Raw genomic sequence first — 60,855 nt, forward strand, 5'->3', positions numbered from 1 at the left:
TCAACCTAGTCAGGGTTTTGACAGAAAACTAAGTTACTCTTCACTCAAGCCTACCACCCGCTTGAATATATTGATAAAACTTTCGCCGACGCAAACCTGGACTAACAACAAATAAATGCCAAACACGCGCATTAAAATACAATATACTTTTCTGTTCAATATAACATTTTGTGGGAAAAGCATTGCCGGCATAAGCAGCTTCACTTACGGAAGCCATGACATATTTTTTAGTTCAATATAACATTTTGTGTGAAAAGCATTGCCCTACCTGCCAAGCTGATACAATCTGCAGACTTTACTAGGAATAGCACCTACGATAAATAAACAGGCGCCACAGTGCTCCGCACCTAAATATCCAGATGCCACAGTGTGCGCGTCTCTTTGACCGGCGCCTAACTGTCTGCGCCTAAAAGACTTGCTCCTCCATTGTTAGCCTACTTATCTCATTGGTCATTCGCTGCTTCCAGCTGATTAGTACTAAACTCAAGTATGTTTTTATTATGAATAAACTTGGACCGTCAGTTTATAATGAAATTAACTATTTCAAGATCAAGCGGCGCTGGTTCGACTCTCGGGGTGTGCGCTTGAGCAACGCACGTTAAGGATTGCTCTCCATTCAGCGGCATCTAATGGATGGAATAGTTCCCCGGCAACAAGACTTCAACAATCGGAAACTTCACTCTGTCAATCTCGGTGACCGGGCCTGCGTCAGTGATTCAAAGCCTCTACAAGTATGCGAAACTGCCAGGATTAAGCTCTGCAAGAAGCTTTCCCAGTCGGAGGATAAAGATTCAATCAATCAACCCTCCAACATACAAACATACTGTACTGGTACCCTAAGGCCTAGAAAATGACCACTCCAGGCAATAGCAGATTGACACTTCACCCAATCAACAGAATTTTGAAAATTAAAAATCTGCTCGGTCTAGCCTATCTGACAGACTGACACTAGTCACAACTTTGTCTTCCATACTGTAGCGCACCCAGCATGGGGCTAAGGGGGCTCAAGCCCCCCCCAAACTCGCCACTAAAAATGAAGTTTTTGCATGTTCTCAATTTATATATTTTGCTTACAGGTTAGGTATGAATAAGACACAACAGGGCTGAGCATTATAACAATATATTTTACATATTTACAAATAGTTTTAACAGTTGAACGCTTTCGGTTTAACTTAAGCCCTCCTTAGGAATCCGAAAATATTTATAAAAATGTAATAAATTTCAACTTCTAGAAGGTAAAATTACATTAGGAAAAGACAACTATATAAATAACTACAAAAAAATTTGCACCACAGGAAACGTGATACATCAAGTAAATGTTGAAGAGAATGGACACGCCTCCAGCAAATAATTGTTTGTTTAAATTTGGGTTGTAGCGTTTGATTAAAAGTGCTTTCTAGATTTTGGTGTCAAATTGAGATTTGCCTTTGCGCAAAATTTTAAATGAGTCGGCAGAGAATTTTTGATCAAAGCAAAAAGAATATTCCATGATATGGTCTTTGATGGCACTTTTCTTTAACTCCCTAAAGTTCAGATGCTCCTGTAGCCTACTCTCGTGGTCAAATGTCTGTGGACATACCGATGTACGTCAATGCCGAATCACACGGACATGTAAAACTGTATAAGACATTTGAGCAGAGAGACGAAGGCGTCTGGGGCTTTAGTTGAAAATACAAACTGAATTTGAATGTTTTGTAAGTAGGAAAAACGTCCACATCAAATTTTTTGTTTAGGCTACAAAATTAATGTTTTGTTTGAAACTGTTTTCGTGCTAGTTGTTGTTTTCGCACTTGTTTGTGTTGGCAAACGGAAAGCTAATTCTATTTTGTCATACATGACGAAAAAGTCAAAATTTATAGAAGATTGCAAGAGTGGACGTAGGGATGAGGCAGTGGCGTCGCCAAGGGGTTTTTTAGGGGCTTTCAACACCCTCTTTGGCACGCGTGTGACGTCACCATATTGAGAATGATGCTTTTAAACTCTTTATGTCTTTAAAACAGTTTGCCTAATTTTAAACGAAACTGCATTAAAAAAGCGAGTTTTGCCAATACCAAACATTCAAATATCTCAGCCAGAAATTAGCAGCAAGAAAAGATAGAGACTCAGCTTTATTTCCGAAAAATGCCGAAGAAGACATGATCTTATCCTTTTGCTATGCCACCGGAAAGCACCATTTTATAGGAATATTCATACCCACATTTTTGTTGAAAATGCTCTCAGAATGCACCAAATTCAAAGTAATTTTTCAAAATTTTCTGGGGGTGGCCCCCAGACCCCCCGCCGCTGGATTTCGTCTTAGGTAAACACGCCGTCCAAAATCCCTGGCTACGCCACTGGATGAGGATGCTGATGGTGCTAGTAGCATGGGGTTCACTAAGCCAACTTCTAATTTGATTGAGAGAACAAATCCTGATGTATCGGCAACCGGTGGGTTGTAAGTGCCTTTAAATATTAATCAAAGGGATTAGCATTGGCCTATTGTCACTGTCACTATTGTCGCAAATCACTCAGCCGACATTTCTGAATTAGCCCCCCCCTAAAATTTTTTCTGAGTGCGCTACTGCTTCCATATCCATAACCTATCAGCTTAAACCAAACTAAAAACGAGCACACCACGATTTAGGCATGCCCTTCAGTTGGACGGAATAAATGAAAAAACGGATAAGCTTCGGATCCCCTAAGTCCAATATCCCTAACTTGAGTTTTCATGTTAGCATTTTGATTGGGTACTTGTTAGCTTTTTGAAAGCATTGTATAGGTGAGTGGTTTAATCAATCAATCACTGGTTTATTTTTTTCACAAAATATCACATCAAATGCACTGGTACATTACATAAAAGTGAAATAGGAAAGAAGCGAAAGACCTTATGAGGTCACCAAGTCAGCCTCCACCTGGGCGATCCTATAAGGCAAAACATAATTACCACTTGGTGAAAGTGTTAAAATGTTGTTTGTTAAAGCATTTGTGAATTCACTTTTTTTTGCACTTCTAAACTGTTTTGCTATGTTATGGCTATACATTTAAAAATAATAGGTTAGTGAAATTTCAAATGCCAATTGTAATTTTTGGAAAAAATTGCTTCCAAATGTAGGTAACCAATTTAAAATTCTCATAATTTTGTCAATTCTTGTCCGATATAAAAAATTGTATGAACTCAATGTGATAAGCATGTCAAATTTTGATACCAGCTTCTACTGTGTGATATAAGATCTGGGTTGAATGACTCATACGCTTCATGACCGTTGCCAGTATGTTTAGAAATCGTTAACACTTTTGGCTTTCATTGCAAGCAAAGGTGTAGCTATGACTTGATAGACCTGTGTTTGCTCTTATTTATATTTGTATTGTTTTCTCAACTGGTGAGAAAATCTAGTGAAGTGAACCACCTTTCCATATCAGTGCAGTTAACATACACACTATATTATCATAAGTCTGCTTGCCAATAAGGGGCTCAAAATCTTTTTTGCCCCGGGGGCCCACAAAGGGCTTAACACAGCACTGCACTTCAGCTTTCTGGTGGTCAAATAGCCACTTCAGCCACCAAACAGTAAAATAAGATTTTAGTTTAGTCTAGTATAGTGATTTCCCTAACCATGAATATTACCCGAAACACGAATTTCAAAATAAACAGGTTAATATTTGTTTAAACTCAAACTGAAATGTCACAGGTAAGAAGATTGCTATCCCTGTTTCTGCACTAAAAATTGCATTGTGCTGCACTAAAAACTGCACAAAACCGCTTTTCAGATTGCAGCAATCAGCAAAGGCTTGATCGAGGCCCAAACACCTTTCCCAAATCAAATTGAAAACTTTCTGACTGTCTGCACTACCTTTGCTGTAAATTCTCTTCTGGTAAGCCTAGAATACTCTAGCGCCATGTGACAAATAAAAGTTCAAAAAAGTAACCGCTAGATAGAGATAGTAAGTTTTGCGGTTCAAGAAATTTTAAGATTGCGCAAGATTTGTTAAATGACCATGCTTAAACGACATCAATAAAAGTTTGTACACAACCTTTATTTTCATAACATAGTCGAAGGGGGCCCGAAAATAAATTGGTACCGGGCCCGAGAAATCCTGTCAACGGCCCTGTTCCATTGTTTATACGACGTTGGCCAATGTAGCCAATCTGCTTTGTGAATAAAACGAAATGTCTCAAGCACATGAAAACAATAAGGGTGTTTCTGTTGACTGAATACTGTGAAAGGCTGCAGTCTAAAATCACTCAAAGCACTTTTCGAGCAGTTTAGTTCAATCCATGCTTCACAATGAAACTTACTTCAAATTTGAAGTATAGATTTGTGTGGTAACAAAAGCACAAAATTAAATTGAGAAATTGGTGATGAATGAATTATGTAAACTTTTCACAGCCTGAAGCAATCAGTACGACAATAGTTTGAGACGGTCTTTCAACGTCAAACAATGTTACTTTAGCAAAAATATTAGTCAAAAAGAAATAATTCCATCGATGCAAATTTGTTTAGTTTTGAATCGATATTTTTAATCTTTTTCTGCAGTATCACTAAATGGCAAAAATAAAAATAAACGTATTTGTTAGAATGTTTACTTCATGTTGATTCAGCGTTGCTGAATGTTATTCAGCAAAAAAAACCTTTAAATTTATCTGAATTTGGGTTTTTACTTGTTTGAAAATAGTAGAAATATCATCGAAAATGTCATTGTTATTTCAAATATTTGCTCTTCAAAGATGCATGGGCGTGTGGTCTATTTTTAAAATAGGCTAATTGTGCAAAACTGTGTATACCGCTAGTTGCGTTATATGTCCTTCAACTCAGTTTTACAATCCAATTGTTTTTGTGCATCAGCTTCCTCTCTACTATAATCAGTAGACGAGCAACTTTGTTTTTTGCAAAAATTCAAAACAAGTAGGCTGCATACTTCTAAACCTGGTAATGTGCTCTGTCCCATTATAGATTGTAGAACAAAACATAGTCGAAAGCTGGTTTATCGCACTTTTAAAAAGTTGTATGTTGAGTAGTAGGCTACCATAAACCACTGAATATATGATTTATCAGCAAATATAACAATTGAAAACACGCAGTGATGTATTGGAAACTAAAAAACGCAAATGAAGAAAAATCATCTTTTTGTTCAAACCAAATTTATTTTAGAGTAATCTATGCAAGAACTCCTCTTCACAAATGTATTTGCATTTGTGAAGAAGAAATCAACGATCATGCTGCTAAAAGTGAAACTCTATTTATTGCTATGCAAGAATGTTCGTCATTTGATCGTTTATATGACGTTGCTAAATGTAGCCGATCTGCTTTGGAAATAAAAGTAATCTCTCCCTGATGATGTTTTAGTTGACTGAGCAGTGCAAAAGTCTGCAGTCAATCATTACTCCTAAAACTTTTCCATTGGAGCGTTCCAAATGCGCTTTCATAATTATATTTAGGCCTATACAGTGTTCAAACAATAAAAAGTTTAAAGTGGAATTGGGCAGGACATATCATGCGAACAACTGACAACAGATGGACAAGAAGAGCTACTGACTGGATACTGCTTGACAATAAACGCAAAAGAGGGAAACAGAAAACAAGATGGCGAGACGAACTCTACCAACTCGACAAACACTGGACACAAACGTGCAAAGACAGACAAAATTATAACGATATGGGGAAGGCCTTCATCCTGCAGTGGAACAACAATGGCTGATAATGATGATAAATGATACAGTGTAGGCCTACGTTAACGTTTGGAAATTTAAGGTGAGACTGATTGAGCAACAAAAAAACTCCGTAACAAATTGTGATCGAGAATAAACCAAAACTTTCGTAGCCAAAGCAATTGCATTAGTTTTTGAACATAAAGCTGATGTTAGTTTAGAGATGAGATTAGCTCAATACTTCTAATGAAGTTTCAACCTTTGTCATTTTTGTTGTACGAAGCTCCAACAGCTAATGAAACTAACTTTTCCTCTTTTTATGTAAACTAAAATGTGCAGAGCATACTTGAAGACTAGTCAAAAAATGACAAGTTTCATATGACATAAAAGTCTTCTTTCTGACCTCCGTAAGGCCATAAAAATAAATTAAAAATATGCAGTAAAATTATGGTTACATTTAATCTTTGTATTTATTTATTACACTAACGTTATATTTTTTTTACATTTATATAGTATTTACCAACCATTTTGTTTATCATAAAATTTGGAGGGTTACTTTAGTTGCATAGCCTAATTTTTGATATAGGGAAATTGTTGCTAGAAGCCGATTACAAAATTGTGACAAAGTTGAGTTCAAACTTCATTCACTTTTGTTAACGAAAACACAATTCCCACGAGATCAACTGCATTTGTTCATAAACGCCAGTCCACTTGTTATGGTTCACTGATTTTTCTGAACAATACATTGCAACACATCTGATATCAAGCAGTGCGAAAATTTGACGTCGGGACCAATTTTCTTCCGACAACTGCTGACGCAAAATCCAGCAGTGGAGTTAATCCCCCTTCAATTTCACACTGATTAGTTTTTTACTAGTTTTGCAGACAATTTTGGAAATAAGGTGTCAAAAACTGCAAGTAACTAAAAAACTATACCTACTACTACCATGGCCACCTGGAGATGCGGCCTGATTTGTCACATTTTGCAGATTTTGATTACAGCTACTGCTAGTGTTTGAGATGCTTTTTGAGAGACATTTTCTGAGACTTTCTGAGATGTTCTGACGAATTGCGTGAAAGTCGTTAATTTCATCAAAAGCAGAGCTGTAAACCACCGTACTTTTAAAGCGCTCTGTCAAGAAGTAGGGTCAGATTACGGAGTACTTTTGTATCATTCTGAGGTAGCCTACGTTGGTTATCTAGAGAAGTTTTAAAACGACTGCAGCAGCTAAAAATGAGGTATCAACTCTTTTGAAAGGAAAAGGAAGTCCCCTCTCAAATTTGTTCGAGAGTAAAAGTTTTCTATATGGCATGGCCTACTCAGCCGATATTTTCGGTCATATTAACAATGTTAACCGTAGCATTCAAGGACCAGGTGTGACAATAATTGATGCAGCTGAAAAACTGAAAGCGTTTTTAGCCAAGTTGCCGGTTTGGAAACGCAGATTGGAAGCAGGTAATTACGCTAACTTTCCAATGTTAGAAGATCTTATCTTGATGGATGAAACTCAAAGAGAATGTACTCTTTTGATTTCTATGAGAGAAAGATTTTGCGCACACTTGGAAACCCTGCAAATGTCATTTCAACGTTATTTTAATTTAGAATATCTGCCGAACGAAGTTGAAATGTGGATTCGAAATCCTTTTCTTTTTGACTTGAACAACATTAGCGATGACGATCTCAGTAAAGATGACCTAATTGATTTGAGATCAAAAGAGTTATTACGCATTAATAACTTAAGAGTTATTACGCAATTAATAACAAGTTGAGTTTCATTCAAAAACTGTGGAAGATTTTTGGTGCTCACAACTGCAAACCTACCATTCCTGGCAAAGCAAGCGATTATTGTTTTGTTACCATTCATAACCACTTAACCTTTGCGAGGCAGGATTCTCAGCTCTTGTTACAATAAAATCAACATCGAAATCGCCTGGACGTTGAAGATGACATGCGTGTTGCATTGTCAAAAACTCAACCGCAGTTTAGTTCAGGAAAGGCAACAACAGCCATCTCATTAAATTTGCTTACGTTGAAAAAGTTTCGGCATGGCACTTTGGGTCACCTTAATATTCAAATACTGCTGACATTTCTTGAACAATTCATTCATTTTCTTATTTGAGCAACTGTTTAATCTGATATTTGTCGCAGGAGTCACAGCGGCAATGCAATATGCCACCGCACAGTAGTTGAGTAGCATAATTATTACAATAGTCAATAGTACTGTGATTGAACTGACTCGTGTGAAAATACATTTCTTTGCTATAGTCAGTAGTATATTAATTGAGTTTCAGGCAAAATTTAGGTAGGGGTCCGCAGAATTAATAATTTGTCTAAAGGGGTTCGTGACAAAAAAACGGTTGGGAACCACTGTATTAGAGGAACAATGGTTTAATACAGACCCATAGCTGGATTTTTTTCGCAGCTATTTCTTATTCAACGACGGACAATTTTCCGGGTGGCAATTTTCTCGACGGCAATCTTCTTGTCACGGTATGTTTTGTACAAATAGAAACAACATCAGCCTAACTACTGCGGGTGATAAAACACGCTGCATTCGAAATTAGTTTATTTTTAACCAATTGCACGACTAGGTGGAAAATATAGCCTACTACTATCTTTCTGCTTACAGTGATTAATTTTAATGTGTTTTGTTTCTTTTGTAAGTATTTTAATTGTTTTGTGAGATAGCGTAACAGGATATCTATAGCATTTAAACACATCTAAAATTCAGTCACATTCTGGTGAATTGTAGTCTGTTTCTCTTCCTGAAAAGGGCCGCATCCAGAAGGTGGGCATATACATCGGAACGAGTTGACCAAGTCCTCGCACTCGAAGCCACTCGGACAATATCCAAATTCGCACTCGTTCACATCTGAAAGAGCAAAGCACATAACCGAATGACTATACTTTCCGCACCTTAACAATTTTTTCTTGTAGGCTAGTAGAATCAATACTTAAAATATATAATGAGTATCAGCATGAAAATCTTCCCTAATAAATTGACAAACTTGAACAACACCAATCAGTGTTTATAAGAGATGGCGTCTTGGCTAAACAAGTAAGTGGTGGATTATGATGTTGTCGGGTGTGTGTGCGAGATATTTGCAAACCAGGGCGGAGCGTTTGTATTTAATTTTGCTGCTAGTTAAAGTAACCAGGAGATCAATGCCAATAGGCTACGCATTACAGGGGTCACATAGCCTACTATGCTTTTCGTACGAACACGAATATTAGTCTATCGTAACACGAGGATTTAACTTTTAACAAAGCGTTTTACGAACAGTCAAAATTTCTCTAAAATAATTGCACAAATAAAAAAAAAATGATTCAAGTGCTTTTGACATAAAAAAAATCTTCGTGTTCGTTTTCGTTAGTTGTGTTCGTGTATTTGTAGCGTAAAAGTTTGCTTACAAATAAAACATGCCATCACTATAACAAGTAATCATGACAATACATTTAAAACAATGATTCTATTAGTAATAAATAGCCTACTCAAGAACAAGCATGCTTTCTAAAATTTATTAAAACGTATTGCATAAATTTGCAGTTGTTTTTCAGCTAGATCAGTAATCAAAACAAGTTATAGTGGTTACAAACGGAAACAGTAAGCTGCGGTGAGGTTCCTAAGACATCTGCAGCTAATAAGGCCCGGCCGGTAATAAGGCCCACCCCCGAGATCTCCGTTGTTACAAATCTTTTAAACAAAGGTGAAATCTCTGGTTGCTGCCATGGTGAATTGAGACTGACTGGTAAAGTTTCACAGCCTAAAGTTTACAACTTTTTGAATTACGGAAAGTTGAAGTTTGGGGGGACTGAAATTGAGTGATTTTCTTAATTTTCACATATTTTAGACTGCTCTGGAGTTAACAAACTGCTTTGACTTCGTTTTTTTTGCATTTTATGTGAAAGATATGTGCATGCTGATGCAGTAAAACCAATAAATTTGAACTTTTTTTCTAATTAAAGCAAGACTGATAATGATGATCACGACTAGGCTAATGTTGGTAATAAGGCTCATGGGCACATGAGGTAGGAAAATTGTACCGTTGTGCACCCCTAGTTAAGAAAGTGACGGTTAAAGACTTGAGTAACCCAAAAAATTCTTGTTACACCATTAATCTAATGTTTTATTGCAATGGAAATATCATAATTTCAGTATCAAAATACTTTAGTATCCCTACCACATCTAAAAACACCATGTCGCTTTGAGAAAAAAATGGAGCATGGGAAAGGAGGGAATAGTTCTTTGTGTATTTACTTATTAGTTCTGTGCCTGTGTTGCCGATTAGAAGTTGTTTTGTGGTGTTGTTATTGTGAAAATCACATTTGAAAATATACCTTTTCCATCACTTTTGGTGCAAATTCAAACCGGGCCTTATTCACAATGCATGCATCTAATAAGGCCCGCTTGAGATTTTCTTTATTTTTTAATATTTCACAACTCCTTTTACTTAGAAGCTTGTTTCACAGATATGTTGCTTAGATAGACCCAAACTATCCGTATTCCAAGTTTAGTTTAAAACTATGCAGTATTTAGAAAAATATTGAGGTTTGAAAATTAGCGGGCCTTATTAGCTGCAGGTGCCTTAGATGGTGAGGCACTAATTTTTTCAATTCAAGTTTACAATATTTTTCTTTAACAACAACAAAAACGGCATCGTAGCCTACTAATCAAAGCATTTAGCAGCATGCTTTCACATTTATTTATTTAGGTTATAAACGGAATCGGAAAAATATCCCCAAAAACGGTTTTCCGAACAAATGAAAGTAGTAGCCTATACTGGTTAGTTTTGTTACTCAAAATGATGAGTTTTTAACTTCGGCTTATTTCTCCTATTTCTGCATCGTAATATCGTTCACCTAAAGAAAAATATAGAGTATAAAATGTCATTGCAAATATGCTAATAAATCTTTCCTGCTTGGATACCTTAAAAAGTGCATTGAAGTTAAGCAAGTGCGCTTTAGTCTAGCTTAACTTTACATGCAAAAAATCTTTGTGAAAGTTACGAATGGTTTTGACTATTCCTGAAAATCCATGAAGAAAGTGGCCTTTCTACAAAATTTTTTGAAAAGCTATGACATACGAAAAAGTCTTCTTACGAACACAAATATCTTCGTACGTACAAATCAAGTTTTTTAAGAAGAAGATATCTCTGTACGAACAAAACAAAATGTTCGTATACGAAGAAAAATATGTTCATAAGAATACTGGTAAGTTTTGTTCATAGCGAAGACCATGGTAGACTATACCAAATTGCCGAATCACGAATATTCGTGTTCGTACGAAGAGCATAGCACGCACAGAAAAAAGTGCCTCTTAGAAGGTTTGTATTGCCCACAATCCTTCAATTGAAGTAGCCTACTTCCTCCTAAATGCCATATAGCCTACTCAATTAAGGTACTGAATAAAAATTCTACTCTCAACCTTACACTGAAACTAACACATTGTTTGAGCGACACGAAACAAATTGTTTAAATCATTGGCTTACCTGTTTCGCATTTGCTTCCAACATATCCGTTCTTGCACACACAACGATAAGAATTGTATTGACTTTCACAGCGCAATGTGCCTGTTTCATTGCAATGATTGTGCGAAGTATTGCACCGGTCTGCATGAAAACAATTTTTAATATTTAGTATAGCAACACATCGTCTTGAAGTATCAAAACTAGTCTGCATCGACACTGAGACAAAATGGAGCAAACGAAGCTTAAAAGTGTGTCCTAGACACAGATTTAATTGAAATAACGTCTTTTTGACATAAAATATGAGAGACGTGCATATATTTTTATTTATCAGTTCGATACAAACATAAAGTTAAATTAGCCTACCGAACACTTGATGTAGCGGTGAAGTTAGCACCAGTTCATGCAAACCCGTTTTTAGAATTTTAGTAACCTTAGCGAACCGGCTGTTAACAAGAGCAGAACACGAGCTTGTGTTTCAATATATATCGGGTTGACATGACATGCTGCTAATGAGATAACGTGTTAAGTATTTAAAAAGTCCCGCCACTGACTTGTGGTTTATCTGACTTATTTTTCAACTACAAGTGCATGGTAGAGTGCTTGTAAACCTTGATGAAATACAGTGGGCCCAATAGGCAACAACAAAGCTGATGCTTAACCCTTCGGTTAGGCAGTCAGCTGCCAATAGCTTATGTTACAGTTGTTTAGAAATCGACGTGTTTGTTTATACTGGACTGGTAGGCCACTAACAAATTACACATGAATTAAAATAAACTTCGTGCAAAATGATTTGATGGCAACTTCTTTCTTTTGACAAAATATTTGTCGAACTATAGGCCTATTCAACTTTGAATAGGCTAATATAGGCTACTATACATTGATGTAAACTTACCAGTTAAAAGTCTCCAATAAGCTGCCTGAAAGGAAAATTACTGTTTAAGGTGTTATTAAGTTTAATTGATTCTTTTGACTTACCACTTTGCCTAAAAACTTGCAACAAAAATAGGGTATGTGTGTCAAGTAGCTGCGAGAATGGCTAGGCCTAATCAAGAACTTAAGCAATATAAAAAAACTGGCAATAATATAGCATAGCCTACTACCCTACTATGTATAACTTCAATCAACTGAATTTCAATACTTCTAACTCTAGGTTAATTTTAAGAGTAGGCCTCAACACCAACCTTCAAAATAGGTACCGGTAGTCACCATGGGCGCCGATCGCTCTGTAAAATTGGTGGGGACATTTACTAGAAAAGGTAGGAAGGGGAGACTAGCGAAGCGAGCTAGAAAGAACAGGAGTCTGTTCTGACAAACAAGCAAATACAGTTGGTTCAAGTCTAATGCGATGTAGGCCTATATATATTTTAATTGTCAGCATTGGACAGCAGACGTCCAAACACTGCAACTTGGCAACGAGTCTCCAGCGAATTAAAAACGAAGTCCTTGGAGAGGTCATGGTGGTTGATCTAATTCAAAACTGTGTTTTGCACATGGCAGACCATTGCACTTTAGCTGTTTCTGTGTTATGGTAAATCGTAACCAAGTTTTGACACGTCGCAAAGTTGAAACTGACCGTTCAGCTGAACACGAGCTGGCTGGTGAAATGAGCAAAAGTCGCACAGAAAGTTCCACTTGCGGAAACATTTGCAGATCAGCGGATGGCATCTTCTTAAATATCATTCGAAAATGTTCCACCGACTTTGTTTTTCATATCTTTATCCTGCATTGCGGGAGAGCGGACTTGAGCGCCTTTCGACGTACACCTGACCCACCCTGCAGCCGACGGCAATGTCTGTTTCCGGTTGTCTACTCTACTTATGACTTAAATTTGGTACTACTACCCATTACTCGAAATCGATCACTGGGTAGAGGCAATTATCGTAAAGTTTCTTGCCCAGAGAAACAACAGCAAGTGCGGGTGGCTGGAGTCGAACATGCAGGCTCTCGACTGCGAGCCCAACGCGCTAACCACTCGGCCACTGCTGCCGACAATTGTACTGCTTTCGAATCCATTGTACTGCTTTCGAAAGAAGCATAGTTCTTCTGCAAAGGACTCTGTGTTACAGAACTCAGGATAATTATCTACCACATGCAATTGTAGCTTTCCACTAAAGAGTGTCTCTTGTAGAATTTTGTAGTGCTCAAGATCGGTCGACTTGAAATAGTCAGTAAGATTTTGCTTGCCGCTGTCAATGACTGCAAAATACTCTGACCGATATTTCGTCTCTGGTGTTTGAATTTTAGGAGGTTGACCATGCCCATCTTGAAGACGATTTGAGATCTTTTTGGAACGTGAAAGATTCAATGACTCAAGCCCCTCAGCACAAAGACACGATGAAATTCTTCTTCACTGCGTAGATGGCGGAGTTTAGCACCTTCAAGCATGCCAGCCACAGTCATCGTGCAACCTTACAAGGCTTTGTTAAAACCTTCAAGACACTAAATATGCAGTCAATGCCGCTAATAACCCAAGCACACCTGACCCACGAGAAAAGGATTTCAAAAGCCAACTAGCATTTGTTGCTACATTTGAATCAAATTGACTCACGGCTAATTCCAAAGCTTCCAATACTGACTTATAATTAATTATCAAACACTGCTTTTACAGCAGCTGCACGTGTGAGCCATCTTGTTGGACAAATTGATTTCAGTTTTGATGCAGCCTGAGGCAAAGACTCTTCAGAATAAAGATTCAGGTAGGCTACAGGTGCTTGAATTTCTCAGAAACCTTTACGTTATAAAAATAATGTAAAAAGATGGTGAGGACATGTAAAAACATGGTGGGGACATGTCCCCACTGTCCAATAGGGATCGGCGCCCATGGTAGTCACACATTACAGCACAAGTCACATAATCTTCTTTCGCAGCTGTAGGCTATGGCGATGCTGCTGCACATAGCTTCAGGAGTTTGCCTCCTACTATCCGTAAATGATTGACTCCAAATCTCCTTTTGAGTTTTTTACATAGGTTTTGGGGAACTGATTTTGTGGCAAAGATGCCCTTTCTTGACATCATTGATCCTCATATTTACCTACACGTGGGTCCAGCAACTATAGCTTGTCAGTTGATGTAGGCCTACACGTAGCCTACAGTAGGCTGGTTTGCAATGTAGGCCAAGTGATAAAAATATAATACCTTGTAGTTTTAGTTACCGTTTGTATGTCGTTTTCAAACACTTCCCTAACTTCTTCTTGATCACAAACTTCCTTAATGCACTCCTGTTGAAGACTGCCTTGGTAAAGTTCTTTCATAAGTTGGGAGTTTGATCTTTTTTCACGCTTCAGATATTGCAACGCTTCTTTTCTTTCCAGAAAAACTGCAATATTGGAATAGCTGGCATTATGTTAGCTACCGATACTTATAAAACGATTCAAAGGTTGCTGTCATTGATACGTCGTTACTATATCGATAGTCGATAGGCTACTACATTATAAAGTACAATTCCGCTTTTGTGACATTTTGCTATAGTGGCATCTGTTGCAAATTCCCGTTTGCAAACTACAGTAAAAGAATTTGGCTATTGTGATATTTCGCCATAGCCGTAGGAGATGAGTGTGCAGGGGGGAAGTCGCAACCCCATTACAATGAAAAAAAAACGACTCAAATTCGGGTAAATTTGTCCAGATATTTGAGAAAATTGTAAATTGTAGCCTTTTTGATAATATATCTGCAAAGATAAAATTTGAGCAAATTTTGTTGGCATCTCCAAAATATTTTATTTTCCTGTAGCCATTGATTTCGCTTCAGTAGTGCTTTTTCGAAGGTTCTTTCGTGTGTCATTATAGGCGAATTCTACTGAACTACTATCCCATCATCCCATGTAAGGCTTGATTATTTTTGGGCTACTTCTTCGTCGTATGAGCTGTCTTCTTCCGGACTATATGTTTGGGCATGAAGTCATCAGCCACTCGACAGTCTCGTCACCCAGGGCCTTCAGTCCAAGCGTTCCATGTGGTGGTTGATGGATTGGGCAGTCATGGACGACATAGTCTACTATCTGGTCTGTGGCACCACACTCGCATCCCGGTGAGGGAGTCAGACCCCATCTGCACATGTTTGAGCGAAAGCGACCGACGCCGGTTCGTAGGCGGTTAAGCCGGACCCACGCAAGTCTTGCGAGGGACATTTCCGAAGGGTGGGAATCGACGTCGGGTAAGAAATCACGGAGTCAGTCGAGAGGTGTTGTTTTGCCACTCCGTGTTCCATGTGTAGTTAGTCCAGTGTGCCGCACTTATTTCAAGATCTTTAACGTTGTTCAGAAGCTGTCGTGCGTCGGGCACAAATGGACGTCTTGATTTCAACCGCTGCTGTTCTTCAGGTAGGCGCTGGAATGTACTGTGGAGGAGGTGGTCGGGGTCCAGTGCGCGACGAGCAAGGGAAATCATGGCTCCTTTATGGCGAAGCTCAGCAGGTTGGATGCCTGCAAGGATGGGAAGGCATCAGTCCGTTGGAGTGGGACGCAGGCATCCAGTCACAGTGCGTAGTGCATCATTGATGGCGGTGTCAATGTGGCGGGTGTGAGAGCTGCGGAACCACACTGATGCGCAGTACTCAGCGGTAGAATGGACGAGGGCCAATAGGTAGCTGTGCAAAGGGTTTTCGCATCAGCTCCCCAGCCGGAATCCGCCAGCCGCCTCAAAAGTGCAACGCACGCAGACAGTTTTTTGCGCAGTAACTCCAGGTGTCGTCGGCACGTGAGTGACCTGTTCAGGGTTACGCCGAGGTAAGTGGGTTCGGCGCAGTAGGGCAAGTGTTCGTCATCGGTGGTAATGTTGATCTCACATTTTGCTTCCTTGTTGTTTAGATGGAAGGCCGCCGACACTGTCTTTGCCTTGCTGAGCTGTAGCTTCTATTTCTGGAGATATGTTGATATAGTTGACATGTCCTGGCTTACTGTAGGTTCCTCTCCATTGACTGCCAATCTCCGGCCGGATGCAGGGGAGCCAGGTTGTCTGCGTAAGCATACTTCATGGAGATGGTGTCAGGCAGGTCATAGATGTAAGTGTTAAAAAGGAGGGGAAACAGGACAGAGCCCTGTGGGAGTCCCACAGTCAATTAAACTTAGTACCGGTAGTTGTTGATCAACTACTGTAACTTTTGTAACAGTAAATACTAGCCTATTGCTGTATGACAATTTTTATTTCAACGCATGCCAAACTATCAGTTAACAGTGGATGTTAATCAGAAAATATATTTCGCACTTGCTAGTGCATCTTCAGATCAGAACTGAAGATGCACTAGCAAGTGCGAAATATATTTTCTGATTAACATCTACTGTTAAATGATCCCTGGTGCCTTAGCAATTGATGTTTTAGCTTTGAGATATGGACCAGGGATCGTTGCAGAACAAGACTAAGTCAGAAAGTGAGGCAGACTCGGACTCAGCTCAGCAGCAGCCTAGAGCAGTTAACTACATGTCAAACTATATTTTATCATGTTACAGATTAACAATATTATAGAGCTAATTATGATATCAAAATCTTTTGTGTGATTTGATTTACTGTAATTTCAAATGGTGATTGATACGGATTTAAAGCGAAAAACCAGGAGTAGTACATTTACACATATGAACAATCTGATTGGAACTGGAAGAGAGCTGCTGCCATCTGAATTGCCTACTCTACGTGATGTGTTGAGATGTGGCATTCTGCTGAGAGAAGAGTGTAGTGAAGATGTTAGAAACTATCCATCAACAAGCCTTGATAAAGATATCTACTCAAAAGTGATTGGCAAATGGAAGCTTGCTAACTATTGTTTCATACCCCCAGTAGTAAACTCTAGGGTAAACATTACACGGAAGATTCAAGAAAATTGGGAGCAAGCCAAAAAAATATCTTTAGGGAGAGGAAAACTACATCAGAAAGAAGCATTCATTAACAAATTGGACAAGCTGTTTGACATTCTTACTTGCAAATGCCGAATTGTGTTATGCTCTGATTATGGGTGCACTGTCAGCGGTATTTGGGTATTTGCGAAAAAAAATTCACATGCACTGCAAGTGTAACAAAGATGTGAAATTCCCTGTCAAAGAACTTGCATTTATCAAAAGTCAAAGAGAAAAAAATGGATCTTTGGGACAATATCAAATTGGCTTACCAGATTATCCGGAGCATAGCAGACTAATAAAAAAACTAAAACGACAAGAAGAGGATAAAAATAATTTATTTAAGTTTGGCAAACAGCAAGAAATGAAGATTAAAACCACAATCTCCAGTGATGAAAGTAGCACAGAAGACTTTCAAAGTAATGCATGCGTTGAAAAAGATTCAAGCTACGATATTGAAATGCAGGCACCAAGAATGTCTTCATCTGCTGCTCAACAACCACAACGATTACAGTATAATCGACTAGAAATTCCTCACGTTGCTATGCAAAGTATTCGGTACGGAGTTGGCTTGCGCGCAACAGCTGTTATTACTACAGCAGCATATATTGATGCTGGTTTAGTTACTGGGAATGATCACACTTTTGTTGTGGATCACAATAAAGTCAAAAGGGCTCAAGAAAGAGTATCCGATTTCATGAGCCGGACACCTCATGACGCATCGGCAGTTCGCTCAATTGAATGCATTTTATATGATGGTAGACAAGATATAACAAAGATTATATTGCATGCCGACAACTCGAATCGACGATTTCCCAGTATGATCAAAGAAGAGCATTATACGGCATGCAGTGAGCCTGGTGGAAAGTATGTCTGCCATTTTACCCCAGTAAAAAGTTCAACGAAAAAACATGCCAAAGTTATTGCTGATCATCTGGTTAATTTTTTGAAGGAGACTGGAAGTGAAAAAACCCTGCAAGCAGTTGGTGGTGACTTTACAAATGTCAATACTGGTTGGGAGGGGGGTTCAATGCACTGGGTTGAAGTTAAGCTTGGTCGAAAACTAAACTGGTTAGTTTGTGCACTTCACACAAACGAACTGCCACTCCGGCATTTAATAAACCGCTTGGATGGAAAAAAATTTATCTAACAACAAATGGGCTGGAAACCTTATGAAAATGCTGGAGAACGCAACTGACTTGGAAATACATCAATTGTTTTCCAAGATATCTATTGGAGAAGCACTTATTCAACTTGAAGATAGTGTTGTAGATAATCTTTCGATTGACCAAGTATATGGTTAAAGGATGACACAGGCAATCAAAACTGGAAATCTTCCTTCGGATTTGGCTCTCTTACACATTGGCCCTGTCAATCACGCTAGATGGTTGACCACAGCAAACAGATTTTGTCGAATATGGGTTTCGAAGCACCATCTAAAAGGAAAAAATCTCAAAAATTTGAAATTGATTGTTGAATATATTGTTGGTGTCTATTACCCTTGTTGGTTTCAAATTAAAGTCAAGCACAATTGGATTGAAAGACCACGGCATATTTTGTTTCAGCTTCAACAGCAAAACAAATCTGTCATACAAGCAGTTTTGCCGACAATCAAACGATCAGCGTGGTATGCATTTAGCGAGATGATAATTCAAACATGTTGTGCTCAGAAGATATTGAAGAGATGAAAAAAGGTCTGGAAAAAATAACAGCAATAAGAGGCGGTGACAGAGTATCCAGTTTAAGTGATGACTCTGTTTGTCCTAGAAAGACTCCCACAATTAACATTAATGCAACTTCTTTGATTGAATTGATCGATTGGTCAACAGAAGTCTATGAGCCTCCTTTAACTGTCATGCTACCATTGGAAGAAATCAAAAAGTTTGTTGATACGCCAATGAAAGTCCATGAATGGCCCTGCCACGGCCAAGCTGTAGAAAGATGTGTAAAGATGGTGACAGGAGCTGCAAGCCGAGTTTACACCGACGAAAAGAGAGATAGCTTTGTTAGAGTTCAACAAGCGAGTTGACGAATTATGAGTAAAAATGAATCGAAACAGGATTTAGCTCAAATGACAATGCCTGCAACTTTTTAAAACTATTTTTGTATTTGTGAACAGCATTTCAGACAATTTTGCCAAGTGTAACTTGTTTCATCTTATGTGCAAAGTTTGAAAAATATACACAATTTTTGGCAAATATAGGTGGTTTAGGAATTTTTTCACTAAATTTTCAAGATTTCTTCTAAACAAACTTGTTTTTCTTACTTAAAAGAACAAAAATTGAACAAATAATTGTTGCTTATGTCAAAAAATATAATGCAGAATAAAGTGACGAAGAATATTTTAAACTGGGAAAGAATCAACTTAAAATAAATTGAAAAAAAATGTTTTTTTTTTAGAATATTTTAATTTTTTGTTGATTTACCAAGCTAAACAACTAAAATTTATTGAAACAATTGCATATTCTATCTTACTACAAGCATACACAAGTTTTTAGACCCCAGCATCTAAAAAAAAATACAATAAAAAATTTATTGCTATAATTGACACGCCCTATACTGTGGGACGCCGTTTCTGAGTCGACGTAGTCTACTTCGTCGGCCGCTACCGGTGGAAAGGGTAAAGCTGCGGTTTTGCACAAGTTCCATAATCATATGGACCGGGAAGGAGACGGAGGCAGGTAAGGCCGCTGTGTCATACAGTATCGTAGGCAGCCGTGAGATCGACAAACACAGCGCCAGCCTTCTTCTTTGCCGAGAAGCTGTCCTCGGTGTCTTGGGTCATCAGAGTGATCTGGTCTACGGTTGATCTTCCGTGGCGAAAGCTGGCTTGTTTCCGAGGAAGCTGAGGGTCTAGTATCGGTTCGACACGTGCGTAGATAAGTCTCTCGAGTATCGGGAGGGGATACAGAGCAGAGAGATGGGACGGTAGCTCTTCAGGTCTCCTGGGGGCTTCTTCGGCTTTGGGACTGCAATCACTAGGGCTCTTCTCCAGATTCTTGGGATGCGCAAGTGACGCAAGCAGCAGAAAAGGAAGTCTTTTAACCAGGACTTCATAGTGAGGGAAGCATGGAGTATTAGTTCCGAGCATAGGTGGTTAAGGCCCGGGGATTTGCTTGGCTTTAGGTGCTGGAGGGCGGAGGCAAATTCCTCTGGGGTAAACTCACCAGAGATGTTGCCTTCGACAGGTGTTGGGACCTTCCAGAGGTCCGTCATTTCCTTGAGGACGGACTTGTCTGATTCACGGTCTCTCGTTCTGTGCACTCCATTTTTCACAAGTTGTGAAGCGATGGCATTTGCTGAAGTGGGGCGTTGGCGACGAGAGGCACGTGATCTGCCAGTGAGGTTGTTGAATGTACTCCATGCTGTGCGGCTGGAGTGCGTGAAGTCGATTGAGTCAATGGCTTCTGTCCAGCGCTCCTTATTGGGCTACTGATTGAACTAATTAAAAAAACTGTAATTTCCTTAAATCTTAGCTTTAAAGATGAATTTATTTCCGGTAAAAGTAGGCCTATAGTTAAAAAACGTTGCTTACGACCGACGCAATGCTGGAGCCGTTTGCTAACAATGGAAGTTCAATTCCGTTTTCATAACTCTCTTCAGTTTAAAAGGTTTTTGAACCTTAAAAACTAAAGAAACGTTAAACATTCTTATGATTTTGTTGTTGATCATTAAAAAACTGATGCAAGATTTGTCACTTGATACAATTGCAACGTTTATTAATTTGGAAATTGTGAGTTGCAATCTGCTCTTATCAAAAATTTACTTCATACCATTCTTAATAAGGTGTTGTTTAACTCTATAGTAAAGATATAGTTAAATTGCAGGAAATCAGAGTATTTTTACCTTTTCCATCTGCAAGGTTACAAAATATCACAAATAGGCCAATCGCTATCCCTGCAGCTATGTAGAACTTCATTTTTTAAAACGCAAAATCTAAAAGTTAGAATTATCTTCAACAATAATTTGCTAAAAATGCTTCTGTTTTGTTGAAAGAAAAACAATTAATTTTTAAGTAGGTTGAGAAGCCGTAGGTTATACGCCTAAATGGACAGATATGAGCACAGTACAAATTAAAAGTACCGCGGTACCGGTACTCGGTACTGGTCAAAATAGTATCGCGGTACCGGTACCGGTACTATTTTCAAAAAGTACCGCGGTGCCGGTACGGTACTCGATACGGTACTTTTTTAAATACAAGTTACAAGACTTAGAATGATGAATTTCTTTTTGTGATTGTAATCGAAATAATCTTACATTTAAAACCACAAATGCGATTCATCTCCATCCCAATTATAACAAGTAACAGCAACGCGCCGTGACGATGTTCATGTTCTACACAAAGACTGCTCAACCAGCCTTTTGGTAGGCACGCAAAGCTGAATGGAACAGATCGGAAAATAAAGTCACAAGTCTCTTGATTTTGCTCAGTATAAATGCATAAATTTAAGGTAGGCGTATTAATTCTTGTCAGTTTATAGACTTATAATAGTTAAGGGCCAACCCAACATGCCGTATAGAAAGCTATTGGAAGTAAAGGCCATTCAACATCAGACATGTAAAGCAGTGAAAATAGTGTTACTTAAGTAGCAATAAAACAAAAAAAACTGGTATCCATCTAAAATGGACTGGCTTGCAATTAGTATAAACATAAAAGCAACTTGCAAAAATAAAAGACAGTGACACTATAATTCCTTTTTACTTTTGTGTTAAGTAGCAATGTTCAGTAACTAGTACTTTTTGAGTAGTTTTATTTTTTATTACTTTCTACTTTCACCTGTTTAGTTTTATGCCAAAGTAACGTTACTCGAGTATTTTTATATTTTGTCATGTAGAAAGTTGTAACTTTGATAAAAATATGTTAAAAAAACCCGGCTCGGTGGCTTAGTGCGCCCGCCTCTGAATCGGTAGGCATGGGTTCGATACCTTGTCGGGTCATACCAAAGACTTTAAAAATGGTACTGCATCTAATTCCTGCTTGGCACTGGACAATGGAGTAGATTCGTGTAATAATGTACGCAGTTGCGCCTCTATACGGCTGCATTGACACTGTCTGCTTTGTAAAGCGCTGAAGAGCAACGCATTCTGCGTTGGATACAGCGCTATATAAAAACTAACATTATTATTATTATTAAAAAGGTATCATTTCTAAGATAAAAAAAAATATTTTGAACAAAAATTATTAAAAATGAAAAGTTTTGTTAAATTGTTAAAACGAAAAGTGTATCTTCCTAAGACCTAAATCTCTTCGCGATTTCTCTGCGCGCCATTTTCGTTCATGATGATTTCTCTTCGCGCCATTTTCGTTCATGGATTAAATCGTTACGGAGTTAACATTGTTGAAAAAAAGTACCGATAAAAGTACCGGGTAATTTGACCAAAAAGTACTGGGTATTTAGGCAACCGGTACAAATTTCAAAAAGTACCGCGGTACCGGTACACAAAAAGTACCGCGTACAGTACTGCGGTACAATTGTACTCGGTACTGCCCACCTCTGTAAATGGAGTTCCTCATGAATTGTTCTTTTCCCCTTTTTCACTACATCTACAACATGATAAGCAAAACGTGAGTAAAGATTAACATCAATGCAAGGGACAAGTCGCTTATTTACGTTCACCATTCAAGTTTGAGAGGTCTAAATTTGTCAACTCGAAAAACCCCATTAAGACGGCTGGTTGGCTCTCTTTGCCCGGTGCTACCATGGTAACATGGCTGTAGTTAACGCTTCGTTAGAAGACTATCCTACCGTTTAGAGTCACAATGTCGACTGCCGCCCAGATCAATACTTTTATAAGCCACATCTTGCGTATTATGAGTGCATGCCTGTGTCGGCTGTGTCCATGGCGATCTATATACGCAGGCTTGACTCACTCAGACTAAGCGGACAAACTCATTGTTGGCACAAAGCTATCACCTTTGCACTAGCATTGCCACAAGATAACAACAACACAGTCGTTCTGTAGAAATAGCTTCTTTCTATTGCTTCCCGATTGCCATTGAAATGCATTTGATTGCGTGGAGATTCCAATCCATTCATGTAGCACAAAGGTGTCCAACCTTTTTGGCCAAAAGGCCACATGTAGTTTACGAATGGTTGCGCGGGCCACGTGAGTATTCACTGCTAATTTTTAATCTTAAAAATGACCGTCTGATAATTTCTACTTAAAACCCTCACACCCAAATTCTAATCTTAGAAATGTGTTTGTACATTTTATGGGTTATATAAGAAGAGTGAAGTTGGTTTTAAAGTGGTTTAAGGTTTTTAGTTGAAAGCAAGCCAGCAGCAAAGCGTAAAAAATGTTAAATTGGCAATTGACCCTTCTGATGTTGCCGGAACAGTAGAGTTGCGCGTCCCATAATGTATTGTCTGGCTGTCCCTATAGGTTCATCCACGAAAAACTTGCTCGCACAAGTAAGTGCTGCCAAATAATGATGTCACGAAAACTGCCAATCTATGAATCCTCTGATCTTTTTCTTAAGAAACAATTCTTTTTTGTAAAATTCTAGCAATAGAAAGTTTTGAACATCTCTAGCTAAAAGCAAGAAATATTGCTGATTGACTGACTCTTGAAGCACCAGTACTATTGTCTGGAAAAGGGTGGACGTAACAATGTGGAAAATGTGATGCGTAACAATGTGCATTGTGATACAATAAAATTAACTTGAACAGTTGCGCACCCCATGCACTAGGGATTATAGAGTAATAGAGAAAGAAAGCAAACAATAAATGCCAATTTATCGGAATGTAAGTTCGCCATAAATTACGTTGGCGATTGAGTTGATTATATAATACATTATGCCATTTCGAAAAATATCACGCGGGCCACTCAGAACCTTCTCGCGGGCCACATGTGGCCCGCGGGCCACGGGTTGGACACCCCTGATGTAGCAGCAGCATGGGTGTGACTGATATTTACGTCTTGTATCAGATCAACAATATGAGGGTATTTTACAACTGTAGGTTAAACTTTTTTTTTCAGCCTAATGCTGCGATTCACTGAATAATCAGGCCTAGCGGTTTTTCATGAGCTTTCAGAACTGTGTTTTCAACTAAAGGATTCAATTAGAAACTGAGCAAAATTAAAATTGAAAACGACTTCGTTCAAATAGAAGCAGTTAGTTTTAACCCGTTAGTGCGATGCGCGAATGTCTCTTATAGTGCGGATGACACGTATATGCGTCACGTTAAGTGCGCACGGCAAAACGGAAAATAAAAATCTATCCGCTGCTAAAATTCATGATGTGAATGTTCTAGCTATAACTGGGTGCTTTGGTCTACATTACTGTAAGTTATTTTAAATATATCAATATTCGCTATATTAATTAGATTAATTGGTAATCAAAAATTTTGTCTAAATGTTTTTCTTTTTTGATAGTTCTAATTTTCTTGTTTTGTTTATTCCTTTTCTGAACCGAAATAAACTAAGAAATGATTTCTATGGTTTATCAAAGTCATGCTCTATTTACTCTGAAAAGAAAGGGTAAAATCTGAGCTACCATTCAGCAAGGTTTCACTGCTGCAATGTAGGCTACATTGCTGTTTGAAGCATATTAGTTTCGAGTGGTTGATCAGGTCGCAATATCAATAAAAACAATAAAATAGGAGCCGTGACGTATTAACAACGTCATATACATGATAACTCCATCTAGAATCATTAGAAAGTGTAAAATCATAAACTGCGTTTAATACTGAACGATTTTGCTATGCTTTGTTTTCCGCTAACTCCAACAGGTAAAGCGCTGGAGCCGATTGAAATTAATCAAGCTCATTATCATCATCATCATCATTATGTTTCTTCCTCGTATTGAGGGTTGGATACAATGCGCCATTGTTCTCGACCATGAGCTGTTCGTACTCCTTTTTCATTATAACTTAATTTTGTCCATTTAGTGATGTTTGTTGTCCAAATCATTCTTGGTCTGCCTTGGTTTCATTTACCGTTTATCTTCCCTTTTAGGATCTTTGTAACGAGTTTTGCTTTATTGTGTGTCCGAAATACTTCAATTTTCTTCTTTTGACTATTTGTAAGAGAATTTTTCTTGAATTGGATTTGATAATACTTCATCGTTTGTGATCTTTTGTTTCCATGAAATTTTTAACATTTGCCTGTATGTCCGGAGCTCGAAGGCATCGATCCGTTTCTCCATTTTTTGTGACACCGTTCAAGTTTCAGAATTGTATAATAGGGTTGACCAGATATAGCATTTTAATATCCTTTGACGAATTGATAAATTTAAACTTTGATTGATTAAAATATTTTTCATTTTTCCAAATGTAGTTCTTGCAATTTCTATCCGTCTTAGAATTTCATGGTCACACCTTCCATCTTCAGCTCTTAAATGTCCAAGATGGGAAAAAGATTTTACTTTTTGTATATTTTCATTGTCAATTATAATTTGGAGTACTGGAGTGTCTGGTGATTGTGAGATTATCATTGATTTGTTTTTTTTTAGCGTTAATTTTCATATTAATTTTTTTTCCAATTGAGTTAACATTGTCCAATATTTCTTGAAGATCTTTTTGTGATTCAGCCAAAAGAACAGTATCATCAGCATACCGTAAATTTTCGACGACCAATGCGCCGAAAAATCACTTCTATATATAAATTAAAAAGACATGGAGAAGGTAGGCCTACACATCCTTGGCGTATTCCACGCTTGATATCAATTCCTTTAGACAAATCTTTTTCCATGCGAATAAATGCTTTTTGATTCCAGTACAAATTTATAATAAAACGTAAGTCTTTTCCATTCATACCATTATTGGACAAACAGTGAGTCAGTTTCTCATGGTTAACTCTATCAAATGCTTTCTCATAATCAATAAAACATGAATAGCTTATACAATTATACATCTTTATTTACTGCATTGTAGCTCTCACAAATTGTTCTGAAATTAAGTATACCCTTTCGTGTTCCTTTACCAGTCATAAATCCACTTTGAGTCATGCTAACTTCATTCTCAATAGTTTTACGATTTCTCAACAAAATTGTTTTCAACAAAATTTTCAGTAGGCCTACATGACTGATCAAACTTAATGTTCTAAAGTCACTGCAGTTCTTTGCTTTGGATTTCTTTGGTAGTCTGACAAAAACAAAGAATTCTTGCTTGCAGGTGCTGGGGTTGCTTGCTTGCAACCTCATAGGTCCTAGAACGTAGCAGGTGATTGGAACCTATGGCTATATGAGAACAAGATAGGGTAGTTCTTTTGCAACGAGTTCCTGCTACACTCGACTGCTGAGAAACACATGTTTTTGGAAAAGTCTTGATGGCTAGTGTGGAGGCTACACCGGTATGGTTAGCGAAACACAATGCTCGCTGTTCTATAGTGAGTAGTCAGGTAGTGCTGACGCCAGGAAGATAGCTCCTTTTCAACAACAAGTGCAACCAATTGGAGGGCTACTTGCAAAGCGCTTTTGTAGGACGCAGGCATGGCGACCTTTATACACAGGCCATGACAACGTGCAACTTAAAATTTGACTTAAGGCCGATCTGTAAGTACGGTAGCCAAAATCACTAACTTAGTATAAGTTGATAGTTTGAGTAGTAGTTAATAAATATAGTCTTTGTGTATATTTAGTGTTATTGTGAGTTGCTTTTATGCTATTGTTACCATTTTACAACGGACTAGATTTTAGCACTTGCATCCGAAAAGCACCTATGGTAACACTGGTAATTGGGAAAAAAATTGTCTTTTTTAACGTAAAATTAAAAGTTATGCAGTGATTTGAGATACATTGATCACACTTTGGCAATTTGGATTCTCAAAACTATCATTTCAAAGGGATATAAAGTAAATTTAGCTTAGATTTCAAAGCCAAAATTACCTCGGCTTTCAGTCAGGCCTGCAGTTCGCAGATTGTCAAAGCCTGTGTATATAGATCGCCATGGACACAGCCGACACAGGCATGCACTCATAATACTCAAGGTGTGGCTTATAAAAGTATTGATTTGTACGTCAGTGGACATTGTGACTCTGAACGGTAGCATAGTCTTCTACCGAAGCGTTAGCTACCGCCATGTTACCATGGTAGCACCGGGCAAACGGCAAAGAGACCCAACTAGTCGTCTTAATGGAGTTTTTCGAGTTGACAAATTTAGACCTCTCAAACTTTAATGGTGAACGTAAATAGCCTAAGTGACTTGTCCCTTGCATTGATGTTAATCTTTACTCACGTTTTGCTTATCATGTTGTAGATGTAAAGTGAAAAAGGGGAAACGAACAATTCATGAGGAACTCCATTTAGGCGTATAACCTACGGCTTCTCAACCTACTTAAAAATTAATTGTTTTTCTTCCAACAAACCAGAAGCATTTTTAGCAAATTATTGTTGAAGATAATTCTGACTTTTAGATTTTGCGTTTTAAAAAATGAAGTTTTACATGGCTGCATGGATAGTGATAGGCCTATTTGTGATATTTTGTAACCTTGCAGATGGAAAAAGTAAAAATACTCTGATTTCATGCAATTAAACTATATCTTTACTATAGAGTTAAACAAGACCTTATTAAGAATGGCATGAAGTAAATTTTTGATAAGAGCAGATTGCAACTCACAATTTCCAAATTAATAAATGTTGCAATTGTATCAAGTGACAAATTTTGCATCAGTTTTTTAATGATCAACAAAATCGATCGAATGTTTAACGTTTCTTTAGTTTTTAAGGTTCAAAAATCGAGAAATTTTGAAGGTTCTTATTAATGGAACATGTTTCCTAGCTATAAGCAGGAGTGAGCCTTTCGTGGTAACAATGAGAGCGCAAACTCTTCTAATCGTCGCAATTATGTTGAACTGATCTATGCTTTTGCTGAGAATGCTGAAAGACTTTCTCGACATTTGAAGACATCTACAGTATTTTCTGGTTTATCTAATCGAATACAGAATGATCCTACTGAAGCAGTGGCAGAAGTTATACGAACTAATATTAGAAAGGACATCAATGAAGCCTCGTTTGTTGCTGTAGAAGTCGACGAGACGACAGATTTCACACAAAAAGCACAGATCTACGTCGTTTTTTGCCATGTCAATGAGACCTCGTATGAAGTAAAGGAAGCTTTCCTGGGGTTTGATGATGTGAGTGATGATAGACGAGCCTCTGCAATAGCTCAATATATCTTAAGAACATTACAAGAAGTTTAACTGCGTGGAAAAGCTGGTAGCGCAGACTTGTGACGGAGCATCTGTGATGTCGTTACATTTAAACCGGGTGCAAACCAGGATAAAACAAAAGGTGCCCGAAGCTATGTTTACGCATTGCTTTGCACATAAACTTGGTGTTCTTACATTCAGCAAAATGCATGCCCGAATGCAAAACATTTTTTTCAACACTGGAAGGGTTAATTGCATTTTTTAGTAAATCCGTAAAACGCACTCGCTTAGCCTATTGGATGTTGTTGTAAAGCGGCTTCTGCCAAGGGCATCACCTACGAGATAGAGTTCAAATTCCAAATTGATGCAAACAGTAAACATATATCTCGCTGATTAAGTCAGCTGGATAAGAGCGATGCTCTCCAAACGTCTTTTTGATTATGGCTTATGAGGGCATCTTTAATACGACTGATGCTTTGTTCAGAGTGCTTCAAAACAAAATAATTGACATTTCTTTCTGTTGTGAGCAAATACGCGACACAGTTGGCTATGTGGAACGTCAGAGACAAGAGTTTGAAAGTTTTTATAAACGGTTTGAGCAGAATTGCATAACACTTGAGCTGAGATTTGCCGACACTGATATTGGAAACCGCGCGTCGATTTAAAATAAACGAAAACAAATGTTTTACAATGTTTTGGACAATATCATTATTCAACTGAAGTCGAGGTTTGACAATTTTAATGGGCTGACCTTCCTGGGTTTGGTAGATTGTTCTGAATTTTCCGAAATGGCTCTAAAGTTGACACCAAATTGCAGAGCCTATCAAAAAGTTAAGCAAAATTCTTCGACTTTGTAAAATTGAAAGCTGATCTTGTGGGACTCTACACTACAGCTCACAAACAGTCAGAAATAGATGTGTAACTCCTGCACAGCTTCTCAGTTTTTGTACCAAAACGATCTAATTCAGACAGTTCCTGAGACGACGAAGTTGCTACAGGCAGAGATGGGCAAGATCACCAGTATTGGTGATCTTGAAGATCAAGATCAAGATCACCAGGAATAGGTGATCTTGAAGATCAAGATCAAGATCACCAAACTATGTGATCTTGAAGATCAAGATCAAGATCGTGATCTTGAAGATCAAGATCACTTTCAAGATCACTTTTTGTGTACTTAAAAAAAATCAAGTTTTTGATCAATGATGTTGCATAAAATAATTACTATAAGCCACCTGGGTAAAGGTATATAGTTAGTATTGCTAACTTTTAACTACTCGAACGCTAGCCTAAGAATTGTAATCAGTTAGTGACTGTTGCTATTAGGCCTATTAATTGTTGACGTAGTTTGCGTAAAATCGCAACGTCACACCCAAGGCCGAGGTTAATTACAGTAGTACTGAAAAAGTCACAAAATTTGCAATTAGTTTTATACTTTTTGTTTATAATAAATAAACGAAAATAAATTTTGAACTGCATCATTTTTTACCAAATTTTTGTTTGGTCCGTGTGGGAGTTTTTATTCGTTTTACTAAGTAGTTTTAACTTTCACTGTATTATGTCAATGTTTATTGCACCATTTACCCATCTGGCAACCTTGATACTGTTGTCTGCTTTCAATAACGTTCAGAGGTTTGCGGTCAGATAAACCACTTCATACTCAGACCCTAAACAAGTCTTGGTCTGGTTGATTTGCTGCAATAAACCACTTTACATGACCAAAGTCGGCTAGAGTCCAGATTTTTTAACACCGCCAATCTAGACTTTTGAAACATCTAAAATTGAGTCAAAGAAAGCAAACATTTCTTTAAAATTCATACATGAAAATTGTGAACAAAGTTAAATCATTTTTATTATAAGTCAACATAAAGTACCATACACGGAAGTTGACTTCTTTATTATGACCAACACAGAAAACTTCTTTCAATTTGAAATGGCAACACTGACCAGTGACCAGATGAGATGAACTTTAAATCGTCTTTTGTTAGACACATATCATATTAACTGTGGCTTATTGTTAGTAGTTGCCACTAACTACTTTGTACAGTACGAGTTCTAAAAAAATACCTCTTTCTAGTAAGTAAACTTCAATTTTAAAGTGATCTTGATCTTATTGTTCTTCAAGATCAAGATCACACAAAAAAAAAGTGATCTTAGATCAAGATCAAGATCACCAAAAAAAAAGTGATCTTCAAGATCAAGATCAAGATCACGATCTTGATCTTCAAGATCACTTGTGATCTTCAAGATCAAGATCACGCCCATCTCTGGCTACAGGCAGGGCCCACAAGAGGGGGGGACAACCGGTGCATTGCACCGGGGCCCGGTGAGTTCAAGGGGGCCCGACAAAATGTCTAAATTCACGCGATAAAAAGATTGATTTCAACAATTTTGCATAAAATATTGTTTTTATATTAGTTCCGTATGTCGAATGGGGCCCCTTTATGGGTAGCCTAGGCCCTTTTTTTAAATTACAGAATTTTCAATTTTTTGAGTTAAGGGGGGCCCGACAAAATGCTTAAATTTGCGTGCTCAGGTCGATTTTGCATAAAATATTGTTTTTTATATGAATACAGTATTAGTTTTGTATTTTGAATGGGCCCCCTAATGGGTATATGCCCTTTTTTATAACAACAATATTTTCATTTTTTTGCGTTCAGGGGGCCAATAAAATGTTTAAATTTGAGTGTTAAGGTCAATTTTGCATAAAATTTTTTTTATATTTTGAAGTTGGTATTTCTTATATGAAGTTGGTATTTCCTATATATTGAAGTTGGTATTTCTTAATGTCATGAACAATAGCAATGCATTCATCCTAAGTTTGCTGCCCTAGTCTCTGCAGCAGATTTCAAGGTCAGAAATGGTATTGTATGTTAATGTAAAGCTGTAAGCACACATATGCAAATGCAATGCTATGTCAGCCATGTCGGATAGTAGCCTATTGCAATTTTTATCTTTGAAATAGCTGATTTTACCCACTTGTTGCCATGGTTACAATCAGGTGTTGCCAGAGTTAGGAAGGGTTAGAGTTAAGAAAGGTTAGGGTTTTGATCTTTGCTCAGGACTAAAAAAAATATCCAAAATACAAGTTTTTGTTTCCAACAGCTATAAACTTTTCCTCAAGTTAGGGCAGAATTCCATATCTGACAACGCTATTGAGGCTATATTTACACTATGTAGTGTTTTAGCATTTTATCTTTGTGTATAACTAGTGTGTATCTGTGAATTTAAAGTTATATTTACAATAGTGCATTGTTTGTGAAATAATGGAATGTTACTACTTTAACCTAATTTATCCTTTGTAAGAACGCGCACCACAAATTTTGCTTGTGATTGGTGAGATATCACGCGACATGTTGCGCTGGGGGGCCCGGCAGCAACATCTGCACCGGGGCCCGGCAAGGCTCTTGGAGGCCCTGGCTACAGGTAGTGCTCACTGTACCCGCTACAACAGCGTTGGTGGAAGGATCATTTTCTGCGTCGAAAAGGATCAAAACATAGGCTACAATAGAAACCAAACCTAGCAAGATCGTCTTTCATCACTAGCAACAGTGGCGGCTGGTGCTGTTTGTGAGCAGTGGGGCTGCAATAAATAGTCCGGGGGGGGAAGCCCGTCGCTGAGTTCGCCGAAGGTAACCGGGTCGGACAAACACAAAGGAAAAAAGTAACCGGGTCGGACAAACACAGAGGAAAACATATTTTCCCTTTTCTCTTTCTTTCAGGTGGGGCTGCAGCCCCATGGCACGAGCTGCCACTGACTATAGCAATAATTGCCATTGAGATGAAAAGGCTTCAGAAGTTGTTTTGTCCAAAAGGTTAGCCTATGGATTTTATTTATAAATAAATGTGAAAGCATGCTGCTAAATTGTTTTGATTAGTAGGCTACGATGCCGTTTTTGTTGTTGTTAAAGAAAATCATTGTAAACGTGACTTGAAAAAATTAGTGCCTCACCAGTTAGGAACCTCACCGCAGCTTACTGTTTCCGTTTGTAACCACTATAACTTGTTTTGATTACTGAGCTAGCTGAAAAACGGTGTCCGACAAATTGTTCGTAAGCAATTGTTCGTAAAGCAATTGTTCGTAAGCAATTGTTCGTAAAACAATTGTTCGTAAAATTAATTCTTCGTAAAACAATTCTTCCTAAAGCATTTTTTCGTGCATGCAGTTAAAATTTGATGTATACCAAGAAATGCTTTACGAAGAATTGTTTTACGGATTTCATTTTACGAAAAACAGTTTACGAACAATTGTTTTACAAACATTTGCTTACGAACAATTGCTTTACGAACAATTGCTCACGAACAATTTGCCTATAACCATGAAAAACAACTGCAAATTTATGCAATACGTTTAAATTTTAGAAAGCATGCTTGTTCTTGAGTAGGCTATTTATTACTTACAGTAGAATCATTGTTTTAAATGTATTGTCATGATCAGTAGCGTAGCCAGGAATTTTGAAAGGGGGGTTTTGACCACCCAACGGCGGGGGGTCTGGGGGGCCTCTCCCAGAAAATTTTGAAAAATTACTTTAAATTGAGTGCATTCTGAGAGCATTTTCAACAAAAATGTGGGTACGAATATTCCTGTAAAATTCTTGTTGCTAATTCCTGGCTGAGATGTTTGAAAGTTTGGTATTGGCGAAACTCGCTCTTTTCATGCAATTTTGTTTAAAATTAGGCAATTTTTTTTAGACTGAAAGCATCATTCTCAATATCGTGATGTCACACGCCTGCCAAAGGGGGGGTTGTAACCCCCAAACCCCCCCCCCCCCCCCCCCCCCTTGGCTACGACACTGGTCATGATTACTTGTTAGTGATGACATGTTTTATTTGTAAGCAAACTTTTACGCTACAAATACACGAACACAACTTACGAAAACGAACACGAAGATTTTTTTTATGTCAAAAGCACTTGAATCATTTTTTTTTTCATTCGTGTAGTTATTTTAGAGAAATTTCGACTGTTCGTAAAACGCTTTGTTAAAAGTTAAATCCTCGTGTTACGATAGACTAATATTCGTGTTTGTACGAAAAGCATAGTATGTGACCCCTGTAATGCGTATTGGTATTGAACCCCTGGTTACTTTAACTAGCAGCAAAACTAAATACAAACGCTCCGCCGTGGTTTGCAAATATCTCGCACACACACCCGACAACATTATAATCCACCACTTATTTGTTTAGCCAAGACGCCATCTCTTTCAAACACTGATTGGTGTTGTTCAAGTTTGTTAATTTATTAGGGAAGATTTTCATGCTGATACTCAATTACTCATTGTATATTTTAAGTATTAATTCTACTAGCCTACAAGAAAAAATTGTTAAGGTGCGGAAAGTATAGTCATTCGGTTATGTGCTTTTCTCTTTCAGGTGTGAACGAGTGCGAATTTGGATATTGTCCGAGTGGCTCCGAGTGCGAGGACTTGGTCAACTCGTTCCGATGTATATGCCCAACTTCTGGATGCCTCCCTTTTCATGAAGAGGAACAGACTACAATTCACTATAGAATGTGACTGAATTTTAGATGTGTTTAATTGCTTTTGATATCCTGTTACGCCATCTCACAACACAACTAAAATACTTACAAAAGAAACAAAACACATTAAAATTAATCACTGTAAGCAGAAAGATAGTAGTAGGCTATATTTTCTACCTAGTGGTGCAATTGGTTAAAAAAACAACTAATTTCGAAAGCAGCTTGTTTTATTAGCCCTCAGTAGTTAGGCTGATGTTGTTTCTGTTTGTACAAAACATACATTGTATTCAACTTGCTTGGACACTATGTTTTATTAATTTTTTTTGAATTGAATATTTTACTCAATGTCTAAACTTGAAATAGAAATGGAAATTATTACGGAAAAACATCCGACTAGTACCCTAAATTGTGCAAAAGACATCACCTTGAACTCAATCTATTCGTAGCTGCGGTCCTCTACAGTAGATTGACGTATTGTTTTCTTTTCAATCATTTTTGAAATCTTAGAACAAGATCATTTCCATCCATTCTGTTTAACTATTATCAGCTCGCATCTGATTTTCTGTTTGTCTCTTCCTTGACTTTCTTGATTTTTCAATCACTAACTGGTTTTTGTCCTGTGATGTGTGGAAAGCTTTGTCGTTTTTGCTTTTGAGCAACTTTTTTTCTGTTTCTTTGTTGTTGTTGCTCATTCCAATGTGCGCTATTTGTTACGTGAGAACTTTGTTTTTAAATTTACTTGTTAGAATTGCAGTTTTACATTTATAATTAAACAAGGATCATAAATCTGGCCAAAGGAACTTTTCCACAAGTATTAATTTTAATGAAACTGTCACATAAATTACACAATTATTTATAATATTTTAAAGACCTGCATTATTTCAAACTTTTGCTATTGATATTCAATGTCAAACTTTTCGTGTTTTTGGATGTTGCTTAGCTTGGGCCATCACATTCCAAGGATGTTCTTTTAACAGATTTCGAAACATTTATTCATATTCATAACATGTATTTAGTTCTTCTTATTTTTGTCTTTTAATTCATTTCACGCTTGCAGCACGGTCAACTCAATAAAAAAAAATAGCAAACTGGTTTAACTGGGTCTTTAAAGGTTTCAGAACAACAGTCATTATTGATGTGTTTATTGTGTGTTCTTTTTCAACCCCACTGTCTCACAAAACAACCGTAGCCCAGCCTATTGCTTTCATGATCATTTGCAGACCATCTCGAGTCAAAAAAAACTTGTTGAGAAGAAAATATTTTTGAAAACAATTGAATCACCTGAAATTGTTTTCAGAAAAATTGAAATTGAAAACAGTTTTCAGTGGTTCACAGTACTAGCTAGCCTACAGCTACCCAATCGCAACAAGTGACAAGTGGTTCAAAATGTTGGCTAGCTTGGAAGCCACGTGATGTCGCCAAAGGTTCAATGACCTATTCAAACAGACGGCTAACCGAGTTGGCCATCTTGTGGGCAGGAATTCTAAAATGCGTTTAAACTTTACTCAACAAATGGAGTAAATTCTAAGGCTATATTAATAGTTACATTCTAAGGCTATATTTATCTCAATAAAAACTATCAAAACTATGGTTTTCCACGCGCTTGTATTTTTGGCCACGTTGCTGCAATGGCGGATTGTATTACGCAACACATCGGATTATGACGTCAGTTCTAGACAGACCTCGAAGCGACAATTGCTTTTTAGTCTGGGAGCCAAACGCCATTTTTTCCCTTAACCTTGCATTGCGGTATTAAGTTTTTTTTACTGTTGATTTTGGTAGCCAAGGGTCTCTATTTTCAGAAACTGCTTGATGACATGTTGTCACCTTTGGGCAATTTGAGAAATTCAAGATGGCGTCCAAGATGGCCGCCATTACCTATAAACGACCATAACTCCCTATCCATTCACCTTAGGAAGGTGATTTTTGTCTCTATACCTAGGTTGTAGGGGTCAAGCTATCCATTAGAACTAAGTATTACGTTAATATCGTATTACATAATGGTAATATCCAAGATGGCCGCCATTACCTATAAATGACCATAACTCCCTATCCATTCACCTTAGAAAGGTGATTTTTGTCTCTAAACTTAGGTTGTAGGGGTCAAGCTATCCATAGAACGAAGTATTATCTTAATATCGTATTACATACATAATGGTAATTTCTAAGATGGCGTCCAAGATGGCCGCCATTACCTATAGATGACCATAACTTCCTATCCATTCACCTTAGGAAGGTGATTTTTGTCTCTATACCTAGGTTGTAGGGGTCAAGCTATCCATAGAACGAAGTATTATCTTAATATCGTATTACATACATAATGGTAATTTCCAAAATGGCGTCCAAGATGGCCGCCATTACCTATAAATGACCATAACTTCCTATCCATTCACCTTAGGAAGGTGATTTTTGTCTATACCTAGGTTGTAGGGGTCAAGCTATCCATTAGAACTAAGTATTATCTTAATATCGTATTACATACATAATGGTAATTTCCAAGATGGCCGTAAAAGGTAAAGGGGGGTCCCATACTTGATTCAAGTGTCGGGTATGAGAAGATAAGGTTTTCATTGTACTAAGCCTTCGGCACTAAGGAGAGTAGGGTGGCCAGTTCCTTTCTCTCGGCCGCCTTTACTTCAGCAACTACGCCCACCCAATTTATTACACCCTGGGTAGAGGTGAGCGGTGTTTTTCAACAACCAGCTGAAGCCGGGAGTCGAACCAGGTTTGCATAATTGGAAAGCCAACAACGTTGCGCCATCCCACCGCAATTTGTGTGAAATTCATGGCCGTAGTAACACTAAATTATCTTACATACTATTCTATGATGTCAGGTTATAGCAACCCGATTATAGCAGGCGCAAAATATTGTGTATTTCATGATAGCAGAGTTGCAACTACAAGCAAGTGAACTGCATGGAGTAGTACCGTGGCATCCATATTTTATTAGACGTCGTATACCATCTCTGGGGCTAGTTCGACTTCATCAGGTAGGGTGACTGGTTGAAGGGACTTGTTTTGGTCATCCTTTACCCAACCATATTTCGTTTGATCTATCGAAGTGTTATGAATGCAGTAGCCTTCCCAATTTTGAAATAGGAGGCGACGGTGTCACAGCCAGAAAGTGCATGTGCCGTGAGTAGTCATTTGACTACCTGACAATGCTTCTGTACAGTTTTTTTCCTATATCAAGCACCGCGCTTCCTTTGATTGGGGACTCCATCAATACAACATTCTTGAGATTTGCCATGTGATGATAATGCAGCAACAGTACAAAGATGTCAGTGTCATCGGCAACGACAGTGATTTTGCTTTCTGCATTTTGCGAGGCACCACTCAAGACCTGTTGAACAATGACGTTATCTGCTTCTTCGTGTGAAGTTAACAGATCTGCCCGTGAGATGACAATTCCACCTTCACTGATTTTGATCGGCACCGGATCTGCTCCTGTTACCACTAACTTATGATGTTGTGTGTTGTCCTCATGAAACTTCTCATCCTGGACAAAATCATCAACTATCAGTTGCTTCTTGTTTTTGGAAGAGGTTAGTAGAACCTTCTGCGCTGCCAGCAACTCTATCAGACACCTCAACTTGGAGAATTTTCTTTAAGGTAGATTTAGATTTCACAACCCTCATATCTCCAGTATCATCAAACATGGATGTTGAAACTGACGCAAGTTCATGACCAAGCACAACCTTGTCCCGCCCAATAACCTGCAGGCAAATCACCCTTGCGTAAATCTGGTTTGGGACAATTAAACGACGTGTGAGACTATCACTCCCGAATTCTTTGTAGCCTATGCTTCATGCAACTCAACTGAATTCAGGAAGCCGGACGAGTCTTTGATCATTACAACAAGTGATTTAAAGGCACAATCAATGTTAGTTTGGCTATCAGACTTGGTTGCAGCTGAAGCCACATTTTTTCTGACAAGAAGCTTTTTCGGCAATCCACATGATACCTTGCATCAGCTGCGTGAAGGTCACTTACAGTGATATCTACCCTTTGTCGCATAACTTCTGATAGCTCATCTTGACGCCGTTCACAGGCTTCACGTATAGTTTGCTTGAGTGACTTCTTGCCACCTGCGCTGCCTATTTCCCGACATGAATATGCTGGTCGCCAACGTTTAGGGTGTTTCGGATATTTTTTTAGCACACAAGTTTCACCACAAAACAAACAATGTAAGTTACTTTGAAGATAAACCCTGGCAGTGATGACCGTCTCCTGGTCTTAGGCGGAATGTAAAACGAGTAACTTTCTGGATTCTTCCTTTTATGCCTTTGAACCTGGAGGCTTGAAGTGTATGTTAAAGCACAGTTTCTGTGACATTTAACTGTGCATTCAGGATTTTCACTAAATTTTTCTTCAAGAAGTTCATGATACCTGACCCCATAGATTTTGCTATGCTTGATAAAGTTTTGAATACTGACAGGACCAGTGTCTTTCAACGGTTCAGCCTTATTCTCACATCCAAATTTGGACACGAAAAAGCACTGTTCTCCATTCATGTTTCACTATTGGTGATCGTCATACTATATTATAGGCTACGGGCAGCAGGGCTTGATTAAGGCTGATGGGGGCTCGAGGCACAGCTAAGTTTAGGGGCCCCATGGCCACCTAAAGATACGGCCTGATTTGTCACATTTTGCAGAAATTTCCAGGTTTTTCTAACTTTGGGCAAACGTTTAAATAATTTTTTCTAAAAATTAGATTTTTACGCTTTCTTTATTCTTTTCCCCAGATGACACAATAAGTTTTAACCTCTTAAGTGCGTATGACGACAATTGGGACGTCTGATTCTAAAGTGGCCCAAGTCAAAAAAAGTGGTTTTGAGATAATCGAGTTTAAAGATTCATGCTGTGATAAAAATTGTCACTGAAGGTTTGCAATCTTCATCTTGCATGTGAGAAAACTTGAGTGAGCAAGAAACTGTTTGTGATGCTTGGTTTAACTGAGTGATGACGTCATCTTCGTTTATTACGTAGGTTTTAACTTGGGCCACTTTTCTATGATTAGATAAGTCAAAACTAGCGACCCAAGTTAACTTGGTACAGATAATAAAAGCTTTTCTTATAACAGAAAAGTGGCCCAAGTCAAAAATTTTGCGTTTAAAAAAAATATTTTTTGCCTGTTTTTATGTTACACGAAAAACAGAGCTTTTAATACCTTTTTATTAAAATAAGGAAAAAACAGCAAACAACAAAATACTGAAAGAACAAACGGTTAACAACAATACGGGCTATAAAAGAAACGTAACTTTAAAACCAAGGCTGTAGAAGCGTGCAAAAAATATGCGATTCCCACTCGATTTATAGCTGCTGGCTGATTCCGACTTCAGTGTTGCCAGATTTTTTTTCATTTAATTTAACTTAAATTGCGATCGAAATGGCAACTTTCACGTACTAACAAGAACAAACACTTCTATTTGTCGGTAAAGTTAATACAGAAAACAAGAAACAATATTTTGAAAAAAAATGCAAACAAAAATTTTATTGTTTATCGTCTTGCATCAAGCTTCTTGTGGTTAGTGGTTTAGCGTCTTGTGATGTATGAAGGGACCATAAAAAACAGTAAATCTGGGAAATCCAAACTTTTGCTGCTGTCAACAGAAGACGCATGAAGCCGAATCCAATTGCATACATTTTGTCTGTCAGATGAGCTTATAAGAGAAAGATTGAATACCCTACTCGCATCTATCCCTGACAGTCGAATGGCGTTTGGATTGGAAATTCGTTATCATCGTGGATGTTGGCGCAATTATGTCAGCAACCCTCTGAAGAAATCTTTGTCTGATGAAAGTACAGAGCATCTGCAACAGGTTAATCTTCGAGAGGCTCAAGCAATCTTCTTTCATCATGTCCGTCAAGTTATCTTTGAAAGTCATGAAATCCATACACTGCAAGGGGTACTAATGGATTACAAACGCATTACTTCAAATTGTGGTTACTATTCCACAGCAAAGTCCAGTTTCTTGAAGGAAATTCTGATCAAGGAATTCGGAAATGACATAGCATTTCATGAAAGAGGTCAGAAGAATGTGAGTGAACTGGTAGCCTATATGATACGAGAGCTGCAGGCTCATATCTTGAGGCTGCAATATCCTCTCTAGGTGTAAGTGACGATAATCTGGTGAAGAATGTAGCTGGGAGACTCAGAGATCCGATCAAAACAAAAACTATTCCTTGGCCTCCATACATACATGAGTTAGAAAATGGAGACTTACATGATCTCCTCTTGAAGCTCATCACTTGGTTAAAGCACCCTACTAAGTCTGAAGTCGATGACACCCCCCCAGTCAGATCAATTGCATCTATTTTGACCAGCTATATCACTGGAAGACGTACTGCATTTAAGACAAACCTAGCTGTACTGGTACATGGTATGGCAAAGAGCAGAGAAATGGTAGACATATTACATAAGGATGGCCTGGGAATCAGTTACAACGATGTACTTATGCTTAGAGATTTCAGGTCAGTTACTGACCTGAAGCATTCAACTGAGTGTCCATTTGAACTTTCTGAAAGAACACCCGCAATATGTATAGTCAAGTCGACAACGATGATTTCAAAAGTGATAATTTGACTGGAAGTGGCCAATCACATCGTACAAATGTCATATTTGTTCAGCCAGATCTGCCTGAGTTAAATCTACCTACCCTAATTGAGGATAGACCAGTTGTAAATACCACCTTGACTTCCCACTTCTCTGCTAGTCTCAAAGAACTTGGGAGCCAGATGCAAAGAGTTGAACCATACAAAACAGTCAAGCGTGGTGAACCACCCATCAGACCAAGGGTAACGGATGAACATCTGGACACAGCTCCTCAAAGAATGAGAGGTGTCATCCATGCATTGGCCCGAGCCATGGCCACCTAAAGATACGGCCTGATTTGTCACATTTTGCAGAAATTTCCAGGTTTTTCTAACTTTGGGCAAACGCTTAAATAAATTTTTCTAAAAATTAGATTTTTACGCTTTCTTTATTCTTTTCCCCAGATGACACAATAGGTTTTAACATCCTCACATGTTGAAAAACAAAGAAAATTTGATTTCGAAGATTTTAGTCAGACTGTTAATTTTCAATAACAGTCTGATTTTGCGTTTTTCAACGTACTTTTTCTCATTTGCTACTGCTTCCCCAAGGCAACAAAAAAGTTTTATGTCATTAGAAAACCGCAAAAAGTAAAAACATCTCAAAAAATATCAGCCAAGCACTGGCAGTAGCTGTAATCAAAATCTGCAAAATGTGACAAATCAGGCCGCATCTCCAGGTGGCCATGCCCGAGCTAAGGCAGACCCAACAAGACCAAAGCCAGAAGACCAGACCATACCAGCCTTTTCTGGCTTCCAGGCCAAGCTATCACCAGAAACCCGGAAAAGTCAAGCAATTTATCACATGACTTATCCTGATCCACCAAGAAAGATCATTCTGTATGAAGTCCTGCGCAAGCTTGCAAAGGCAAGTGATGACAAGAAGATGCCATTTGCAGTTATTGTCGGTGATCATCCTGTCTACGCATTACTGCTAGAATTGAAAAGTGAGAATCCAGACATGACTGCTGACATATTGCCATGCATGGGACCCTTTCATATTCAGATGCCTTTCATCAATGCGGTCTACAAGAGGTTCAAAGGCTCAAGCATTTCAGATGTACTGGTGGCTGCAGGTGTCATTGCAAATGGATCCATAGATCCAGCTCTGCGTGGAAAACACTTCAAACGCAGTGTGCGTTGCCTTCGACTCTTCTACGAAGCTTTAGTCCACCATGCACTAGACAAACCTTTGGAAGGTTCCACTCTGTCTGAAAAGATCCAGGAATCTCTCAGTAAGTAACGCTGTTCAGTAGACCAACAAGAACTTAATGATGCAAATGCCTATCTCAAGGTGCTTGTTGACTCTCTATTCGAGAACTTAGATGGTGCTCCACAAGCAGATTTCTGGATTTCATTCTTGGAGATGGTAGAGATACTTTCTCAAAACATCCATGCTATAAGGACAAGAAACTGGATGGAGTTCAAGTCCTCACTGAAGTTGATGCTTTCTTGGATGCGTATCTATGATGATAGATATGGACGTCATCTTCCAGATTTCATTGCAGTCCTGGAAAGTCTTCCCCATATCCAAGCACAATTCATGGAGAGTGGCATGTTTGCACAGATCGGCAAATATGTCTTCCAGATTTCATTGCAGTCCTGGAAAGTCTTTCCCATATCCAAGCACAATTCATGGAGAGTGGCATGTTTGCAAGGCTCGGCAAATATCAGGACTCTTGTGCTTGAAACGCAAATCGTAGCTGATGTCGGTGAGAGGTGAGAGCAGCAAAGTGGTCAGTACTCAAGAAAAAGACGGTCATCAGACTGGTAGGCTTACCTGACTCTGACAGTCTACGACCACACTTATAGCGCACCAATTACCTCACATATCGGCAGAAGAACTTCCAGCTTCAGAATCATCCGTCACCAATTGGCCATGGATTGCACCTTGCAAATGGCATATGCCTCCCAGTACGCTATACCCAACCTGCACTTCCACGATCCCTGGAACTTCCAACAACTCCAAGTCATCTATATATAGGGAACAGTGATGATGACAGCAGAAGTGATTCTGACAGCTGTGCATCATATTTGTCCTGCAGTGATAGTGAATCTAATACAGTAGGCGACCACATACGTCTGCCATCTTGGATTTTGAGGTTAAGGGGACTCTGAATCATGAAATATGTCATCCCATTGTGTTTCTGACACCAAAATTAGTGGGAATTGACACCTAAATTGTCATTTTTGGCCATCCACGTCAAGAAATAGAACTTTATTAGTTTTCAAAGATGGCGGTGGCAGCCATTTTGAAAAACGTCTAAAATAACAACTTTCCCGCCATTTTTGTGAGGTATATGGGAGCTTATTTTTTTAGTATCAGTTGCCCTTGTTAAATCCACTGAGAAACTTTGGTATGCTAAACACGGCCAAGGATCCTCTGAAAATGACCCTACTATAAAGCAGGCTACAGCTGCAAAAGCAAATTAAAAGACAATTCTAGGTAACAATGAAACTATTCTTCAGCATTGTTTAAGTTTAATGTTAGCTTATTCGTTAACAAAGGAGTAGAGACTAAAAAAATACGCAGTACAGTATTACCAACCAATCAATTTATCATTACAAGCTATAACTTGGTTCTATTGATTTGGTGAAAATTGCAGTATCGTAAATGCAAGAATGGCCCAAGTGAGCTTGGGCCTTTCTTGCAATAACATTTTTTTTTATCCAAGAGACCAAGTTAACTTGGTTTACTTTTGGACACTTAATAAAAAAAAATTTTTTTGGTCTAAAGACTCCAAATTTTGTCAGCAACAACCTTATATCGTTTTGTGCAAGATTCCATCAAAACCTCATAAGTGGCCCAAATTAACTTGGGCCACTTTAGAATCAGATGTCCCAATTGTCGTCCGAGGCAGTCGCTCTTGCTGTGCGTAAGACGACGATTGTCGTTTTCGTGATCGCAGCTATTCATGGCACTTTTTATTTCGCTTTCCTGTATTCGCTTTGTCTGGAAGGCGCAATTATGAAGTGTGAAGAAACATAGATGCATTGTTTAAACTACAATAACGATTGCAGCCTGACGGAAATCATTGATCCCTAAATCACTCTATTACAATATTAGGTAGCTCCTGCACTCACCTACAATATAACCACAACTGCAAGAATAAAAAGATTTCATTCTAAATGTTTTTTTTTTTTTTCTGAAATAGCTTCCTTCTGGTGTATGAAATTCGAACCACATTATACGCGTTCAGTCAGTGCGAAGTCCTTTTGATGTAATGTTGCGAGCAGTTTCAAAAATATTTTTTTGTGTTCGAAAACATATTTTGTAACATATTATAGTAAACAAAACAATAGGGTTTTGTGTTGCTGCTAATGTTAGAACAAGCGTCAGAAAATGATACAGTTTGAATATTTCCAAACTAAACTTACGTGTACTGTATTTAGTGTCCTATAAATGCTTAGAAAATATTCTGTTTTGTGAACTGAATTTTTTTTTCTCCATAATAAGCAACTATAGTTGAATAATTTCACAATGGTGAAAGGTATAGCCTAATCACTTGAGAGTAATGCGATTGCACCAGAAAACAATAGTCCAGCCGGAGACTTCTCCGCAGTAGTCGATGAAAAGGTAAAGCAATAGACACAAAAGGAAATTGAACAAAAGCTTATTGTGCTGTGTCATGGGGGTTCCCCAATATCCTTGCAAGCAATAATGCGACGAAAAATACTGCGAGTGATCAAATTAAATACGGTACGCACAGTAAGGAGAGTTTCGAAAATTTAATTACGCACTTAACGGGTTAACATCCTCACATGTTGAAAAACGAAGAAAATTTGATTTCGAAGATTTTAGTCAGACTGTTAATTTTCAATAACAGTCTGATTTTGCGTTTTTCAATTTACTTTTTCTCATTTGCTATTGCTTCCCCAAGGCAACAAAAAAGTTTTATGTCATTAGGAAACCGCAAAAAGTAAAAAAATCTCAAAAAATGTCAGTCAAGCACTAGCAGTAGCTGTAATCAAAATCTGCAAAATGTGACAAATCAGGCCACATCTCCAGGTGGCCATGGGGGCCCCCTATTGGCAATCGCTTTCAATGCAGAGCAGGAGTGCTCAACTGTTACGGCAAAATCGTTACACAATTTGAAATTGTTACTCAAAAATAACAACTGTGGACACACTGGCACAACAACTTTCACTACCTACGCATACGGAACTAATGTAAAAAAATGGGGGGCCCTAAAACCAGGGGGCCTGAGGCCTGTGCCTCATGGTTAATCGGGCCCTGACGGGCAGCACCTAAAAAGACAATAGTGAATTATTAGTGCCCGTCTACTACAATATGATAGTTACATGGGATTTAGGCTACAGGGAGTTATGCTATGCTCATTTATAGGTAATGGCGGCCATCTTGGACGCCATCTTGGAAATTACCATTATGTATGTAATACGATATTAAGATAATTCTTAGTTCTAATGGATAGCTTGACCCCTACAACCTAGGTATAGAGACAAAAATCACCTTCCTAAGGTGAATGGATAGGGAATTATGGTCACTTATAGGAAATGGCGGCCATCTTGGACGCCATCTTGGAAATTACCATTATGTAATACGATATTAAGATAATACTTCGTTCTATGGATAGCTTGACCCCTAGCCCTACAACTTAAGTATAGAGACAAAAATCACCTTCCTAAGGTGAATGGATAGGGAGTTACGGCCATTTTTAGGTAATGGCGGCCATCTTGGACGCCATCTTAGAAATTACCATTATGTAATACGATATTAAGATAATAATTAGTTCTAATGGATAGCTTGACCCCTACAACCTAGGTATAGAGACAAAAATCACCTTCCCAAGGTGAATGGATAGGGAGTTACAGTCATTTATAGGTAATGGCGGCCATCTTGGAAATTACCATTATGTAATACGATATTAAGATAATACTTTGTTCTAATGGATAGCTTGACCCCTACAACCTAGGTATAGAGACAAAAATCACCTTCCTAAGGTGAATGGATAGGGAGCTATGGTCATTTATAGGTAATGGCGGCCATCTTGGACGCCATCTTGGAAATTACCATTATATAATACGATATTAAGATAATACTTTGTTCTAATGGATATCTTGACCCCTACAACCTAGGTATAGAGACAAAAATCACCTTTCCAAGGTGAATGGATAGGGAGCTATGGTCATTTATAGGTAATGGCGGCCATCTTGGACGCCATCTTGAATTTCTCAAATTGCCCAAAGGTGACAACATGTCATCAAGCAGTTTCTGAAAATAGAGACCCTTGGCTACCAAAATCAACAGTAAAAAAAACTTAATACAACAATGCAGGGTCAACCATCCCCGCTCCCGGACTATTTCCAGACAATTGCAAAACTGCCAGGAATAACCTTTGAAGGCTTTGTAACTCCGAGGATAAAAATTCAATACCAACCAAACTACATTATTGTAATCAAATTAGGCTATACGTAAGCCGACATGTTTGTATAATTTTCTCTCGCAGGCTTGGCTACATTGTAGATAGTTGTCTATTACATCACAAGAGAAAAGACTAATACTTCACAACAACCCAATTTTCTTGGTCAAGAGCTGATTAATTAAGCATTACGTCAGTCAGGATTAGAGATGTAAATGCAAAAAAACGTGTTTTTTTTACAAAAAAAAACTTGGGCCAAAAAAGACACGCGTTTTTGGTTTTTTTTGCATATTTTTTTGTTTTTTTTTCATAGCAATTTTTTTACAATTTGCAGCTTAAGTTTCATTATAGTCCTCTTGAAAAACATTAAACTAGTAAAAATGGTTTTATTGGTGCCGAAATTCATAAGTGTTTGTGCTTGGCAGCATATGTTTTTTTGGGGACGCGCCAGAAAATCAACAAGAGAAATAGATCAGTGTCGCATTTATATCATTTGCCTTGATTTACTTCATTGTTGGAACGATCACACAATCGTAGCAATATCGCCACTGGAAGGAACTCAACAACGGCTTAAGAACAAAATCAGTATCATAAGATCATCACCCGCAATAGTACCAACAGCGCATCTACATCGCACAATGACATATCATCAAATATTTTAAGAACATACAACTTATTATCACAGCAACAGAAACTACACATTAACTGCACAAGACCTTATCTAATACAATTACATCATTAACTGAACAGTATCAAAACCGATTGCTTAATATCAAAACCGACTGACTAATATCAAAATCGACTGCCTAATATCAAAATCGACTGACTAATATCAAAATCAACTGCCTAATATCAAAACCGACTGACCAATATCAAAATGAACTGAATTATTTCAAAATCGACTGCCTAATATCAAAATCGACTGCCTAATATCAAAATCGACTAATATCAAAATCAACTGACTAATATCAAAACCGACTGCATAATATCAAAATCGACCGCCTAATATCAAAATCGACTCACTAATATGAAAATCGACTGAATAATATGAAAATCGACTGAATAATATCAAATCCGACTGCTTAATATCAAAACCGACTGACTAATATCAAAATCGGCTGCTTAATATCAAAACCGACTGACTAATATCAAAATCGACTGCCTAATATCAAAACCGACTGCATAATATCAAAACCGACTGCATAATATCAAAATCGACCGCCTAATATCAAAATCGACTGACTAATATCAAAACCGACGGATTAATATCAAAACCGACTGATTAATATCAAAACCGACTGACTAATATCAAAATCGGCTGCTTAATATCAAAACCGACTGACTAATATCAAAATCGACTGCCTAATATCAAAACCGACTGCATAATATCAAAACCGACTGCATAATATCAAAATCGACCGCCTAATATCAAAATCGACTGACTAATATCAAAACCGACGGATTAATATTAAAACCGACTGATTAATATCAAAATCGACTAGTTGCGTAAAAAATCAAAGTCGCAATTGGTGTTCAATAAAAAGTCCATGCCAAGCTTTTGCTCGCGTTAGGCTAATGCGATAAAGCAATTATCCCTTGCTCCTCCCTGCAGGCAATGGAAGAATTGCACTTGTATAGCGGATTAGTAGGCCTACAGTTTTCCTAGAAAACTGTCTGATAACAATAGACTTAATCTACTTTCTCGCTATTGTTTGTATTCGTTCCAACTTCGGAAAATTAGTCCAGCTGTGATTATTATTTAATGTTGAGGTAGGTGTTGAAAATACCGTAACTTATTATATTAATAGATAATGTATTTGATCAAAATTATTGAAATTATTTTAATACGCTGTAGCTGAATAATATTTAGGAAAAATCAAGAAATCTCGTAGTCGTAGCTTCAGTGATTTTAAAGATAGGCTACAACTGTTGATACAAAAAATTAAATTGACATCTCCCCAACCCAATGGCGTAGCCAGCCCAAAATTTGGGGGGGGGGCAAATGTTTTGACTTTAAACGATTAACAATACTTTGTTTAACGCACCGCCCATCCAAGCACATCACGACAAAAAATGCTTAGTTGGCAAACTAAGTTACCGTAATAATTAAGTTAAGTCGCTATAAGTTTCATTAACATAAAATTCACTTTTCCAAACAAGTTTTTTTGATCTAAAACATGACAAATGTTTATGACGCCATAAGCAAATAGCACTATGATCAAACCTCCATTCGTTGCTTTCCTCTAACTAAGCTCGTGACAACTCGATTGATCATCTCCTCATAGATCCTTTCACGATGGCAATGAAGCACACACAAGTCAGAGAGGCGATCGGAAATCATCGCTTAGCAAAACTATGTCTTCACTTGTTTCATGCACGAAAAAGACCTCTCAGCCTCAACAGTTGTTGCGGGTGAGACCATGATGATTTTGATTGCGTTACGCACGCTTGGGTAATCCTGAGCGCTCAAAAGAAGCTCCTGTAAACATTTTCTGTTGGCTTCAGCGCTCAACAAAGATCTCCACAAGCTTACTTCGCTGTTAAGGTTATCCAAAGAATACAAGCGCGCAATGTCATCTATCTTGATTGGTTTGTTTGGAGGAAGGATTTAACAGAGCATAAATAAAGGGTTGTCAGTGAATCGTTTTCGAATAGAGTAACTCAAACCGTCGATGTATGGAAGACATACGGAACGCTGGAAATACTGTGAGGCCGATGCCGATTCAGCACAAACGTTTCCACGATAAACTGCACCTCCACTATTCTGGGCATTTTCAGGTCTTACACCAGGTATTTCATATAAGCTTCTTGATAAATGTTTGACGCAATATTGTAGTCGATGCGTTCTTAATTAGGAACGCTTTGAAAAGTAGAAATGAGGCTTTTCACAGTGTCACAATCAATGTGCGAGGTCTCGCGACGGGCTGCTTTGTATCTTGACAGAACGTGCTGTTTTCATTATGGAATTTTGAGCGATGTGTTATTATCGGTTATTGACCTGAAGTAACGTTTGATTGCAGGTCTCTATTATGTAATGTGTTTCCAGAGCATTAGGGACATTCTTTCAGAACAAATCTGGAATGTTCTGTTGTTTTCCACAATTGCCGAGTGACGTTTGTCATGACGTCATAAGGATGTTTACCAGTAGATCTGTGATTGCGAAATCTTTATTATGTAACGTGTTTTCTACAACCTTCTACGCCTACGTGGCGATTTAGAAGCTTCTTTAAACCTGCTATAAATAGTGGTGTGAATTGATGGATTATTATTATGATGAGTTAATTATGATGATGAGTTGGTGATGAGAGATCATTGTTGTAGTAGTAGCAGTTGTTAATAGACGCAAAGATTATTGTTGATCGAGAGTTGAAGTATTGAATACGAGTAAAGCAAAGTTGAAGCTAATATAATTTCTCATTGAAATTAGAATCGTATGAGAAGCTGTGAGTGGATCACGTTAGACTCGATCAAAAGCCGCAAGCGTTGGAATCTATTGCTGTTTACTGTTACTTTGATTAATTGCTGGAAGTGGTGAACCATTCGTTGGAGTCCTTCAAGCGTTTTCATATATATATCATTTCACTAGTAGAACTATCCGTGAATTTAATTGACTGCTTTTCGGTTTAACCCATTAAACTACGTCATTGAACCTTTCCAAGTCTTTTTCCTGGTAAGAGATAGAAAGAAATCGTGGCACACAGATGACATAATGGCATACTTTTCACTGACTTCAACAATCAACAGTCTGAAGCTTGGGTGCTAATGGTCAGTTCAGTTCAGTTGTTTTTTTATTTCTATGGCCAATCAAATATCGGCCAACCAAACATACAGCATAAGTCACGCCAAACTTCTATAGAGTAGGCTAGATTTCAAAGAAAAAACCTTCGCCTTGGTCTGACTGCTGGCATCTCTCATCATAAAGCTAAGAGTATCAAGTATACTCTTAAAGTTACATTTGAAGATTCGGATGCTCTTGTCTTTTTCGGACCATTAGTCAGTTGATTTTGATATTAGGCAGTCGATTTTGATATTATTCAGTCGGTTTTTGTATTAGTCAGTTGATTTTGATATTATTCAGTCGATTTTGATATTATTCAGTCGATTTTGATATTATGCAGTCGATTTTAATATTATTCAGTTGATTTTGATATTATTCAGCCGATTTTGATATTAGTCGGTCGGTTTTGATATTAGTCAGTCGATTTTGATATTCTTCAGTCGATTTTGATATTAGTCCGTCAGTTTTGATATAAGTGAACTGATTATTTCAATCATGTGTTGATATTGGTGATGTGATGACAACGATGCTGAGATGGTATTCATATTGCGATGATACTGTTGTGGTGGTGATATAACTACTAGGATGGTATTGACACGTGGCTGATATAAGTAACGTTTAGGTTACGTTCCTTCATTGATATTGCTATGGTGTAGCTCTACGGCTGCTTTTGTGATTAATACTACGGATTTGATATCATTCAGTTGCTGTTTTCAGTCTGTTGTTGGTACTAATGGTGGAGTCCGAAATTCCTGCCCACAAGATGGCCAACTTGATTAGCCGTCTGTCTGTCTGAATAGGTCATTGAACCTTTGGCGACATCGCGTGGCTTCCAAGCTAGCCAACATTTTGAACCACTTGTCACTTGTTGCGATTTGGTAGCTGTAGCTAGTACTGTGAACCACTGAAAACTGTTTTCAATTTCAATTTTTCTGAAAACAATTTCAGGTGATTCAATTTCTTTCAGAAAATTTTTCTTCTCAACAAGGTTTATTTGCCTCGAGGTGGTATGCAAATGATCATGAAAGCAATAGGCTAGGCTAGCCTATAGTTGTTTTGTGATACAGTGGCGCCGAAAAAGAACACACAATAAACATATCAACAATGACTGTTGTTTTGAAACTTTTAAACACACAGTTAAAAACTGAATACATGACATGAATATGAATAAATGTTTTGAAATCTGTTATTAGAACATCCTTGGAATGTGATGGCCCAAGCTAAGCAACATTTAAAAACTAGAAAAACTGCATCAATAGCAAATGCAAAAGGTTGAAATAACGCAGGCCTATAACAAATTAATAAATAATTAGGTAATTTATGTGACAGTTTAATCAAAATTAATAAGTTACTCGTTGAAAAGTTCCTTTGGCCAGATTTATGATTTTTATTTAATTATAAATGTAAAATTGTCATTTTAAGAAGTTAATTTAAAACAAAGTTTTCACGTGACAAATAGCGCACATTAGAATAACAATAAGCAACAACAACAAAACAGAAAAAGTTGCTCAAAAGCAAAAAAGACGAAGCTTTCCACACATCACAGGACAAGAACCAGTTAGTGATTGAAAAATCAAAAAAGTCAGGAAGAGACAAACAGAAAATCAAATGAGCTGATAATTAAACAGAATGGACGGAAATGGTCTTATTCGAGGATTTTAAAAATCTTTGAGAAGAAAACAATACGTCAATCTACTGTAGAGGACCGCAGCTACGAATAGATTGAGTTCAAGGCGATGTATTCGCGAAATTCACTAGTCAAATGTTTTCCACAATAATTTCTATCTCGGTTTCAGTTTTAGACATTGAGTAAAATATTGAATAAAAGTTAATAAAACATGGTGTCCAAGCAAAGTTGAACACAATGTATGTTCTGTACAAATATAAACAACATCAGCCTAACTACTGGGAGGTAATAAAACAATCTGGATTTGAAATTAGTTTGTCTTTTTTTTTACCAATTGCACCACTACAGTAGGCTATAGGTTGAAAATATACAACTAACTCTGCTTACAGTGATTAAATTTAATGTGTTTTATTTCTTTTGTCGGTATTTTAGTTGTGTTGTGAGATGGCGTAACAGGATATCAAAAGCAATTAAACACATCTAAAATTCATTCACACTCTAGTATTCCTCTTCAAGAAAAGAGAGGCATCCAGAAGTTGGGCATATACACCGGAACGAGTTGATCAAGTCCTCGCACTGGGAGCCACTCGGACAATATCCAAATTCGCACTCGTTTACTTCTGAAAGAGAAAAGCACATAACCGAATGATTATAGGCTACTTACCGTACTTTAACAATACTTGTTGTAATGCAATCAAACATTCAAATATACAATGTGTTGAACAACGCCAATCGGTGTTTGTAAGAGATGGCGTCTTGGCTAAACAAGAAAGTGGTGGGTTATAATGTTATTGGGTGTGGATGTGTGAGATATTTGCAAACTATATTTGTATTTGCATTTAATTTTGCTGCTAGTTAGAGTAACCAGAAGTCCTTAAAATACTTAATACAGAGGCCACATAGGCTACTATGTTGTTTGTGAGAACACGAATATTCGTTATTCGTAAGCCATTCGTGTTTAAATATATTTTTTGAAAAGCGTTGTGCGACTATTTTGAAACACGAAGATTTTAATTTTAACAAAGTGTTTTACGATCAATAATCAAAATTTTTCTAAAATAATTCCACGAATAAAAGGAATGATTTAAGTGCTTTTGAGATAAAAGAATCTTTGTGCTTGTCATCGTAAGTTGAGTCGGTGTAATTGTTGAGCAAAAGCTTGCTTACAAATGAAACATGTCATTACTAACAAGTAATTATGACAATACATTTAAACAATGATTACTATTAGTAATAAATAGCTTACTCATGAACAAGCATGCTTTCTAAAATTTTGCTAAAACGTGTTGGTTAAATTTGCAGTTGTTTTTCAACTAGCCCAGTAATCAAACAAGTTATACTAGTGGCTATAAACGGCAAAATGTTTTGAAGAAATAAATGTAGTAGCCTATACTAGTTTTGATTGATTGATTGATTTTATTTCGTTGTAGGTAAATATAATACAATAAATACAGCAATAAAAAAGGAATTTCCAGCAACGGGAATCTGCGAAGAGACCATGGGTCTTCGAGTCAAGCAGATACCCCAGATTCTAATAGAAGTTCTAAAATTGCGATAAGTATAATTCAATAACGAAAATTGAGACAAGGTGTTAGAAGATGGTCACAGAGAAATATATTTAGTAGTCTATCGGTGGCATAAAGGTAATACAAAATTAATCGTGCTAATATTTGGCGATGAGTGAATATTTGTGTTGTTTTTTAAAAGAATAAAATGACAATTTACGCAAGCTCGTTGGTAAGGAGTTCCAGACTTTCACTCCGGCATATTTAATGCTGCGCTGGAGTCGGGATGAGGCGTAACGTTGGACAAAATAACAATCATTGGAAGAGTGTCTAGTAAGACGTGCATTATACATGAGTTTGGTTTTTTCAAAGTAGTGTGCGAAAGGCAGAGGCAATACATCCGTATCAAATTTAAACATGAATTTAGCAATTTCGTGTTCGTACAAATCTTTAAGCTTGAGTATGTTAAGTTTCTTATAGAAAGGTGTTACATGATCAGACCACCTGCCACCTGCTACTATTCTGACAGCCTTATTTTGTAAGGTGCTAAGCTTGTTCATTTGTGTCTTGCAGCATGAACCCCAAATCGTTATCCCATATACGATATGAGAATGTACCAGTGCGTAGTATAATTGTAATAATGTTTTGTTTGGAAGAATGTATTTGAGTTTCGACAATATCCATACAGATATAGAAAGTTTCTTGTGGAGCATATTAATATGAGGTTCAAAATTTAGACCATTGTCAAAAATAATGCCAAGGTATTTGGCAAACTTAACTTGTTCGATCTGAGCACAATTATAAAGTACATTGATATCTTCTGGGTAGCTGCATTTTTTAGGAGGGATCACAATGACATTTGATTTGGAAGGATTGATAACTAATTTATTGGCATTAATCCAGTTCTTGATGTTAAGTAATTTAGACGATATTTCCTTTTCTAAGTAGGTTGGATTAGGAGCGTTAATTACCAGGCAGGTATCGTCTGCGAAAAGTCTTGGAACAGAAGACGTGCAGTTTGGTAAGTCGTTTACGTACAATAAAAACAGTAATGGACCCAGCGTTGAACCCTGAGGTACACCGTGTGTTATGCATCTCTGTTCAGATTCCTGTTCATTAATCGCGACATACTGCATTCTGTCTTTTAGGTAGGAGGAGAATAATTCGTTTGCTGTACCTCGGATTCCATAGTGATTGAGTTTGTATAGTAGAATGGGATGGTATACCGTGTCAAAGGCTTTTTTGAGATCCAAGAGAACCAAACCTGTGTACAGGTTGCTTTTTACGTGTTCATAGGTGGCACTAATAATATCAATAGCGGCATATGAAGTAGAGGAGCCAGACCGAAATCCAAATTGCGTAGGAGCAAGGACAGAATGTTTGTCTAGAAAGGAAGAGACCCTTTTATATATGAGCTTTTCCAAAAAATTTTCGAAAGACGATAAAAGGGAGATAGGTCTATAATTATTTACCTCAAGTTTGTCTCCAGATTTGAAGACGGGTACAACTTTGGCAAGTTTAAAGGTATCAGGGAAAATACCGAACTGAAAGGAATAGTTAATAAGATTTAAGAAGGGCAGGGCAATAATCACGGAGGCGATCTGTATGAAATATGCTGAAATGTCATCGTAGCCAGTTGCTTTGTTGGGTTTTAGAGCTCGGATTTCTTTGAGTACCTCTTCGCCAGTCGTTGGTTCAAGAAAAATAGAAGAAGGAACGTGGTTTGTGAGGTAGGATGTGAAGTTGTTATCGTTGGCATGCGGAACGCTGTCAGAGATCTCTTTTCCAACGTTGCAGAAGAATTTATTGAATTGGTTCGCCATTTCGATGGGTTTGTTTGATGACACTCCATCAATATTAACGGAATTGATTGTTTGCTTTGATTTTTGTTTATTTGGCAGCAGTGAGTTAATGACTTCCCAAACTTTACGTGGAGAAGATTTGTTCAGTTCAATTTCCGAATGTATATAATTTTGCTTGGAAATGTATTTCAATTTAGTGAGCTAATTTGCGTATTTTTTGTACTCTAGCCTGTCTGTTTGATTCCCTTTCAGGTAGTGCGATTGGTACATTTTTTGCTTATTTTTAATTGAAGTAAACAACCCACTGGTAATCCACGGCTTCCTTTTTAACTTGCACATTTTCCTTGACATTTTTTTCAGTGGAGCGTATTTGTCAATTGCGTTTTTTAAAATCTGTAATAGTTCGCTATATTTATAATCCAGTTCCTGAGGTTGTAATGATTTAGTACCCAACAGAAACGTGCCTAGTTGGGAGTTCAAGTCCTCAATGAAGGAAGCCGAATCAAGGTTACGCTTGTCTCTGTAGAAACGAGGTTTGTGTTGATGCGAGTTGTCAACATGGGAAATTATACAAAAAGTAGCGTAATGATCAGAGATGTCAGACTTAATTATTCCAGGTAATACGGAATGAGAAACATCGTTCGATAAAATGTGATCAATTAGTGTTGACGATTTATCAGTAACTCTTGTTGGCTGAGTAATTATAGGGCAAGTACCATTGCTGTTTAGCATATTTAGATAATTTGTGACCGGTGAAGGGAGAACGTCATTTAAAATATTGATATTGAAATCACCTAATATATAGTAGGTTTGATTCATTTTGTTTAAGTTACTTAGCACACTGTCCAGAGCATCAACAAAACGTTGGATATTGGTGTTTGGGTGACGGTATACTACGCCAATTTTCATGTTAGCGCTTGTTGTGGTGTTACTTATGTTAACAAATAAGCTTTCACAGTCAACACAAGGCACTTCAAAAGGTTTCAAGGGTGTGATATTATATTTGTCTAATGCGTAAATCAAAACTCCGCCTGCAGAAGTAGGCTAATGGAGTTAACGTATTTATACACGTAGGCCTACCCAGGTAGAGTAATATTTGACAGAGGAGTGACTTTAAGACGAGTTTCAGTTATGCAAATAACATCAGGAAGTTTGTTAAAGTTAGCAAGAAAATCGTACAAAAAGTCAAAATTTTTTTGTAATGACCTGGTATTTACATGAATAACAAATAATGATGCACTACGAATTGTCTCAAAAGTAGGAGAGTTGAGTAGGAGAGTTGAGAGTTGAGTAGGAGAGTTAGTTTTATTGCTCAAAATTATGAGTTTTTAACTTTTGCTTATTTCTCATACTTCTGCATCGTAATATCTTTCACTAAAAAAAAGATCAGAGTATAAAATGTCATTGCAAATATGCTAATAAATTTTTCCTGCTTGGATACCTTACAAACTACAAAAAGTTAAGTAAGCATGCTTGGGTCTATAGCTTAACTTTACATATAAAAAATCTTTGTAAAAGTTACGAATGGTCTTGACCATTCCTGAAAATCCACGAGAAAAGTGGCTTTTCCACAAAAATTTTTGAAAAATTATGACGTACAAAAGAGTCTTCGTACGAAAACAAATATCTTCTTACAAACAAATAAATCTTTTTAAGAAGAAAATATCTTTGTACAAACAAAGTGATTTCTACGAACAAAACAAAATATTCGTACAAAAAAAAAATTTCTGTACGAATATTCGAAAGATTTGTTCATAGCGAAGATCATAGTATAACAACTTGCCGGTGTTCGTACAAAGAGCATCGTATGTGGCCCCAGAGGTATGTTTAACTTTTGTAACTAGATACCCTCAAATATTGCCACAAAAAAATACAAGAAGCATGCACAGAAAGAAATGCCTCTTTGAAGGTTTGTATTGCCCACAATCCTTCAATTGAATTACTTCCTCCTAAATGCCATACTCAATTAAGGTACGGAACAAAAATTCTACTCTCAACGTTACACTGAAACTACGACATTGTTTGAGCGACACGAAACAAATTGTTTAAAATCATTGGCTTACCTGTTTCGCATTTGCTTCCAACATATCCGTTCTTGCACACACAACGATAAGAATTGTATAGACTTTCGCAGCGTAATGTGCCTGTTTCATTGCAATGATTGTGCCAAGTACTGCACTGCTCTGCGTGAAAACAATTTTTAATATTTTGTAGTAAAATATCACATCGTCTTGAAGTATCAAAACTAGTCTACATCGAGACAAAATCAAGACTAGGACAAAATGGAGCAAACGAAGCTCAAAAGTGTGGACTAGACGTAGATTTAATTGAAACAACGGCATTTTGATACAAACTATGAGAGGCGTGCATATATTTTTAAATGTCAGTTTGATACGACCACAAAGTTAAATTAGGCTACCGTACACTTGATGGTGAAGTTAGCACCAGTTCGTGCAAACCCGTTTTTAAAATTTTAATAACCTTAGCGAACCGGCTGTTAACAAGAGCAGAACAAGAGTTTGTTTGTTTTATTATCTTTATCCTGCATTGCGGGAAAGCGGACTTGAGCGCTATGCATAGGTGTACGCCTTCCGACGTACACCTGACCCACGCTGCAGCCGACTGCAATGTCTGTTTCCGGTTGTCTACTTTACTTATGACTTAAATTTGGTACTACCCATTACTCGAAATCGATCACTGCAATTATCGTAAAGTTTCTTGCCCAGAGAAACAACAGCAAGTGCGTGTGGCTGGAGTCGAACATGCAGGCTCTCGACTGCGAGCCCAACGCGCTAACCACTCGGCCACTGCTGCCGACTTTGAGTTTGTGCTTCACTATAGCTATCCATATCGGGTTGACATGACATGCTGCTTATGAGATAATCTGTTGAGCATTTAAGTCTAGCCACTGACTTGTGGTTTATCTGACTTATTTTTAGGGCTCAGTAGCCTACATCAAAGCTGATGCTTAACCCTTCGATTAGTTAGGCAGCCAAACTGCCAATAGCTTATCCTTATGCTACAGTTACACAGAAATTGACTTGTTTGTTTACACTGGACTGGTAGGCCACTAACAAATTACACATGAATTGAAATAAATTTCGTGCAAAATGATTTGACAGTAAGTTCTTTCTTTTGACAAAATAGTTGACGAACTATAGGCCTATTCAAAACTTTGCATAGGCTCAAGGGCATAGGCTGTACACTGTACAGTGTACATAGAACTAAACTTACCAGTTAAAAGTCTCCAATAAGCTGCCTGAAAAAAAAATTAATGTTTATTTGGGATTAAGTTTAATTGATTTTTTTGACTTACTACTTTGCGTAAACACTTGCAACAAAAATAAGATGGGCTATGTGTGTCAAGTAGCTGCGAGAATGGCTAGGCCTATTTAAAACCTTAAGCCATATAGAAAAACTGGCAGCAATATAGCGCACTACGCTACTTTGTATAACTTCAACCACCTGAATTTCAATACCTCTAACTTTAGGTTATGGTTAACTACTTTAAGAGTATAGGCTTTAAAGGCATACTAAATGAAATTTTCAAACGGAAATTAAGCATTAAAATGCGTAAACTGAACATTCAAGAATACATTCAAAAACAAAATTACCGAAAAAAAATTGTTTTCAATGGCACTGGCTAGGCCCAAAGTCCAATGTTTCATTTATTTTTAATTTTTTTAAAATGACCAAAAAGTGAAAACACTGCTCGAGAATACGTCACTATCAACTGCAATAACAAAAAGCCACGTTACCACAGCTGATGTTTTACCATCAGATCTGATGTTTCGAGCAAACTGTCTGACGTTTTGATGTTGAAATCTGATGTTTTGATGTACATACAATAATACATACATACATAGCCTACAGTTAAATCGCCCGCAGTAACAACTATTGCTCGATCAGCTGATTGCTAGTCTATAGTGACGTAGGCTGTACAGTCGCACGCTTTGCTGCTCACGCCCATTCCCGTTTTGAAAGCTCTGACAAAAGCACGCGCGGAATGGTGGTTAGACCGCAATGGGGAAAATTTTTATTGAAAATCGTTTTATGGTAGCATGTTAAACACAAAGAACGTGTACAATCGCCAAGTCAGGTTTTTCCTTTAGATCCCTTTAAGTTTAAGACCAACCTTCAAAATCGGTAGACTTGACATGTTGAGAACCTAGGTGACATTACAGCACAAGTCACATAATCTTCTTTTGCAGCTGTATGACGTCGATGATTAGCACATTGCTTCGGGAGTCTGCCCTATAGAACTATAGTAGCCTAGCCTACAATCTGTAAATGACTGACTCCAAATTTCCTTTAGGGATTTGATATAGGTTTGGAGCAACTAATTTTGTGATTAGATGCCCTTTCTTGACACCATTGGTCCTCATTTATCTACACGTGGGTCCAGCAACTAGCTTGTCAGTTGATTTAAGCCTACACGTAGCCTACAGTAGCCTACACGTAGCCTACAGTAATTTGCAATGTAGGCCACGTAATAAATAGATAAAGCTGGTTGTTTTTTAATTACCGTTTGTATGTCGTTTTCAAACACTTCCCTAACTTCTTCTTGATCACAAACTTCCTCAATGCACTCTCGTTCAGCATTGCCTTGAGAAAGTTCTTCAAGAAATTGAGAGTTTGATCTTTTTTCACGCTTCAGATATTGCAACGCTTCTTTTCTTCCCAGAAAAACTGCAACATTGGAATAGCTGGCATTATGTTACTATGTCAATACTACATAAAGTAGAAATCCGCTTTTGCGACCTTTTGCTATAGTGGCATCTGTTGCAAATTCGCGTTTCCAAACTACTGTAGCCTACAGAAAAAAAATTGGCTATTGTGATATTTCGCCATAGCCGTAGGAGGTGGGTGTGCAGGGGAAGTTGCCATCCCGCTACAAAAAAACAAAAAACAAACAAAAAACGACTCAATTAAGGCAAATAGTAAACTGTAACGTTTTTGAAAATATATTTGCAAAGATCAAATTGGAGCAAATTTTGTTCGCATCTCCAAAATGTTATTTTCCTTCAGGTATTGATTTCGCTTCAATAGCGCTTTTTCGAAGGTTCTTTCGTGCGTCATTATAGGCTAATTTTACTGAACTACTATCCAATTATCCCATAAAAGGACTTGATTATTTTGGGCTACTGATTGAACAATTAAAAAACTGTATTTTCCTTAAATCTTATCTTTAAAGATGAATCTATTTCCGGTAAAAGGATAGTTAAAAAACGTTGCTGACGACCGACGCAATGCTGGAGCCGTTTGCTAACAATGGAAGTTCAATTCCGTTTTCATAACTATCTTTGGTTTAAAAGATTTCTGAACCTTAAAAGCTAAAGAAACGGTAAACATTCTTTGGATTTTAGTGATTATTAAAAAACTGATGAAAGATTATTCACTTGATAGAATTGCAGATTTATTAATTTGAAAATAGTAGGTTGCGATCTGCTCTTATCAAAAAATTACTTTGTGCCATTATTAAAAGGTATTGGTTAACTCTGGTCAAGATATAGTTTAGCTGTATGAAATCAGAGTATTTTTACCTTTTCCATCTGCATATCTACAAAACATCACAAGTAGGCTTATCGCTATCCCTACAGCCATGTAAAGCTTCATTTTTTAAACGCAAAATCTAAAAGTCAGAATTATCTTCAACAATAATTTGCTAAAAATGTTTCTGTTTTTTGAAAGAAAAATATTTATTCTAGTCAGTTAGGTAGGGAAGCCTTAAGCTATAGATCTAAATGGAGTTGCTCATGAGTTGTTTCTTGCCTTTCTTTCATTACATCTTCCATTACATCTACAACATGACAAGCAAAACGCGAGTTCAAGATTAACATCAATGCAAGGACAAGTCACTTGTTTACGTTCACCGTCAAACTCGAACAACTGCAGACGACTGGTAGGCTTTCTTTACCCGATTCTTCCATTGCGGTAGTTCACATTTTGGTAGAAGACCATGCTACCGTTCAGAGTCACAATGTCCACTGTCGCCCAAATCAATACTCTTATAAGCCATACCTTGAGTATTATGAGTGCATGCTTGTGTCAGCAGTGTCCTTTATAGCAAATCTATATACACAGGCCTTGACAACGTGCGAAGGCCTGACTGAAGGCTGATGTATTTTAATTTTGAAATCAAAGCTAAATTTACTTTATATTTTTTTGAAATAGTAATTTTGAGAATCTAAATTACCAAAGCGTGATCACTGTATCTCAAATCACTGCAAAACTTCTAATTTTACTTTGAAACAAGACAATTTCTTTCCAATTACCAGACGCTTTTCGGATTTTCAGCAGAAGTGCTAAAATCTAGTCTGTTATTTAAATGGTAACAATAGCATAAAAGCAACTCAGAATCACACAAAATATACACAAAGACTACATAGACTATATTTAAAAACAGATTAACTACAGTAGCCTACATTTATTAACTACTACTTTAAGTATCAACGTATAACTTACTTGTGATTTTGGCTACTTACGGATCGGCCATCAGTCAAATTTTAAGTTGCACGTTGTCATGGCCTGTGTGCAGTATAAAGGTCGCCATGCCTGTGTCCTACAAAAGCACCTTGCAAGTACAGTAGCCTATTCAATCGGTTGAGCTTCGTTGCAAAAGAACTACCCTATCTTGGTCTCATCGGGCCGTAGGTTCTAATCACCTGCTACGTTCTAGGACC

General features: G+C 37.6%; 2 protein-coding genes and 1 long non-coding RNA gene across 5 annotated transcripts; 1 reads left to right on the top strand and 2 right to left on the bottom strand.

Moving 5' to 3' along the window:
• Positions 1–7,847: 7,847 nt before the first annotated feature.
• On the bottom strand, positions 7,848–20,902 carry LOC145781386 (coagulation factor IX-like). Its single transcript, XM_082593176.1, has 5 exons — positions 20,766–20,902; positions 14,248–14,411; positions 11,988–12,012; positions 11,117–11,236; positions 7,848–8,499 (listed from the first exon to the last, which is right to left on the bottom strand). The coding sequence occupies exons 1-5, from the start codon at positions 20,836–20,838 to the stop codon at positions 8,348–8,350; spliced, it is 534 nt and encodes a 177-aa protein (XP_082449302.1). The 5' UTR covers positions 20,839–20,902; the 3' UTR covers positions 7,848–8,347.
• A 9,078-nt stretch (positions 20,903–29,980) lies between these two features.
• On the top strand, positions 29,981–34,580 carry LOC145780981 (uncharacterized). Of its 3 annotated transcripts, none has more exons than XR_014290689.1 (3): positions 29,981–30,860; positions 31,730–31,822; positions 33,378–34,580. It is a non-coding gene; the product is annotated as an uncharacterized LOC145780981 (long non-coding RNA). The 3 variants fall into 3 exon arrangements; XR_014290690.1 differs by having other exon boundaries at positions 30,007–30,083; XR_014290688.1 differs by having other exon boundaries at positions 30,483–31,822.
• A 15,636-nt stretch (positions 34,581–50,216) lies between these two features.
• LOC145780645 (vitamin K-dependent protein Z-like) lies at positions 50,217–59,648 on the bottom strand. Its single transcript, XM_082592269.1, has 5 exons — positions 59,639–59,648; positions 58,698–58,861; positions 57,407–57,431; positions 56,236–56,355; positions 50,217–51,485 (listed from the first exon to the last, which is right to left on the bottom strand). Exons 1-5 carry the CDS (start codon positions 59,646–59,648, stop codon positions 51,364–51,366), a joined length of 441 nt encoding a protein of 146 aa, XP_082448395.1. The 3' UTR covers positions 50,217–51,363.
• Positions 59,649–60,855: the final 1,207 nt, after the last annotated feature.

Source organism: Aplidium turbinatum, chromosome 12 (assembly GCF_918807975.1).
Source record: "Aplidium turbinatum chromosome 12, kaAplTurb1.1, whole genome shotgun sequence".
Classification (NCBI taxonomy): Eukaryota; Metazoa; Chordata; class Ascidiacea; order Aplousobranchia; family Polyclinidae; genus Aplidium; species Aplidium turbinatum.

Bases quoted from the DNA above. Each gene is read 5' to 3' on its own strand.
- LOC145781386 (XM_082593176.1), bottom strand. From the start codon at position 20,838: ATGAAGTTCTACATAGCTGCAGGGATAGCGATTGGCCTATTTGTGATA. The intron at 14,412-20,765 runs GTAAAAATACTC...CCAATATTGCAG, and splicing joins TAACCTTGCAGATGGAAAAG to TTTTTCTGGAAAGAAAAGAA. The intron at 8,500-11,116 runs GTAAGCCAATGA...TTGCTCTTTCAG, and splicing joins TGGAAGCAAATGCGAAACAG to ATGTGAACGAGTGCGAATTT.
- LOC145780645 (XM_082592269.1), bottom strand. The intron at 56,356-57,406 runs GTAAGTTTAGTT...GTTTTCACGCAG, and splicing joins TTATTGGAGACTTTTAACTG to AGCAGTGCAGTACTTGGCAC. The intron at 51,486-56,235 runs GTAAGCCAATGA...TTTCTCTTTCAG, and splicing joins TGGAAGCAAATGCGAAACAG to AAGTAAACGAGTGCGAATTT.